The sequence below is a fragment of the Benincasa hispida genome, chromosome 8 (assembly GCF_027475165.1).
Source record: "Benincasa hispida cultivar pf3 chromosome 8, pf3_genome.v1.1, whole genome shotgun sequence".
In the NCBI taxonomy this organism is placed as follows: Eukaryota; Viridiplantae; Streptophyta; class Magnoliopsida; order Cucurbitales; family Cucurbitaceae; genus Benincasa; species Benincasa hispida.
In genome coordinates, this window is record NC_143485.1 from 15,245,835 (window position 1) to 15,317,923 (window position 72,089).

Here is a 72,089-nt window from a genome sequence, read left to right on the forward strand (position 1 = left end):
TTCCTCTATTCACTTAGATCTTGATTCATGCAAACACTTTCCAAATGGAGGTCACTTTCAGGGTGACACGAAGCGAAGCATGAATCTCGATGTGAACTTTTAGGGACGCAAGAACTAAAAAACAACATATCATAAATGTTATTAATCTCCCACTAAAGTGTTATAACAACATATCATATACGTTATTAAATTCCCACTAAAACGTTCTAACAACATATCATATATGTTATTAAACTCTCACTGAAGTGTTCTACTTGTTTTTGGGTAAATCTTTATTTAGGAATGTTTCGACTAATTAAACAACCTAAGTCTAAGTGATTTTTCCTAATATAACTCTTATATCGGGATTAACCTATGATGTCTAGGTGATAAACCAAAATTATTACCTTACACCACTCACACATGCTCATACTAAGGTTATTGACTTAAGACGCTAGTTTGATCTCCAGGTAGGAGGTGTTTTGTAAACCATCAACTTAAATACCCCCAATCTTAGACAAGATCTCTCCGGGTAAGTAAACAACTTTTGTTTTACAAGTAATTGACTTATTCTAACTCTTAAACATGCGATTGAATTGCACCGGTTAACCTTAAGTGAGCATGCATCTTGTCTTTGTTATAGATTTTAAAATTCTAGGTTATTTTATAACAATTATAAAAAAAATTATAACATTTATAACCCTAGAACATTCATCTATAACATGCTTCCTTAAACAGACATGCTTTAATATAACACTTATATTAAAACTAAGCATGCATACTATATACATTATAACACTTATGATATATATCAAATGTATGCCACATGCTTATCCTATGGTGGAGTTTTATAAAAAACTATATGGCATACTTTATGCACACATAATAAAATAATATCATACATCAAATGCATAATACTTAAACAACACTAAAGTGGACCGATTTTGGCATTAAATGTAAACAAACACCTAATTTATAACATAAAACAACAAGCAACTCCCTCGAACTGGCTTTAAACTCTTTGAACCAACTCGAACCGGCCAAAAACCACTCGAACTAGCTTAAAAACTTAAAAAACCAGATTAAACCGGTCAAACCGGCTCAACCAAGTCAACTCGACCGGTCCAGACCATCTAGACCGACCGGTCAATGCGCAAGGCGAAGTCAATGGACTGGAGCGTGCAGGTTGACAGGTCGCGAAGCGGGGGCACATGGAGCTTCACCAAACCGAGTCGAGTCGGGTGTGCAGATGAATTAGATTGTGGAGATAGCTGGCGCACGGAGAAGCTCATCAAATTGAGTTGGGTTGTCGGGTTCTCGGGTCTGGAAGGCTGCTTTCAGGTTTGGAGCTATCAAACGGGTCTGTATTGATTCCTTCTCCAAAAATGATGCTGTCCTCTTTCCCGGAACCGAGCAATTACAACCTAAGAACAACTCTAATGACTCTAGCAAATTTACAGACCCTTTGCCACACATTAATGCTCATAAGCATGTGAGCAATTATAAATTTCAACAAGAAATTAAAAGAAAATAAATGCCAAAACCGTAATATATCCACTTTAGCCCACAATGCAATCAATAAATGAAAAAACACCCACCAATATGCAATAGAACATTATAAGCATGTTTTGATACAAATTGTTGGAACATAAAGAACAACATGCACAATAGAAGCAAGGATCGATAGTGTTCTAATTGCATAAAAAACAAGAATAAGCATGCATAAAGGGTTAGACATTACAACCTTTGTAGAATCCACCGCAATCTTCCTCTCCTGAGCTCGATTGACACCACCAACGGTAAATCCTCGCTATTCTCTGATTGAATAACACGGTGGTGGGATCGTTTTGTTAGTGAACTAAAGGGAATTTCACTCTAGAAAAGTGAAGAGTAAAGAGATTTTGTTGGAAGAGTCAAGTGAAAAGTAAAAAAAACATTAATTTTTAAACATTTGAAAAACGAAACTATTTAAAGACAAATTACATGCAAAATCCTATTTTGCATGTCTTCCATCTCAAAATCCACTAGCATGTAATCTTTAGGTGTCAAATTTTGAAAGTGCCACTTCAAAGTCCACTTAGTTAGTAGAAAAATCTAACAATTTGTAAATATTTTGGTTCATTTTTTTATATTTGAAAACAATATTTGTTTAAATAGTACAAAGTATTTATGTATTAGTTTAAATATATATATATATATATATTTTTTTTTTTTTTGATTTTTTTAAAAAAATATCCATTAACATTCTGTCAATAAAAATAAAAATTGAAACGTCATATTTTTGTAGACGAAATTTTCACCTCGATTATACAAATAATTCTAAAAGGAAAACCCTAATTTTCTCTCTTTCTCCTGCCACTAAATATTTCAGCAGCCGCACATTTACTCCTCCTCTTTTTTCCTCTTTTCATTCTTCGTCACATTTCCCTCACTACCACAACCCACGCCCGCACGCATCCATCGGCAACGCTTTTTCTTTTATCTCTCCCCATCTTCCTCTCTGCTGAACCGCGCCGGCACCCGTCCCTTGTTTTGCTTCAGCCGCACCGCATTCTTTTACAACACTAATAATCGAGGTTCTGTTTACACTCGAATTCCATGACCCCGATCTCTCAGTCGATCATAGTTTGCACGGTTCATTCTTTTTCTTGTTATGTTCATCGTGTTTCCTTCGGTTCAAAAAATGTCAAAATAGGGTAAAATTGGAATGAGGTGAAACATTATTTTAAATCCTGCGAAATCCGACCCGTTTTGAATTGAAATGACCAAATCGTTTTCACTTCAAATATTTCCAAATCCTTGGGTTCAAACAAGGGTTAGTTTCAGTATCTCGTTCCTATGACTGATTATTGGAAAATTTTGGTATTGATAAATTGTGACCATCTGTAGTTCCTTTAGTTTATGTTTGTGTTTGATTCAGGTGGATAGTCTGTTTCTGGATTTAACTTTTTCTATTTAGATTATTTGAGAGGCGTTGGGTGCAAACTCTTGCCTAATCACATATTTTTATCAGGTTGTCTCTCTGTCTCTCTCGTTACAAAAGTATCTGTGGCATTGAAGAAGAAACGGGGAGGGGATGGAGTGGTTCTCTGGTTAAGTTTATTTTCCCGTGTTTCAAGTTTGGAATTGAGTAATTGTTTCTACGATTTTGATGGTTAAGGTTCGGGTTGGCCAGGGGGGGGGGGGGGGGGGGGGAGAGAGAGAGAGAGAGGGGAGTGGACGTTACTTTTGTTGCCAGTTTACCATAAATAATATACAATCTTAATATATAGAAAAAAAAAATCTTAATATATAGACATGTAATTGATAACGAGCATGTACATGACCCAGATTATCAATAGGCTCTTCAAGGAGCTGATCTGCCGGATCAGTTACCTTTCTCCATACCTGGAACGTTGTTGCTAGGATTATTGTTTTTACTTTTTCTAAGCTTCTAGGCTTTGAATGTCACATGTAAACTTGGGGAAATTGAGTTGCTTCTCAAACCTCAGGGCTGAAGGTGCATTTTTTCCCCTTCTAGTTCTTTATGTATTTGAAATGGTGGGAGATTCTTTCAGCAAGAGTTAGTTTTGTTAGGTTCACACAATTAGCTAGCAGTTAAAAGGCAGCCACCTTCTCTGGTAGCTCCTATATTTTCTCACTTGTTCTGAATGCCTATTTAAAAGGTATTTGTTTGTTATTGTTATCATTCGCGCTTTAGCATTGCAGTATGAATAATCCATTTTGGATCTTGGCTTCCACCGTTCCTTCTGTATTTGTTGTTTTGCAACAAATGTTTGAGATCACTGCAATTTGTTTCCATCCAGCTAGATAGAGTCCTTGTTCTTGGATGTGACATATTTGATAGGTTCAATGGGAAAGAACCTACGGTCGTAGAAAAGCCATGGGACGAGATCCTTGAACATGATGCATGTGTTCTTTGAAGACATGTCGAGGCTTAAAATTAACAGGATCAAATGCCAAATGTTGGGCATTAACTGTGAGCATGACAAGCTTTGATAGGTGGGCTAGAAAGGTTGGTTGCGAGGTTGGGACTTTTTCTTGTTATTTGGGTCTCCCTCTAGGGGTAACCTGAGAGCTTTGTCTTTTTGGGATCCCATTTCTAAGAAGATCCGGAAAAGGCTTGACTCTTGGAAGAAAGGTTACTTCTCCAAGGTGGGTAGTCTTGCGCTGATCATATCTGTGTTGAGTGGCATACCTATTTATTATCTTTCCCTGTTTAGGGCTCCCAACTCGGTTTGTAAAAAGTATTTGAGAAATACATGAGAGACTTTCTGTGGGAAGGTGTAGATGAAGGTAAAGGATCTCACCCGATTAGTTGGGAGGTTTTGTGCCTTCTTGTGCACTAAGGTGGGTTGGAGATTGGAAATTTACGACTTCGAAACAAAGCTCTATTGGCTAAGCGGCTTTGGCATTTTGCCCTCGAGCCCGAATCCTCGTGGCATAGAATCATTGGTAATAAATACAATACTCATCCCTTTGTCTAGATGGCGAAGGGTTTAAGGGCACACACCAGAACCCTTGGAAAGATATTGTGTTAGAAACCCCTTCGTTCTCCATTTTGGTTTGTTGCATTGTGGGGGATGGTTAGGATACTTGCTTTTGGGAAGATCATGGGGTTGGGGACAGTCCTCTATTATGCATTCCCTCATTTTTATCACTTCTTGACCTTTAAAAATTGTCTGGTCTGAGACTTTTTGGTGTGGTGGGGAAGCTCTATGTCCTTTTCTTTCAGTTTACGTCGTCATTTAACTGATAGGGAGACGACAGAGGTTGCCTCTTTTCTTTCATTGTTGGGGGAGTGTAATTTCAGGGAGGAGAGAGGATATTCGAGTTGGGAAGCCTAATCCCCTTGAGGGATTTTCCTGTAAGTCTTTCTTTAAGTGGTTGTTGGATCCCTCTCCTGCTTGTGAGTCAGTCTTCGACGTGGTCTGGAGGATTAAGATACCAAAGAAAATTAAGTTTTCAGTTGGTAGGTTTTGCTTGGCCGTGTCAACACCTTGGATAGGCTTGCTAAGAAGGGGTCCTTGTTAATGGGTCCTTTCTGTTGTATTCTCTATCGGAAGGTGGAGGAAAACCTGGATCACCTTCTCTGGGGTTGTCAGTTCACAAGATTTGTGTGGATTTGCTTTTTGCAGGAGTTTGATGTTTAGATAACTGGCCAAGTGGGATATTTGTGTGATGATCGAGGAGTTCCTCCTCCCTCTGCCATTCAAAGAGAAGGGCCGTTTGTTGTGGTTTGGGGGTGTGTGTGCTATGTTATGAGATGTTTGGGAAGAGAGGAACAATAGGGTGTCTAGAGGTCTGGAAAAGAACCGTAGTGAGATTTCATGTGTTGCTTTGGGCTTCGGTTTTGAAGCTTTTTTGTAATTATTCTATAGGAAACTTCTTGCTTAGTTGGAAACCCTTTCTTTAAAGGGTTGTTTTATGACCTTACTTGAACAAGATATGTTCTATAGGTTGTACATCGTGTCCTTGAGTTCTATAAAGGGTTTCTTTGGGGGCTTTTTTTTTTGTATGCCCTCGTATTCTTTCATTTTTTCTCAATGAAAGGTGATTTTCCTATAAAAAAAGTGAGTATGATCAAAATTATATTTTGGTACAATTGTGGTGAGTTTCTCTGGGAAACACACTCAAACTTCGTAAGTTTGAGTATTCTCATTTAGATGAGTGGTGGAAGAACTATAAAGGCAAAGTACAAATATGGTTGCATTCATCGGCGAGCAGATTCTTCACGTGGGTTGATTTTTATTGCCAATCATGTGTCGAAACCCCAATTTTAATTTGTCCACTTATATGATTTATTATTTGCTTGCTGGTGTTTATGTTTTAACTTAGTTAAATTAACCCTCCTATACATTTTTGCAGGAACCATGGCGGACGAAGTTCAGAATGATGTGAATGATCAGGTGGCAGATGTGAGTTTTTTTGTTTCTTATCTATTATCTCCAAGCACATATATTTTTATTCAAAATTTTCACATATTGTGGGTCTTTCCATTTTTGTTTTTTCCCTTACAATTATTCACCTAAGGAAACCTAAATCTTTGAGTTGTAAATTGGCGGACCACAAACTTGTGTGTTTCAACACCCAGGGGGAAATTCATTTCTATCATGTACAGCTGAGGGTGTATATTATAACCCAATGCTGTACTTATGGTTGTGTGGTCTTGACTCTTGATTAACAAGCATTCCGGAAATCCAAGGAATAAATTGTAACCCATGAGGTGGCAGTCATTGATGATTAGACCAGTTAACTTAAATGCTACAATATTAGTTATCTGGTCTTGTTTAAGATTACACAATCCAATCCAATTCTTAATGTATTTTCTATTGGATTGGTTACTGGTGCTAATCATCAAAGCTGCATTTTTTCTGTGGAGTTGCTTAGGCTGGTATCTTACTGTCTTTTTATCCAAACCTTTAAGTAATTGTGATCTAGTGCAGTTTCTGAACCGTTTGTCCAAGTGCAAACATTGATGCAACACCATGATGCATATGTATGGTTTATTTTTTGCAGATTGCCCCCTTTGATCCAACTAAGAAGAAGAAGAAGAAGAAGGTTGTACTTCAGGATCCGACTGATGAGATTGTTGACAAGTTAGCAGAGAAAACTGAAAGTTTGTCAGGTATGAAAAGTTGACATTCCATTTTATGTTTGTTTCATCATGTTTTCATTTTGTTGGTGATATGAGGATTGTTGATTGATTTTTTTCCTTTTATCTTGCAGTTTCTGATGGTTTGGAGACTACCACATTTTCTGGACTTAAAAAGAAGAAGAAAAAACCAGTATGTTCTTACTTTTTGTTGTTCAAGCTCTGTTTCGTGACTGATTTCATTTGTTTTAATTCTAGGTAGAGGCTAGCTCCTTGAATGACGATGGTGCAGATGGTACGGAGGATTTGGAAGGTTAGCAACGTATATTTAAACTTTGTTATGCCTTATCCCTTTCTTTTTCATTTTCATACTATTACATTTACTTTTAGTATCTCTCGACCTACTTTCTTTGTCTTGTTAATAATTGAGACAAATGAAGGTGTATAGTTTCTATAAGTAATATTTTTTTTAAAGTGTTAGGGACAGTAGGTTATATCATCATTATATTTATTTCGGCCTTAAACGTGGACTGCAAAGAAAATGTAAATACACTTTTTTGTACTTATGAAAATAGTTTTATGAATCATAAGATAATTAAAAATTTAAGAAATTGAAGCTTTTGTAAGCACGCAGGGTCTGCCTCTTGTGGGGAAAATAATGGATTTTATACATATTTACATGGATAGTTATATAATGGTTTATTATAATTTTGTAATTGATATTACTTAATCTAAATATTATATATCAATGTGTTTAAAATTATATTTATATGGATGCTAAAACAGAGTTTTAGTCCCTAAATTTTCAAACTTTTGTTTAATAAGTCTTTTAAGCTTTCAATTTTGTGTTTAATGGGTCAATATTACTTTGATTTGGGAACTTTCAATTTGTATCAAATTGTTCTTCCACATTTAAAATTTTTAAAAATTTAAGTATACGTAAATTTTAATTTTATGTCTAATTGGACATTAAACTCCCAATTTTGTAACTTGTAGATACAATAATTAAGGGTCTAAAAGGGGACCTACTAGACACAAAATCAGATTAGATTTTATGTCTAACACAACATTTAATTTATAAACATTTTAAACATGTAACAGACCTATCAATACTTTAGGCAAGTATTATGTCCTCAAATTGAGAATCTAGTGATCTATTAGTGCTTAACTATAAAAATTCTAATTTGAAAGTTTATTGACTAAACTTATTTAACATTATATGAATTTGTATCTCCTGTGACATAAAGTTCTTGATTCACGATGGTGGAGCAAAATGAGCACTTTTAACAGGTTCATTTTTACGACCAATGACCATATAAACACAAAGCTAAACGTTTATTTGCTAAACTTGTTTAACTTTATATGAATTTGTATGATGTATCTCCTCTAATGCAAAGTTCTCGATTCGCCACAATGGAGAAACATGGATATTTTGAACGTGTCGACACAAATTTAAAAGTTTATTGGCTAAACTTATTTACCCTTGTATGTTTTGTATCCCTTCTGACACTAATTTAAAAGTTTATTGGCTAAACTTGTTTACATATTGTATAACCTCTGACATGAAGTTCTCTATTTGCCATGGTGGATAAAGATGAACACTTTTAGAATATGTTGATTCTTATTAAGAACTTAAAAAAAATAAAAAAGAAAACAAAGGTTTCACATGGCTCGACATGCACCTCAAGCTTGTTTCATTAAGAGGGTGACTTGCTTTAGAAGCATGGCACTTAGGGTGTGTTTTTTTGAAAAGGCGTACTATTTAAAGAACCATGTAAGTGGCCTTGTATTGAATGGAGTTTCTTATTGAAAAAGAGTTGTTTATATAATTTATACTTTTTTGTTCACCATCTCCTTTTCAACTGTAGCCCTTTTTTCGACTAAAAAGTGATTATCATGCCTATCAGATCAAGTGGGGGAAAATGAAGACCGTGAGGGAATTGTTCTGCAGTATCGTTACCCTTGGGAGGGAAGTGACCGCGATTATGAATATGAGGAGGTATTGCTATATTTGAAATCTTGAGATTTTACATTTACTGTAGCACTCAATTAGTATATGATTATGTTTTATAGGAAATGGATCTTTTTTGGGTTCTATCCAGTCATTCTTTTAGTTGGTGTGACTATCTTTTTCCTATTATTATGTAGTTCATCAGTCGTGCCCTCAGACGCGTACTTTTTATGATGAGAAATAGTTAAATGAACATGGTCTTAAATTGACGGAGTTAAAATAAATACTTTTAAAAGAATCCAGGGGAGTTGGAAAGGACAACACCCTCAAGATGATGGGTGTAAGGATAATCCAAAAAGACTTAAAAAATCGACCGGAACTGCCATTGGTACAGGTTCGAATTGGTTCGGTTCACGGTTTCTTCTTTTATAATAAAAAGTTGTCACTTCAGTCAGCCTCGGGATTGGCAAGGTTGGGGCAATTATAACTTGAGTCAACTTAAAATAATATGCATAATAAAAATTGAAGATTACCATTTTGTCTTTGGAAAGAAGAATATTTCATTTTAGAAGAGTTGAGCAGCCATCAGAAGATTTCCCTCTCAGTTTCAATGTTCAAATGGTTAGATGGAGAAGTGATGAACTTGCTGGTGGAATTCCTACTTTCTAAAAAAGAGGAAATGGGATCAAGGTATCTTATGCTTGGCTAGATTCAAACGGATGAGGGTTAGTTTATTGAATGTGTGTTTTGGTTTGCATCAAGAGGAAGAAAGAATCTTCATATTCCTGTTAAGCCTTCTCAAAAAGAGTTGGTTGTCGTTCAACTCATTTCTCGATAGCGCAAACTATTTTTGGGTTTCATGTGAGGCGGGGGAAGGAAAGAAGACCTTTGAAGGATTTACATCAGAATCAAAGGGGAAATGATCCTTTTAAGAAGTGCTCAGACACTCAATAAAGTTCAGAGCTCCAAGAACAAAGCATACAACTGATAGCATTGCATCCTTCTGCACTAAGAATGAATCGAAAGTGCTAAACTTAAATCTAAATTGCTTGCTTGTGGTATCAAGATTATTTGCTCATTACTCTTGGAAGGAAGTGGAGAAAACTTTGGAAGATTCTTCCCAAACACAAATATCACTCCACCGTTTATGGAGCATAAAACACTTTTGAAAGTTGGAAATGTGATCTTTGTGAGAATATTAGTGGATGGAAGTAGTTGGAAATGAATCAAATCTTTGTGAGAATGTTGGTAGATGGAAGTTGTTTGGAAAGTTGCATATGAAATTGGATGCTTGGTTAAATAAAGCCTGCTCCAGGCCAGAATATGTAAGAACCGTTGGGGGATGGATTAGAATTAAAAATTTACTTTTTTCCCATTGGAAAAGTTCGGTCTTCGATGCAATTGGGCAACAATTAGGTGGATTGGTAAACGTTTCTTTTTAGACACTTAATTGTTTAGATTGCTCTTTAGCTATTATCAAGATTGAAAAGAATGTTTGTGGATTCATCCCAACATCAATGAATATAAAAGTTTTTAATCTTGGTGATTTTACAATCAATTTTGGAGCAATTGATCCTTGGAATTCTCAGGATTTTGAAACATTTTGATTTTGTTAATCTGCTTGGTCATGACTTTTCAAATTCCATGCATCAAGATCGGATGATGCATGTTTTGAAAGATTAAATGAATAAGGAAAAGATAGTCTTGTTGAGGATGCCATGAATATTGCCAAGGAATATGGACAACAATTGGGGAAGCCAAAAAGAAAGATGTTGAAGATGCTGCCACTTTTCTCTCACAAGGTTTAAATTCGAATGATGTATCCAATGCATCATTCAATGAGAAAGAGAATGGCGTTATGGGTTCCATGAATATTGCTGAGAAATATGAAGAGAACAGTTGAGGACGCCGAAAAGAAAGTTTAAGATGCGGCTGCTTTTCTCTCACAAGGTTTAAATGCGAATGATGTGTACCCAATGCATCATTCTATGAGAAAGAGAATGTTGTTGAAGAAAAGTTGATTTAAATGATGGGAACATAGTTATTGGAAGGCAGAAAAGTCAATCTTCCCCAGTTCATGTGATTTCAATTAATGCCCCCTTTCTTCTTTGAAAAATGGTAATGAGAAGATGAATCATTTGTTAGCCCATTCGGAAGCGTGGGGATTCTCTTTCTTTAGCCAAAAATTGTGCTTAAGAAAGGGAAGAGGAAATGACAGAATTGGAAAGTGAAAAGATGACGTTTAGTTTCAATTGGAAAGAGTAAACTATAGAAAAGGTTTCTGGTTGTTTAACTCCAACATTCTCTTATCATTTTTCAAGGGAAATATCTTGCCCAAATTTCACCAAGATATGTAAGACAAATTATGATGCAGTAGAAATTAGATGTGTAAATGCTCAAGTTCTTGGTATTTCTTCTAAAAATTTGGGCCCCTCAAAATTGGTGAAGCCTTCTCTGGAAATTACTCATTCAATATTACAGATTGCAAACTCTTTTGTCCAATTCAGAAGATGCACCCCTTGCAATTCTCTTCCAAAAACTCCTCCAATTGATTTTGACGTTGATATCACTGCACATGTTAGTAGTAAAGAAGAGGAATCTGAGTCTCAGACAGATTGCTCGGTGTTAGATACTCAATTCTTAGAAGATGAATTCTCAAAAGCATCTTTTTTATAAGAAACAAACAAGTATAGCTAGACATGAGAGAACAACTTAAGGGCAAGGGGTTGAGAAAACCCCTCAAAGCATTAGTGAAGGAGAGCCTTCCAATTGTTAAAAATTATCAAAAAGCTGTAATTACAAAAGAATTTGGTGTAATTTGTGCACCACCAAGAGACTGTACGTTGAACAAAAGTCCAAAAAGAATAAAAAGAAGCAAACTCATCTTAAAAAATTCAACTATTTCTTTCTTCCCAAAGGCACCACGAGAGAGACCGTGTAGCACATCTCCAAAGGATCTTTCCTTTACTGCTGAAGGCAGGACTGTCAAGCGTGTCAAGCATCCAATCATCAGTCTTGTTGGGGTGACAACTCTCCAAGCCAAATTAGTGGCTTGTTGAGTTGAGGAAGCATTGAATGGTCCTTTTCAAGGTTCTGCAGAGAAGACTGTTAAATTTGTAGTATTCAACTAGGTCAAGCCTCTTGTTAGCTTCCTCCTTTGCTGAGTAAGAGTTCCAGTTATGGTAGTTTATAATGAAGATTATTTCATGGAATACGAGAGGGCTCAGGGACATTTCTAAGAGGGTTGGCTTTAAAGATTTCATCAAACGTCAGAATCCTGAATCAGTTCTTCCACAGGAGCTAAAAAGAGAAGATTTTGACTTGAATTTTTAATCAATGTGGAGCTATAGAGATATTGGTTGGACCTTTGTGGAAGCTTATGGCAAATCTGGTCGTTTGATAGTTCTTTGGGATGAAAGGAAGCTTGAGGTTAAAGATTTGTTGAAAGGAGCGTATACTTTATCAGTTAATGTTACAGTGCAGGAAATCCTTATGGATAAAAAATGTCTGTGTGGACCTAATGATTACAAAGGAAAGGGTATTTGTTTGGCCTGAATTGTCATCTTTATATCGGTATATTTCTGCTCCTTGGTGTTTGGAGGAGATTTCAGTATCACAAGATGGGCACACAAGTGTTTTCCTGTTGGAAGATTTACCAAAGGTATGAGAAAATCTAACAACTTCAGCTACTGCCGGTCTCATGTACCCTTTCAAATGGTAATTTTCCTTGGTCTAGAGGAGGAATTGGTTCTTTAGGCTCTCTCATTGACAGAATTTTCATTACTAAAGATTGGGATGAATTAAGTGCTAATTCTAGAGTCTGAAGGCAGTCTAGAACTATTTCAGACCATTTCCCACTGTTATTAGAAGTAGGTGCAATTTTATGGTGGCCTTCCCCTTTTTGGTTTTCTAATAAATCTGGCTACTACTAAAGGAGTGTCTTTTGCTCGAGTGACGTCTTCGATTGAAGACTCTAACTTGCAAGGATGGGCGGGTTTTTTTTTTTTTTTTTTAATTTATTTATTTTAAATTTTTAAATATATATATTCTAAGCCCAGAATAATAAAAGATGCCTTGAAGGCTTGGTTTGCTGATCTTGAGGAAGATAGAAAGAAGAGAGAAAAAAGTCTATTAGCTAGCTTGATTTTTTTGATGCAAAAGCAGAAGTCAATGAAATTCTAATCTTGAAGTAGAGATATAAGGGTTGCGTTTAAAGGAAAGTTGGTATTATATTTTGTAGAAGAAAGAAACTCAATACAGAAAAGCAAGCTTAATTGGCTTCGGTTGGGAGATGAAAATGATGCCTTCTTTCATTGGTTCTTGGCTGCAAAAAAATGAAAAAAACATGATTACAGAATTGATGTCAAGCTCAGGCACTTCTTGGAGAGAGAGAGAGCAAGAAATTCTGGGTTTCTTTGACTCCTTGCGGTCTATTCCCTTGAATTTGCAGTGGACTCAAGTTTCTGTTGGACACAATCAAGTTCTCACAGCTTCATTTTCGTGGAAGATATTAGAAGGGCAGTGGGTTCTATTGGCAAGAATAAAGTTCCCGGTCCCGATAGCTTCAACATTTAAGTTTTTCTTGAAGCATTAGAATTTATTTTATGCTGATTTTCGGAGGCTTTTTTCAGGAATTTTATGAGGTTGGGAGGCTAAATGCATGTATCAAGGAAAACTTCATTTGTTTGATATAGAAGAAAGAATACATGAATTTTGTAAACGGCTATTGGCAAATAAGTCTCATTAGTTTGATTTATAAAATTGTTGCAAAGGTTCTTGCAGAAAGGCTAAACACTGATAATGTCAAGTATAATATCTCCCACTCAATGCACCTTTGTTGGTGGAAGGCAAATACTAGATCCAATCCTTATAGCAAACAATGTTCTGGAGGAATATAGAGTTAAAAAGAAAAAAGGTTGGATATTGAAGCATGATTTAGAAAAGGCCTTCAATAGGGTTGATTGGGTTTTCTAGACAATGTGTTAATATTAAAAGGGATGCAAAATGGATCCAATGGATCAATGGTTGCGTAAGAAACCCGAATCCAATGGATCAATGATTGTGTAAGAAATCAGAGATTTTCAGTTTTCATTAAAGGATGACCAAGGGGCAGGCACGCTCATTCAAGCCACTCTTTCTAGCTTCTCGACTTATTATTTGTCTTTGTTTCAGGCTCCTTCCTTTGTTATTAGTCGCCTTGACGAATTGGTTCGAGATTTCTTTTGGGAAGGTTCTCATGGTGGTGGTGACATGCACAACGTGAATCGGGCAATTGCTCAACATCCTCAATTATTGGGTGGCCTTGGCATAGGAAATTTTAAACATCGTAATTTTTCGCTTCTTGCAAAATGGACTTGGTGATTCTTATATGAGTATGATGCCTTATGGTGGAATCTTATTGTTGCTAAGTTTTATTCCTCTGATTGTGTTTGGCCCTCTCCTATCTCTGGTGGTTTTTCCAAAGCTCCATGGAGGTTCATTTGTCAATTTATCGACTTGGTTGCCAATCAGATTAGTCATCGTATTGGTGATGGTGCTTCTACGTCTTTTTGGCATGACTTTTGGCTTAATTGTGGTGTTCTTGTCGGGCTCATCTGATATTTTTTTTCGTATTGTACAAAAACCTGAGGTTACTGTTGCTAATGCCTGGATCCCTTATATATTTGCATGGAATTTAGACTTACAAAGTAATCTTACTGAGTTGGAGATTGCTAAATGGGCTTCTTTATCCCTTTATCTGGCCTCTATCAAATTGTGTTCCTCTCCTGATACTTGGTTGTGGCTGCTTGATCCTTCCATGGTTTTTAATATTAAATCTCTTATGGTTGATTTAGTGGGCGATATGAATCCTATTTTGACTGATCTTTATTTGGTGATTTGGAAAGATAAATATCCCAAAAAAATTAAGATCTTCCTTTGGGAACTCAGCTGGGGTGCCATTAATACTGTTGACCATTTGTAGCATCGTATGCCTTATATCCCTTTCTCCCTCTCGGTGTCATGTGTGTCACAAGCATGCTGAGACGTCGATCCACTATTTTTGCATTGTTCTTTTGCTACTAGCTTATGGGATCTTATTTTGCCTGCATTTGGTTGGTCTTTTACTTGTCCTAATAACATCTCTAATACTTTGGCTTCATTGTTCGTGGGTCATCCTTTTGGTGGTTCCAAGAAGACGATTTGGTTGGCCTTTATTCGTGCGTTCTTTTGGTGCTTATGGGGTGAAAGGAACATAAAGACTATTTAATGATACTTTTTCTCCTAGTACTCGGTTTTTGGAGCTTGTTTTGTGTACTGCTTTTTCTTGGTGTAAAACAAGGCACTTGTTCACTCATTTCAGTTATCATTTTTAGTCCGTAATTGGTGATGTCTATTGTAATTCCTTTTGCTTGGGGTTTCTCCCTTATACATATCAATGAATTGTTTCTTTTACCAAAAAAAAAGAAGAATCATTGCTTCTAGGGGAATTAGGCAAGGAGATCCTCTTCTCCTTTCCTTTTTCTTCTTGTTAGCGAATTATTAAGTTCTCTAATTGGCCTTATCCGTGAACTTTTGAAGGCTTCATTGTTGGAAAGGATAAGGTGCATGTATGCATTCTCTAATATGCTGATATTACGTTGCTGTTTTGTAAAGTTGATGATAGTATGTTGCATTCACTTAGAAGAATCATTGAGCTTTTTGAGTGATGTTCAGGCCAAAAGGTCAATTGGGAAAGATTTGCATTATGTGGAGTGAATGTTGAAGAAGATAGGATGCTTGCCACAACTTCTCGATTGAATTGCAAGTGGAATGTTTACTGTTTTTGTATCTTGGACTCCCTCTTGGAGGATATCCAAGAATGATGTCTTTTTGGCAGCCAGTTTATGATAAAATTCAAAAGAAATTGCCATCTTTCATCCTCAACCATGTATGTAATAAGTCGAGACTTAAATTAGAGTCGAAATGGTCGGTTTTTATTGTGATCAGGGTCATAAAGTTTCTTGAGATTATTAGTAGTAAAAATAGCTTTTGTCTTCCCCAACAATTCTCCCCATTTTTTTACATTGTAATGTGACCTCTGAAGTTATAGGTTGAATAATGAGGCTGAAATTCCAAAGAAATTGGACAGATGGAAGATATTTAATTTGTCTTGAGGAGGAAGACTAACCTTGAACGAGGGGGTGCTATCTAATCTCCCAATATATCATGTGTCCTCTTTTGCTATGACTATGAAGGTAATTTTGGAAATTGAGAAGATTATGAGGAATTTCTTTTGAGTAGGAGTTAATGGCAGCAAAATCAGTCACTTGGTTAAGTGGGAATTGGTTCAAAGCAATTACAAGACGCGGGGTTTAGCTTTGGTGACTTAAAACCCAGAAATTTAGACGCGGGGTTTAGCTTTGGTGACTTAAAACCTAGAAATTTATCATTGTTAGCAAAGTGGGGATGGAGATATATGCACGAAACAGATGCTCTTTGGTGTAAGGTGTTGAAGAGCATTCATGGAAGTGGTTCTCATAATTGGCACACATCGGGTAAAGTTGGTAGAATCCTTAGAAGTCCTTGGATTATATCTCTCGAGCATGGTTTCGAGTTGAAAATCTTGCTTCCTTCAAACTTGGTAGTGGCACAAGAATCTCTTTTTGGCATGATTATGGCTGGATTCATCTTCATTGAGCTATTTGTTTCCAAATTTAGCCTGTATTGCCTCAATCCCCAATGGATCAGTTTCTGACTATTGGGACGTGAATCCTCTCTCCTGGTCCATTACTTTTAAAAGGTTTCTGAAGGATGAAGAGTTGCTGGGTTTCCTGAATTTATTGGCCGTCTTAGAGGTTCTAAAAGTGGTTGAAAGACCCGATACAAGAAATTGGAAGTTGGAAGTTTCAGGTCAGTTTTCTGTTAAATCTTTGTTCAAGCATCTGGCTGCTGCTTCTCCCATGGTTGCAAAGCTGTGCAAAGCGTTGTGGAAATCAAGCCATTCATTAATGCCCTCAATTTGCCCTTTGTGTATGGAAAATGTGGAAGACTGCCAGCACAAATTCTTGTATTGTAGCTTCTCCAATTTTGTTTTATTATTTATTTATTTGTTTTTTTCCGTGGAAATTGTTTTCTATTTTTACTCTATAATGGTTGTGGAGCTTTGTTTTCAAGGAGAATGTAATTCAGTTTTAAGTGGGGGACTTCATTAAAAGCTATCTCTCACCTTTTATGGGTGAATGGAGTCAAAGCGATTCTCTTAAAAATTTTGTTTGAAAGGAACCAACTTCTTTTTTGCGAGACAAGTTCCTTCGAGTCAAAGCTTCTTCATGGTGCTCTCTTTCCAAATTATTTGATGAATAGTCTATTCATGATATTACTTTAAATTTGAGTGCATTTATTTCTTCTTAGCAATGTTTGTTTTACCATATCACTGGTCTATTTATGTCATTGTATTTTCATTTGTTGCTAAGATTTCTCTTGTTTCATATCATGTACTTTAAGCATTTGACTCATTTTATTAATTTAATGACTTGTTTTCGTTTAAAAAATTATTTCCATCGAATGTCACTTCAGTAAAAAAAATTAAAAATATATTTGTAACTCATGAACAAGGTAAATGTAAAATTTTAATCTTCATTTCTAAATGTTTTTTTTAAACTGTTATTTAATTAAATGTTTTTTTTTCCATTGGGTGCTATCATACGCACCTTTTTGTTGTCTTGCTGTGCAGCTTCTTGGACGGGTATTCAACATCCTTAGAGAGAATAATCCAGAGCTTGCAGGCGATAGGCGTAGAACAGTTATGAGGCCTCCTCAAGTTCTTCGTGAAGGCACAAAGAAAACTGTTTTTGTCAATTTCATGGATCTATGTAAAACGTATGTGTTCATTAGCCTTATATAACTATGTTTTGTTTTTACTAGATTTATCATATTATGGCGATAGATTTTTTTCTGTTTGCACTTAAGCATTTCTTTTTTGTCAATCTGTTTTGTGTTATTCAATTCAACAAATAAGTATATATGATTATTACATAACACGCAATATGTTAATTAAACTCTTGTTTGGTGCATGCACGCTATCTGTTGTTTGATGTAATCTTTAGTATCTTTCTGTCTTTACTTTTGAATGCTGAACTTTTGTGGGATATTTACCTTGTATTTTTTCATTTTCTTGATGAAGGTGGTCCTTTTTTTCAAAAAAAGAAAACGAGTACTGACATGTCATACTCATAGGTAGATGTGCTCTAGCATTTACCTTGTAGTATATGACATGTATCCCTATCACATGGTTAGTTCTGGGTCTCATTGATTTATAAAAACTTGTGATCTACATGATTCTTGAAAGAATGAGTTTGGGTGGTTGTTGCATTAAGCACATTCTTTACTAGTACAGATTGGAAGGCACATTTGGATAGGAAAGTTTCTTGTTTATCGTTATGACAGGTGAATATAGTTATCACTGCAATCATCATGTTTGTGTCCAGTGCTGAGTATCGCTCCTTGCACACCAATTGTTGATCTGTATTTTCTAGTTTCAGATCCGTCTAAGATCATCTATTGCACAGATAGTCTGGGGGTATTTGTGTTTCCTTCCCTATATAAGTGCAGCATGGTGTATTTCATTTAGCCTCTCCCACCAATTGCTATTTCTATATCTATGATAGATGCTTGATGGTTTAAATTGTATGCTGATCTTCGGAACTTGTCTCTCTCTACAAATGGAATAAAATAGGATGCATCGGCAGCCAGACCATGTTATGGCTTTCTTACTAGCTGAACTGGGAACCAGCGGCTCTCTTGATGGACAGCAGAGATTAGTTGTTAAAGGAAGGTTTGCACCAAAGAACTTTGAGGGAATTCTGCGTCGATATGTCAGTAAGTGGCCTCTCATTGATTTACTTCATGCTATTTGTCTATCAAATTTCACCTTAATTCAGAATGGTTGTTTTCTCTTTTGCCAATTTGTTTAACTGGCTGGTTAAGGAGATTGGAAATTTATGGTATATTAACAAATCTATTGATTGTCCCATTCCTCCATAGCGTTTTCATGTTTTTAACCTTTTCCCAACATTCATCTTAGAGCAAAACTTCTGAGACATTATACGACAGGGAATTGGTGGACTTGTTTCTAGACGAGATAGGGAAAAAACTGTGAATGACTGCTAAAGCTTAATGGTTGAAGAGTGGAAAAATAGAATTCTCAGAGGGTTTGGAGATCTCAAAGTGAAGTTTGTCTTTTTAGATTCTGTGTTTGTGAGCGCTATGTGACAAAGCCTTTTTGTAATTATTAGTTAGGACTCGTTTAGCTTGAATGGAAGCTGTTTTTTGTAGTTTGCTACCTCTCTTTATCGTGGGCTCTCTTTTTGTATGTCGTTGTATTCTTCAATTTTTTTCAATGAAAACTCTGTTATTCATTTAAAAAAAATATCTTAATTACTGTTGGCGAGTCTCCACTGGAATGCATCGTGTTACCAACTATGGGTGATTTTATTCGCTTCTATTTCGACCTTCATTATAGTTTCTTTCCTTCCCTCATTTATTTATTTCTTTCAGATGAATATGTGATTTGCATTGGGTGCAAGAGTCCAGACACTATTCTTTCAAAGGAGAACCGGCTTTTCTTTCTCAGATGTGAGAAGGTAAGGTTTTTCTCTATTCTTTTGCTGTTTTTCTTTTTTTTTTTTTCTTTTTTTTTTTTTTGTTGTGTGTGTGTGTGTGCAGTCTGACGAAGTTGATGCATGCTTATTGCATAGTTGTGATTTTTGTGTAAAGTTTGTCATTTGCGAATCAATGCAACAGCCTCCAGGATTAAGAAAGTAGGGACTTAATGGTCTACCTTTTAATAAATTTGCGGTGGTTCTTTTGATTGCATTGTTGGGGGAAATGATGAATCGGGATAGTTGCGTTTGCTGTTAATTTTATTTTATATCCCCGATTGTTTATTTGAGATATGATTTTTGAATAGATTATTTTTTATTTATCTTGTGCTTCTTCATACTAGAATGACAGCCGAAGATCTGACCTTTTCATGTGCGTGAAAATCTATTTTTTAATTATTAGTTCTCAATATTCAGGAATATGATTAACTGGTGGCTATCGGTATTATTTTCAATTTCACAAGCTTCACATTCTTTTGCTTGTTTTTATCTTAAGTCTTACGGTGTATTGTGTTTGATCAACAGTGTGGTTCTGGACGATCAGTTGCTCCAATTAAAGCTGGCTTCGTTGCTCGTGTTGGCCGGAGGAACACTGGGACATGATTTGTATTTGTTCCTTTATATTGAAGCCCGATGTTTGAGTAATAACCTTTTGTTAAAACTTGGTTTACTATCGAAGGACCATAAGTGAATTTTGAAGTGAATGCTATATTGTAGTTGGGGTTCCAGAATTTAAGATAATGACGAGCTATGAGATGGTGTTTATTCTCTCTCTCTCTCCCCATGTGGCTTGCTAGGTGGTCATAGCCTTCCAAATAATCCATTTTTTCCCCGTAATCATTGTTGGTTTGTGTCGTCTACTTCTCGTTTTCCATTAACCAACGGAGATCTCATACCACGAATTAATTGTTGAAGGGTGAAAATAAACTTCTCATCGTAATTGCTGTGGATTGCTTATTTTGGGCATCGGTGGAATGTGTATTTCCCTGGGATTAGGATTGGGATGGAGATGGGGAAGAAGCGAATGCAGAAGGGATCATTATTTTTAATTCACAATTTGCATTTTTTTCATTAACATGGCCTCACGGAATGTTTACGACCTCGTCAATTCCAATCCCTCTCATGTATTTGAAAATTTGGTTAGTGAAACATGGAGCTAGACAACGAGTGCCTAAATAAACGTCTAATGTTTTAGATTTTTATTTGGGTTGCGTCTTTAATAAGGATATGCCATTTCTGTAACCATAATAGAGTTATGCGCAAACTGTCAACTCGCATTTAATTGCACGATTTGTTAAATGGACTCCCCAACAATTATATTTCTACGATTTGTTAAATTGACTCCCCAACAATTATATTCCTACGTTTTTCTGCTAGACATTATCGAATCAACTAGTTATTATGAGGGGGAAAAACCAACGTATTCTATAAGGTTGGAAGAAAGGAAATTGAAAAAAAAACCCACAATCACTATCTGCATGTTTTATTTAAAATATCTTGGTTCTGATCCGACTGGTGGCGTGGAATCCTGGTTTCGTGGGAAGCATGTAAAGTCAACAGGGAAGGGCAATAGGGTCATTTGGGAACATAATTGGAACTTGGAAGCATGGTTGGGAAAATGGGGGAAAACGAGTAGGCACTGTCTGTTGATTGTTCACAATCAGACCTCCACCACTTCCACTCGGAGTGGTTTTGTGCCTCTTCAATCTCTCCAATACCAGCATATGCGATACAGCCATTGAATTACAGTAAGCTTGTTCACTCCTGATCTCTCCTTTCTTATTTTGTATTTTCATTTCACTTCACGGCTCGCCTTTGATTTTCGACCCACAGAGCTCTAGCGATCCGATTCCCCTTCAAATCCAACATCTGGTCTGCCCACCCTCTTCTACTCTTACTTTCCTAGATATTTTGCCGAATTTATGACTTATTTGGCATCGTGGTAAATGGAAATGACAACATTAGGTTAATTGGTTTATCTTTGGGGAGTAACTTAAATTTTTTTGGTCATCGGATGAGATTAAATTAGTATGCAATTGTCTGCGTGTGTGTATACTTTCCTTGCAAAGGAGTATGTATATTTTTTAATGGTGAGAAAATTATTAGCGTGTGATTCTTTATATGTATTAAATAAAGAGGGAGGTGAGGTGGTAGTGTATTAAATTAAAAGCGAACGCGTGGACTACATGGTCTGAACTGGAGGTGTGTTGCTTACAGTTGTAATAGTCAAACCCTCGGCCCGCCCCTCGCCCGCCTACGGTTCTGCTAAATGCTAATGAGATTTATTAATTTGAAACCTACATATTCCGCGCCTCTTTGTGCTTAATAATGCGCGTGCCCCTCACTCACACAAACCATGTTTAGTCTTTAATGGGCCTTGAAAAAGCCCATTCCCATTTCAAATGTATTTATCGTTCTACTCCTACCTACCTACCGACCTCCAGTTCAGCCATAGCTGATTTGATTTGATTTGAATTTGTTGAGACAGTAAAGTGGGTTTCTGTTTTCTTTTTCTCTGGATCGTATGTTTTCACTTTCAGTTTCACGTTGCGGAAGCTGTCAGAGGGATTAGGAACGAGGGAGGCTTCGTTGGCCGTCCGCAGCGGCCCTCTCTCTGAGTCAACGTCCAACCTCCACGCTTTCTACGGCTTAATGGCGAACTCATCGGTATGCTCTTATCGTCATCACTTCAAAACCATTCTGTTCTTTTTTCGTTTATTGACATTGTCAAGTAATTGGGCTATAAAATTACCATCCCATTTAGAAGCTCAAGTTTCTGAAGACCTATTCCCTCTCTGTTAGCTCAGTAAACAGAAACCAGTTAGAAAAACAGTTTCAACAAATTGAAACTAAAATCTGTTCGTCTGTATTAACTAGTTAACAATAAAGTAAAATGATTCACGGTGTGTGAGAGATCAAGGTATAAAAACAGAGACAATAGAAGAGAGTCTGTGTGGTTGTAATCTTGAGAAATTGAGAATAATAAAGAAAGACCCATACCTTGAAGAGTGGATGTAAGCTTTATTAGCTGAACCACTATATTCTGAGCTGTTCTTCTTCCCTTACTACTTCTTTTCTGTTCTTGAATGATTTACGATCAGTGATTCCTTCAAATTGAGATGCTTCAGACGTCCATGTTTTCGCCTCAGGTTCTTTCTCTTTCGATTTGCATGTCTTTTGTTTTGTTGTACTGAATACTGAATAGAATGAAGATGAAAGAATAAAGTTAGAAATAATTGAAGAATACGTCAAATTAACGAATATAATGTTCGGTTATCTCAATGTGTTTTTTTTCCTCTTGATCTCAGGCTCGGAGCGATAGGAAATTGAAGAGGTTGGAATCTCGCAAGTCTCATTCTTGGTGGTGGGACAGTCATGTCAGCCCCAAAAACTCTAGATGGCTCACGGAGAATCTCGAGGGTTAGTTACTACTTTTCTTCTATAAATTAATCCTTTTGGGTTTGGGTCGTAGGAGTTAGTTATCGCTGGTGGCATCAATACCTTCCTTCCAACTCATACCATCCATGCTACCTTAAGGAATCGCCTAATAAGTTTACAACACTTATATTTGTTTTTCCATGTACTATCTTAGTAATATTTTTTTAAAAATTATTATTCTTATTATTATTTAAAGAAAAAACATTAGAGAACTAGATTTTTGAATAACTTTTTAGTCTTGTGATTGAAGAAGTTATTTAGAGAATATGAAAATACATAGTCGAACTAAGTGCTTCTTTAGTAATTCATACTCAGAAAGCGCATTTCAACCAATATTGAAAAATTTTGAACTCATTTCAGCCATAACTTTTATTGTAAATTTGAAGTCTTTCCTATTATTGCTTTTTATTCTTATTTTTTTTTTTTTTCAAACTATGCATTATTATTTTAATGAAATTAGATGGTTTTTAGTTTTTGATTTTCAGTTTTTAAGAAATGAAAACCATATATATACTTTTTAGTACAACAACAATAGGGATGGGTCGGTTACTGTTGAGATAGGATCAGTTTGCCAAAGAAAGACTCTGTTTTAATAAATTAATTAAGAAGTTTTTTGTTCTTGCAAAGTAATAAAAAAAATGAAATCTTGATTATGTATCAACTTTTTCTTTATCATATGAATCGAAATAATAAATCTTTTTTTGTAACTCTCTGTTTTGATTTTTTTTTTTGTTTGTTTCAAATACATTTTGTGCTTTCAAATCAAATAAATAATTTTATCAACATTAGAACAAAAAGGGTCTTGCTAGGTCAGGCAATGGAACAAAGAAAAGAACTTTTCGGATGAAATAAAATAAAATAGGTACTTTTATTTTGATTTATTTATAAATGTTTTAGTAATCTTTCATGGATTGATATCTATATTTTGAGTTAGAAAAGTGGTCCTCAGATTCTGTTTCATTATTTTTAGGACTGATAATTATGAAAAAAAAAAAAAAAAACCTTTGAACAACGTATAACTTTTCTACATGATCATTATGATAGATGCTAGATAATAGCTTCGAATGCCCAAATTTCTTTGGGCTGGTATTGTACAGATTACAACTCCCTCTTTTATGTTTGTTTAAGGATATCACTTCCCTCCTTTTTGTTCGTTTTTGCTGGGAGTGCTAAAAAAAATGAAGGTATTATTAGGTATATTGGGAGTGTTCCAATATATAAAGAATTTTGTAATGGCTTACCTTTCTTTTACTATATTTGTCTTTGTGCTGTTTCTTTCTAACCTTTACCGACTCAAATATCCCCTCCGCGTCTTGCCAAATAACAACTAAGGAAAAATTTCTCCTCTAATTCTCTGTTGATATGACATCTGTTTCCATCATGCTAGAATTTTTCCTTTTATTTATCAGTTCTCCCCATTTTCAATTCATATTCTAAAAAGGGTTGGGTTAAATTTGGGAATATGGGTAGCAGTTGCATAATTTTAGCTTCTTCCTCCTTTCTGCATGAATCTTATGGTGCATGTGTTTCAACTACCCAAACATTGGCATGGAATTAGTTTTGTAAGCTCCATGTTTTATTTCTGCAATTCAACAATAGATGAAAGTCAATGTTAATTCTTCATCAAAATGCTACACAAAAAATTGACAAAACGATCCTTGATGTCAGAAATGGATCGCAGCATCAAACGCATGTTAAAGCTAATAGAAGAGGATGCAGATTCATTTGCTAAGAAGGCTGAAATGTATTATCAGAAGAGGCCAGTGTTGATCTCTCATGTTGAGGAATTCTACCGCATGTATCGTTCCCTTGCTGAGCGTTATGATCATGTGACAGGAGAGCTTCGAAAAAATATTCCTTCAGATCTACAATCTCAGGGCTCTGGTATTTCTGACCTGGGCTCTGAGCCGTCCTCTACATGGCCCTCTCCTGATCAAAGGCTTGGACGTAGGAAATCTGGACCACGAGCTGCTGGCTTTGAATTCTTCCTTGGATCTGGTGGAAGCAACTCTGATACTTGCCAAAAGGAAGGAGATGAGTCATCTTCCTTGACAGAATCTGAACCTGAATCTGACGATTCTTCGGTAAACAATTATTCAGTTGGTGATCAAGGTTTGAACAGGAAGATGATTGAGTTGGAGATTGAGCTCCGTGAGGCTAAAGAAAAGCTCCGCTTGAAAGAGGATAGTGCAGAAGGTTCATTTCCATTCAAGGGGACAACAGATGAAAATTCTGATTATGCTTTTGCTAGAATTGCTGGGTACGAGGAAGAATTAAGGAATGCAAATGAGAAGCTGCGAATTTCAGACAAACAGATCATGAGGTTGAAAAGTGAGCTCCAGAAGTACAGGCAATCAGAATTGACCAAAGGTTTGCAGGCTGAGTCTGCGTCTGCTACAACGGAAGATACCCAGAGGCATGGGGATGAGGTTCCTTTGGTCATTCATCAGGAATCAGAGGTTGACGAACATCATAGATGTTCGGGAGCTGACCAAGTCATTACCATTGAGAGACTGGTGGAAGAGCAAAAAATCACAAAGGAAAGACTTGAGAACTCACAGAAAGAACTTACTAAATTAAAGCTTGAACTTGAGAACGATAGATCACCTGAGAAAATCTGCCATTTGCAGAATGAGCTTGAAGCTGCCCGAAAAGATACTACTACATGGAAGGCCAAGCTGAGTGCAGAGAGAAGAGAGGTCTCCAAGCTCCAAGAAAGAATTTCAAGGTTGAAAGCTAGTTTATCGGATCGTGATCATGAGATGAGGGATTTAAAGCTAGCAGTATCTGATGCCGAGCAGAAAATCTTTCCCGAGAAAGCACAGGTTAAGGCTGAAATGTCTAAGCTACTTGAGGAACGAGCTCTGTTGATGGAACAAGTCAGAGAATGGGAGCATCGATCTCGTCTTTTGGAGGATGAAATCAGAAAAGAAAAGGGGGAAAAGGTGGATTTGGAGGATAGACTTAGTGGTGAGATTGAGCGGTTGGGAACGAAAATTGTTGAGAAAGTAGAATGCATCGAGTATCTTAAAAGTGGCCTGAATGATTTGCAATCTGAGAGAGATCAGCTCCAGGCAGAAGTTGTTAGTTTAAAAGAGAATTTGAGCTCTAAAGACAAGCAGGTCGATGAAATACGCAAGCATGTGCAAAAATTGGAAAAGGAACGTGTGGAGCTAGTATCAGGTATTGATAAAGCAGAGAAGCTGGCGAAGGAGTTAAGATTAAGAGAGAAGGAGCTAGAAGGGGAGGTGGAGAAGCAAAGAGTAATGATAATGGAAGGAGCAGAGGAAAAGAGAGAGGCTATAAGGCAGCTATGTTTTTCGATTGAGCACTACAGGAGTGGATATCATATGCTTAGAGAAGTTTTTATTGGTCAAAAGCGGGTTCCAGTGTTGGCTTCTTAAGTATATGTTTGGAATACATAGAAACTCAAAGAGTTGTAGGGTTGTTTCTGGGATGAAACAAACAAACAGTTAATCGAGAGTTTGGATCATGATACGGTTTTCTGTTTGTTAAATTAAGTGATGTAAATGTAGTTGTTTAGAGTAACAATGAGCAGCAGGGGCTTGTCCAATGCTAGCTGCCGATGGTAATGGCCTAGAGGGTCGAGAGACGGAGGAGCTCCCTACTTCAGCATCCTGTCTCCAAACTTTGGTCTTTTAACGTCGGTCGAAGTATGAACACTTTTAGGACCGTTCGGCCTTGGGTAAAACTTGAAATCTAGAAGACCAATGTGAACCAAGCAAATGAGCTCCCTATTCTACGGCTTGTATTTTGTTGTGTATGAGACGCCAGGATTGAATCGTTTTAACAAACATCCACTCGTTGGTTATTAACCTTTCTTCAATGCCTTCCTGCTCTTTAATCTTTATTTTATAAGAGAAACGATGTATGGGAAACTAATGGGATTATTAGGACAATTTTACACTTAATCAGAAGCATGACTTTTTTCGCACGTTTTTGGGAAAAAATTAAGAATAAATATGCCATTTCAACTATGTTTAATGATACTCTGTTGAAATCCACTAGTATTACACGCTTTTGTTTATTCTCGAGGAAACCGCACGTTGTTATCTCCTTTATTCACTAGAGGTTTTTAATTTTTTTTTTTTTTCAAAAGATAATATATATGTCTTTGAATTTTTTTTCTTATTTCCTCCTCCTCCACGACCAATTTCGGCGAAACCATGCACAAATTCCAGCTAGAAGAGAGGAGCTCAGTAGTTCCAACCAACTTTGATGGAACCAGAGTGCGAGAGAACGAGATTACAAGCAAGTGAGCGAGAGCAAGAGAGGAGAGTAATCTGTGAGTGAGAGAACGAGAGCGAGATGGACTTTTCTACATGTACGAGTTCATTTTGGTAATTTTTTTCGAATTTGACATTAGCAAAGAGTCCAAGAATCTCGTTTTCAAAAAGCAAGACAAATTTCATTTTTTTCAAAATTTAGGTCATCTATACAAAAATCTCAGTTTGTTTGTTTTTTTTTTTTTTTTTAATAAATAACATTACTATTTTTTCATTTATTATATGAGGAATTGTCTTAAATGGCAACAAAAAGAAATTATAATATTTATAAAAATGGCAAATTCGTTAAATATATTTCAAATAGTGTAAATTCATTTTGATTTTTTTCTAAAATTTCCATTCCACCCTCGTATATGTAAAAGAATATGTGCGTCTTCTTCCGGTTGTTGAATCATGAACGACGAACAAGATCTTGTTATTACGAAATCAGCTATTTGCAACAACAATCGCTAATTGAGGATTGAATGCTTCTTTTTGCAGCATCACAAGCTTCAGAAACAATAATTCATTTGTATTCATCTTTTTTATGATTTTAGATAGTGATAGAATTTTATCACTGTCTATCATATAAAATTCTATCTCACCTATCATGGGTATAATTCTAACTCTATCTAGTTATCAACGATAAAAGTCTGTCTATCAGATATAGAAGTGTGTGATTCTTATTTGTTCCTTTTTATTGTGAATTATGGAATGAAGATACTTATATGAATTGAGATTGATGGACAGTGATAGAACTCTATCACTATCTATTACTAATACTGTGTATTTGTTTGTTTGCTTTTTTAATTATTATAAATTTTTTGTTGTAATATGAGGACTAAAGTGTGTATTTTGTTTTTTTTTTCTTGTTTTGTTGTGAATCTACGACTAAAGATGCATATATGAATTGAGACTGATAGACATTGATAGATATTGATAGACTTCTATCGCTAGTGATAGATAGTGATAGAAATGTATCATTGTCTATCATAGTTGTTTATACATTTTCTTTCCCTTTTGTAGTAATTTAATACCATGGTTAATGTTTGCTGTAGTTGAATGATGTAATCAAGACATTGATAAGCACACAATTTCTGTAGTGGGAGCATAACAAACTAAACATACAATTTATTAATGATATAGACACTGATAATCAGTGATAGTTTTCTGTCATTGTTTATCATTGTGTATATCAATGTGATAGACCCTGATATATCAATGTCTATTAGGGATTTGTTGTGTTCTTTTTCTTTATTTTGAATTTGTGTGCAGTTTTTATGTTTCTATCTGTATACCTACATGATATAAATTGGAATTGATAGACAATGATAGATTTCTATCATGGTCTATAAGTATCTATCTCTAATAGAAATGACAATTTATTTTGTTTGACAATGACAGATTTATTTTGTTCTTTTTCTCTATTTCCAGTATGTTTCTATTCTTCTCTATTTCATTAGTGTCTATATGAGTGATTTGATGTCTGAAGATGTATAGGTACATGATATAAATTGAGATTAATAGATAGTGATACTATTACTAATGTATATCAGTGCTATATATTTTCACTATCTGTTTATACAATCCTTTCTCCCATTTGCAGTAATTTGATACTATGGTTTTGTTGGGTTTTATGCCCTAAAACTTGTAGATAGTAAATGTAAATAACTCATTGTCATCAATAAAGACTTATCGATGTTATTTTAATAAGTGTTATTGATTGTATTGTATGCGTTTTGTCTTAATAACATTAAATCCAATACACTAACATCCTATTATGAGTTTTGAAATGTATGTGGAAACTTATAGGGACCAATGTTCAAGATACAACCTAAAGGGTCTATAGTATAGGGATAAGGCTAGGTACCTTATCCTTGTGACACTGTGACAACGACCCACTTTGTATTTGATACAAACGAAATGATCCAATGTGTTCGTGTAGGCGACATACGAGTGGGGGTATCCTATTATTGGGATTGGTGTCCAAATTCTCTCAGAGTTTTGTTGTTTGTAATAATACATATTGTTTGATGAATAAAATAACTATTATTTCATTCTGGCATTTACTCATATCCAATAAACAAAGCTCCATGGTTATCTTATGTAAACTTAAGCATGTATATGTGATATACAAGTGGAATATGTCTTAAATGATAACCTAAATAGGTCTGTAGTATAAGGATTAAGATGAGTCTGTAGTATAAGGATTAAGGTGGGATACCTGATCCTTGTGACACTACGGATACGACCCGCTTTGTAGAGGTTTGCTAGTGTTATAAACTACTACAGATGATAGATCTTGACCATTCATGTGGAGACGTGCGAACGGGGTGTCCTATACAAAGAGTTTGTATAAGATCGAACCACGAGATGACTAGACTCTGTATATAACGCCGTTGATACTAGAGACTTACATCTCACCTAAACGACCATAGGTGACATGACCTCAATCCTGAGTGTTTTGGGAATTCTTGCCTTTGAGGGCGGTCATTTGATTAGTATGGATGAGAATGGCCAGATTGCCAACTCAACATGCCTACTTTTTTAGGGACTTGTCTGATTTGAGAGCTGGGAACTCACTTACACAAGATGTAATTAACTCTTTTCCCGAAGTAGGTTATTGGTCGAGCTGTACTTACAAGCGATCTGTGAAGGGTTGTCGTACTACTGATTGGTTAAGATGGACACATAATATATCTATAGTAAGGAGAGTTCAGTTGTCGGTCATTAGTGGAGTGCCTGACAGTTAACGGATAGTGGATCCTGTGACGAAAGAGTTTAGTCAGTTATTCATGTACTGTTGGAGCTTCGAGCTACAGGTTCATAAGGTCCCTTGGTAACTCAATGGATTCAGTTGAGGATCAGTTCTTGGTATTGATTTGAAATGTTCAAATTGACAAGAGGTAATTCGATTATATATGATATGATATGATATGTATGATGTATGAGATACATCTAGTGGAGGATTAATATAAATGAGATTTACATTAAGTGTCATGGAATAGAAAAAGAACTATGGTTTGTATGTTTCATGAGATGAAATATTAAAACTATAGGTTATAAATATATTATGGTAAGTTAGTTATCATTTATATTTATAATAATATTAATTATTGGATAATTAACTTTTTTTCTCTAATAATCAATTGAGTGGGAGGTTATTGGTGGTTTCATGGTAACCGTGAAATAAAAGGAAAAAGGTTTTCCTAATTTTAGTAAGTTTTTACAAGCTTGAGATTTTGTGAATTTTGAGAATTCCTCTCTCGAAAAAAATTCTCATGGAAGTTGTCAAGTAAGTTAGTAAATAGGATTTACTAAGCGACAACTTGGATAAGGTAAATGATCGTAAAGTGTTTGTAGGCGACAGACACTTAGCTAAGCGATGAGCTAAACGACCGCATAGCTTTTGCTAGACGATCACTTAGCTTTTCCTAAATGATTGGGCATCGACCTATACGATAGGTTCTGCCATCTCCCACTTGCTCAATCATTTACATGATTATTGTTTCTCCATCTTCTACCTCAAACCAAGTCCACATAGAGCCACCCTCTGGATTCTCACATCAAGAATACCAAGGTAGCATTCTTGGTGGTGTCATACTCAACTCGACACTGCCGAGATTCCGTGGAGGTCGTTCGTGTTGTTGGGGTGATCGTGACCGAGGCAGAGTGCGTGGTGTTCGTGCAATATAGCGGTCGTATTGGACGAACGTTCGTGGTTGTTGTGTTCGAGCGTTCGTGATCAAGGAGCTTGGCGATGGGTCTACAAAAATATGTAGCTTTTGTCCTTGATCTTTTGTATAATCAAGTTGTAATTTCTGTAATTAATGCATAACCGTATGTTTCTGTTTATGACCGTATTTATAAAGTTCATATATGATTGTAATTTGGAATGAACTTTCCACTGCTCATGGAAATTCTCGTGTTCGATTTCCTTCACCTATGCAATGAGTTTACATAAGACCAGACCGCGAAATAGTAATCATTAGATGTAACTCTATTGACTAGTTAGATTTCTTTTTTAATAGAATGATCTGGGCAACTTAGTCTTAATCCTGCGTCCATTATGAACTACAGTTCACGAGTGATTGTCCCTTGATTTGTATGGATAAGAGTGGCCAGTTCGCCGACTCAATATGCTTACCTTTTTGAGGACAAGACCGAGTGGGGAGCTGGAAACATAATAATACAAGACGAATTTCATTCTTTCTTGACTTTAGGGTAAATAAATGAGTGTTCCCTTAAGTGGTGTTTCCCATACTTGAAAAAAGGGTCCTATTCTCCCACTGGCCTGAGAGGGATTTCTGTTTAGTGATTAGACCATAAACAAGTTGTTCATTAGAGGAGCACTAGTATTTAAAGATAAAAAAGTAGCCAAGGGGTAAAATGATAATTTTGACTCAATTGGTATTACGAATACTCGTGAAAGACTAACTTGTAGTTATTGGTCTATATTCGTAGACATAGAAATATATCTGTAGTGAGAAGAGTGTAGTTGTAAGTCTTTAGTGGAGTGTACTCGCATTAGTGAATATTGATCAATGTGGTTAATGAGTTTAGCCAATTAATCTTATATTGTTGGAGCTTCTGATCTGTAAGCCTATGAGGTCCTCTTCAAGGGAATTGAGGTAATTATATCTTGAATTGAATTCGAAATGTTCAAATTCACATAGGAAAATAGAATATATAGTGATACATTATAATATAAAATTTATATTTTAATTAAACTTTATAATATAAATTTAATTTTGGATATGATTCAAAACTAGTGTATGAGAGACTTAAATATTTGAAGGAGTTAAAATATTGCTTTAATATGAATTGGATTCATATTAAAACTATAGGTTAAAATTAATGAGTATTAGATGCACATTAAAACTATAGGTTATGAGAGAAATACAATTGAATATGATTCAAATGTAGGCTAAACTAAATATTTGATATTTAATTTAGTAATTAATTAAATTAAAACTATAAGTTATGTGAGAGATGTCTCATTTAAATATGATTTAAATGAAATCATTAATTAAATAAGATTTAATTAATTATTAATGATTTTAAATTAAATCATATTTTAACTCCCACGTAGGGAGTTATTTGAAATGTGGGATAACTCCCACGTTTCCTCTCTCACTCTCTCCATTGGTTGAAAAGCCTACAAAAATTGGAGATTAGGAAGTGATTTTTTATTCTCTTTACAAAAATGTTCTGTAGAAAAAAAAGATCTCTCCAAAATTCTTCTATTTTTTCCCATCATTCATTTGGTTTCCACAAGCCAATACTAAAAGTTATCAGAGAATAGAGAGGTTGCCCATTGGTGGTGTTCGAGAAATTCAAAGGAGAATTGGCGATAATCATTTGAGTCCTCTATGAAAGTAAGTAGATTTCTTTTCTCTATAGGATTTATTTTAAAAGCATGCTTAACCTAGAATTCTACAGTAGGTTTATCTTTTGATAAGTCTCTGTGATATTCTGTATTTCTTAGTGTATTGGTATATCGTTTTCTCAATTAATTTTGATAAAGGTTATGATATTTTCCACTACACTAGGGCTTTTATCTCTATAGATTCATCTTATTGTAGTTATTTTTTTATGATGGACAATGGAATCATCATAATTAATATGAGAGTTATAAGGTTATCAGAATTTTGGTGGATGAAAGGATATAATTTGAAAGATTTAGTTGCTTTGATATTGGAATAAGTTCAATTGGATGCCTCTATACAACTGTCAGTATTGTTGGATTTTGGTAAGAATGATATTCAAACTGTGTTCTAAATTAATCAAGACAAGGATGTTAGTTGGTTTTTGACTTTAGCTAAAGATACAAGTTTAGACATCCTTTAGTTGTTCATGTTACTCATTGTTCCTTGAAATGATCTTATAGTGCCATTAGTAGTGGAGGTGGTAGAATGTTATCTTTGTTGGGGTTGATGCCCTAAAGTCTCGTGTCCTGTAGTTTGTAAATAGTATATACAAACACTAGTGATTGTTAATATATGATATTTACTTCACATCTTGTTGTTTTGCTCGGTTATTTGTTTTATTTGCTTTACCACAAACCAAAAAACATAAAATCCCTGGTTATCTATATGTGACTCAAGCATGTATGCGGTGACATATAAGTGGATCATGTCTTGAATGATAACCAAAATGGTATGTAGTAAATGGATAAAGGAGGAAAACCTTATCTTGGTAACACTACGGACGCGGTCCACTTTGTGGAATGGTCACAAGTGTTGTGACTTGCCACAAATCGTCTGATCCTGATCCTTCCTATTGGGGACATATGAGCGGGTGCGTCCTATACAAAGAGTTTGTATAAGACCTGACCACGGAGTGTAATTTCTCGTTATATAACACTGTTCATGACAGAGACTTCACTTCACTAGGATGACCATAGGTAACATGACCTCAATCCTGAGTGAGTTGGGAACTCCTACAATTGAGGGTGGTCCTTTGATTTGTATGGGTACGAGTGGCCAAGTCGCCGATTCAAACCTACCATTTTGGGAATTTGTCTAATTTGGGAGCTGGGAACTCAGCTACACAAGATAGAATTCACTCCTTCCCTGAGGTAGGGGTAAGTAGATAGATGGCTCCCTTAAGGACTAATTTTGGGGCTTGAACGATGTGGCGCCACACACCTTCTCTTGGCTCGAGAGGTGTTCACACATAGTTGGACTATGTTGTATTGTTCATTAGAGGAATTAGTGGTACTTAAGGAATGAGATATAACGACAGGGGAAAAACAGTAAATTGGCCCAGCTGTACTTACGAGCATCTGTGAAGGATCATCATACTCATGATTGGTTATATCTGATGGACACAGAAATATATCTATGGTAAGAAGAGTTCAGCTGTTGGTCTTTAGTGGAATCACTGACAGTTAACAGATGGTGAATCTCGTGGCTAAAGAGTTTAGTCAGTTATTCATGTACCGTTGGAGCTTTGAGCCACAGGTCCATTAGGTCACTTGGGTAGCTTGTATAAAGTCGAGAACCAGTGTTTGGGTTAATTTGAAATGTTCAAATTGACAAGAGGAAGTTCAATTATATATGATATAATTGAACTGGTTAATTATATATGATATAATTGGCTAAATGTATGAGATACATTATTTTAGAGGAAATTAGATATAAATATGGTTTATATCAAGTAGGGGAGAAAATACTATAGTAGATATATGATATCAAACTATATGATATAAATATAATATGATTATATTTATTAATTAAATTAATTGATTAATTATTTGATAATTAACTGATTGATCCACGTTTGGACGTGGGAAGTGGGGCTGCAAAGGTTATGGTAACCGGCGGGTTAAAGCAATAAAAATCGTTTTCATTTTATTATTCAATCGTGCACTCGTATTCGCCCACGCCCAAAAAGAATATGTGAAAGCGATCGCGAGAGCCTATACGATAGAATCTCGTTCGTCTAAACTATCGTCTACCTCACGCATTCTCTAAACGATTGTATACATCTTTCCTAAACGATCGTTCAGTTTTTCCTACACAATCGTGTAGCTCTACTATACGATAAGTATTTCCACTATATGATAGTAGAGTTCATCTCCCACTTGCTTATCGTCTACACGATGTCTTCTCCTCCGTCCTCTACCAAACTCACCAGAGCCCACTCTTTGGGTTTTTAACACTGAGGATACTCGGGTTTCTCTTGTGGTGGTGTCATCCTCGCTGCATTGTTCGTGTACGTTCGGATCGTACTACAGATCAGTGGGAGGTTTTCCGCTGCTGAGATTTCAGACATACGAAGATAGTCTTCGTTTGATATGAACCTTTTTCCTTGTGTTTTATTATATTCTGAGCATGCCGATAATGAGTTTTATATGCATAACTGTATGTTTGGAATGTTATGTTGTTTGTGTTTCGGTCACTATGAAATCGGAGCGATCTAAGTCTGCTCATGGAACTCTCGGTATGAGATCCTTCAATCTTTAGCTTCTTCTTCTTCTTCTTCAAATGATATTGGTTTTGAAGTGATAACAAACATTGATTTTGATGGTGATTTGAAGAAAAAAAATGTGTTTGGAAGTAAAGAATGTAATCCCTCAATATTCTTTCCTTCATTTAAGCTTAAGATGCATTAAATAATCACTTGAACCAAGAAGTAAGGTGGACGCATACTTGGACCTTGAAGGGCAAGAATTTCTCTAAGTATTGGGAGGAAAGGTAGGAATGCAAAAGTTGGAAACGTAGTATGTTGGAGTCAAAATTTTGGTTAGTGTTCAAACTATGCTATTGAACTTAGGAAAAGCTTATAGGAGAAGGGCATGTGTTGGACTAGAAGAGAAGAAGGATGGAAATTTGGTTAAGGGTTGGAAGAAGAAGGTTGAATGCATGTCTATTGGAGAAGTAGAAACATGATTAAGTGTTAGTAGGAAAGGAGTAGGACTTAACATTGGCAGCATAGTTGAACAAGTCCAATTCATTATCCTAAGATTGGAAGTGTACTTGAAGTGTGTTGGGCTCAAAGATTTGTTTAGGGAGCTTGTACATAGGTAACACCTTACTCCAAGTTACATCTTGAAGCATTGGAAGCATACTTTGGTCAAGGAAAAACCAATCTGGATGCATGCTAGGGTAAAGAAGACCACCTTGAAGGTATCTAGTGTTAAGCATACATAGATGGACATAGGAAATCTTGAGAAAGTGAAAGTTGGTTACTTGTAGGACGCAAGACAAGGTAACCTAAATGCATAGGACACTATCTTCGACGCATTCCTTAAAGATAAGAAAGTTTAGATTGCATACCGTAGAAGTATAACACCAAGTAACCTTAGGAAGAATCCTTGGTGGCATGGAAGGACACATTGGGCGCGTACTAGAGATGGAGGGTGACATTGGATGCAAGACCTCAAGGAGTTAGACTTGGTACCTCTTGGAAGCATGAAAAACATCTTGGACACCTAGGAAGGTTATGCTTGGACGCATGCTTGAAGAATAAAAGGATGTACATCGGGTGAAAGGTATCTACTTTGATGTTCACTGAATGTAAGGATCATTAGGAAGAGGTGAGGTATCTTGGGTGCATGAAGGAGAGCATAGCTAATATTTCAAAGTTTTCATTATTTTGAAGCCTTTATTTTACCTTAAACTTAGGCTGACCAACTTTCGAGAAGACATCTTTGCATTGGTGAAATGAATCTCTGTGGATTTTTGTGAAACTGTTCCTCAAGAAAGGCAGCATCTTGGGACGGACCCAAAAAAATTTATGGCGGCAAAAAATGAAGGGCTAAATAGCTTGAAGGACATATGCGTTCAATATGAGGTTTCTTGGGGAGCAAGACCAAGTTGACATACTCTCTGCTAAACTGGAGGAAGTCTTGACTAAGTCCAAGTAGGAGGCGGTCGCCTATTAAGCAAGGAAAAACCATGCAAAAGTCTTGGCATGATCTGTTTATACATTTTATTCTGGTTGAATATCCTGGATTTAGATAAATATATTTTATCTATGGTTTGTACCAAAGCATATTTCTACCATATTGTATACACTATTTCAACATGTTTTCTGTGGAAAAAGAAAATGTTAAAACCTCGGGTTTGATTTGAGAAAATCTTATTTTACTATGGTATGAGGAACAACATTTCAAACCATTGAAGGCTGCTTGTTGTACTCTGATGGACCACACATGATGGTCGGAAGATCTGTGGATCGAGGTTCCAAGTTTGTGGTAGAGTCTTCCATTGGATAGTCATAAGATCTCTGGAACTTGTATTTGAGCCGGTGGAGGAATTTTTGGATAGGATGGTCAAAGGGACTGCAGACCTAGTTCTGAGCCTATGACAAAATTCTATGTTGACATGTGCATATGGTCGAGTTATATTGAGTTCAGGGACTGATTTCCAGAACTTAGTTATGGTTTACATGGATTTATTCCTTGATATGTTTGAGGAAATCTATGTTCATGCAATATTACTATTTATTATGTTTTATTGGTTAATACTCGTGTTTGGAGTTTAATTGAGTATTTCAATGTTTTCGTATTGATTTACATCTAAATGATTTGTAAAAGGTTTGCAAAAGAAAAACCTATGTTCATATTAAAATCACCATTCAATAGGCTTCCTAGCTCATGTTTTTCAAATGTTTTATTTTTCTTCTCCACCCAAGTAGCAAAAAAAAAAAAAAAAAAAAGGTGCCGGAGTGCCGCTTGAGGTCAAGGTCTGTCATACTACAAGATTAATTCTTTGTCTTAGTGTTGAGAATGTCCTAAAACTCGCAGTTTGTAATATATGAAACATATTCTATTTTTCAATAAAAGTATTATTGAGACTTCATTCAATAAAAGTATTGTTGGGAATGGTGTCCTAAATCTCCTTGTGATCTCGTAGTTTGTAAACTTTGTATAAACATATTATTGTTAATAAAACAAGTGTTATTTTATAAGCATATACTCAATCCAATAAACTAAGATCCAAAATTATTTCATGTAATTGAAACAAGTATGTAGAGACATACAAGTGGATCTTGTTTAAATGATAACCTAAATGGTATGTAGTAGATGGATAAGGCTGGGTACCTTATCTTGGTGACACTATAGATACGACCCGCTTTGTAGGTGTTACAAGTGTTGTAAAGTGCTACAAATGATCTGATCCTAATCATTCATGTGGAGACATGCGAGCGGAGATATCCTATACAAAGAGTTTGTATAAGACTGGATCACGAAATGATTAGTTTCTTTATATAACGCCATTAATAATAGAGACTTACATTTCACTAGGATGACCATAAGTGACATGACTTGAATCCTATATGAGTTGTGAACTTCTACTCATGAAGGCAGTCCTTTGATTTGTATGGGTGAGAGTGGTCAGATTGTCAACTCAACAAGCCTACCATTTTGGGGATTCGTCTGACTGGGGAGTTGGGAACACAACTACACAAGACGGAATTCACTCCTTCCCCTATGCAGAGTAAGTAGATAAATTGCTCCTTTAAAGGCTGATTCCGGGATTGAACATAGTGGCCACAACCTCTCCTGGCTCGAGAAGGACTTGGTCATAGTGAGACTATGACTTATTGTTCATTAGAGGAATAAGTGGTACTTAAGGAGTTAAATGTAATTACATGGGCAAAATGATATTTTGGCCCAACTATAGTTACGAGTAATTTGTGAAGGGTCATCACACATTGATTGGTTATATCCAATGGACACATAAATTTATCTGTAGTGCTAAGAGTGCAACTTTTGGTCTTTAGTGGAGTGATTGGCAATTAACGGATGTTGGATAATTTAATTAAAGAGTTTAATTAATTATCCGAGTACCTTTGGAGCTTCAATCTACAGGCCCATAAGGTTCTCTCTGTAGCTCAACAGGGATTTAATCTTTGGATTAGTTTGAAGCGTTCAAATTAATTGAGAAAACTAATTATATATGATATAATTAATAATAATGTATTTGATACATTATATATGAGAGGAATTTGAATATGATTCAAATACTAATTATACGAATGAGATTCATATAAGTGGATTTAATATAAATGTGATTTATATTAAATACCATGTATAGTTGAGAGAGAATAAAATCTATAGTTTATGTTATATTTGATGCAATATAAAACTATAGGCTATATGTTATATTTGATATAACATATAATGTATATATATAATAAAGAAGTTATAACTCCCTTCCCTCATTCTCTCAAGGAAATATACGTGGGATTCAAGAAGTCGGATGAATCATCTTCTTCCTTAACACTTTTTGAGAAGAAGTGTTCTCTTAAGAAAAAACACACAAAGAAGAAAAGTTCTTCTCTTTCCCCCTTTCCTCCCCATATCTTTCCCTCTTCCAAGGATTCAAGGAAAGCACATAACTCCTACTTGAATCCTTTATCCCAAAGAAAATATAGAGGGTTCTCAAGTAGTGGTGTCTGTTATTGAAGAAGGAGATCCAAGTGGAGAAGGAGTCCCGTTCGTGGCTTGTACGAGAGAGTTCTTGAAGAAAGGGTTATTCAAAGGTAAGGGATTCTGGAACCCTTTATATTTGTTTTAAAGCATGATGTAATTTTAAGTATATGCATATCTTGTTGTTGTTTTACTGTAAAACTTTATATTCAATAAAAATGGAATTTGAAACAATCCTTGCTTTCGCTCAAAGGATCTTTTTTGAAAATTTCCTTCAATCCTGGGGACACTGTGGATGCGATCCACTTTGTATTCTGATACAAACGATGTGATCCCGAAATCGTTCGTATGGAGACATGCGAGTGAAGGCATCCTATGCAAAAGATGTTTGCATAAGACTGGACCTCAAAATAGTCATTTTTCTTTATAACGAACATTTATTGTTAAAAACTGACTATTTCAATTCGATGACCTAGGTGAAGAAAAATGTTGAAAAATATCCTTTGAACGGAAGCAAAGATCGACCCAAATTCCATTTTTCATTGAATATAAGTTTTATAGTAAATAAGAGCAAGATATGCATTTTCTTAAATTACAACATGCTTTAAATAAAATACTTAGGATTTCAGAAACCCTTACCTTTGAAGAACTCTTTCTTTAAGAACTCCCTCAAATGGATCATGAATTAATCTACTTCTCCACACGGATCTCCTTCTTTAAGAACGGACACCACTACTTGAGAACCTTATGTATCTCTTAGGATAAATGATTCAAGCAAGAGTTGTGGGCTTTGCTTAAATCCTTGGAAGAGGGAAAGAGATGGAGAGGAGGAGAGAGAAGAGAAGTGTTTTTCTTCTCTATAAACTTTTTCTTAAAGAGAAATCTTCTCTTAGAGCCAATTGAGGAAGAAGATGAAAAATCTCCGACCACTTTAATTACAACCCACGAAAAACATTGAGAGAATAAGGGAGGAAGTTGTAACTCCTTTTCTTTAATTAATTTCAATTAAATTAATATTAATAATATATATATATATATATTCTCCACCAAGCATGTCTTCAGACAAATAAATCAGATTTATTTTCTACTGAGTTCTTCCTTTTTTGGAGAGTAGTGGGATCAGCTTCACAACCCATATCATAAACTCCTAGTTTCATCTTAAAGGGCAATCCTCGTTGATTAACTTCACTAGAGTTAGCAACTATTACTTTCTCTATTTGTCCTTTGACATTCAATATGGACTGGAATTTGTTTGAATTGTGAGAACTTTCGCTCAAACAATTCTTACATTGATTGCATGATCTCATGCACAGTGACCATGCTAATATTTTGGCTAATGCATCAGGTATGCTTGCCAAAAATTGAACTCGTGCCTTGGAATTAAACTTTGTCCACTTCTCGTATGCATCACGAACATTTCATATTGCATCAGGGGTTGGGACTTGAGGACAGTCCTGAGTCATGATAATGTTTAGGTCGTTAACCACGAAATAGGTTTTAAGTGATTCTTTCCATGCCGTATAATTAAAGTCGGTTAAACTAGAAAAGACAACTAACGGAAAATTACTGATTGACATTTTTGCTGAAAACAAACAAATTGATCTACATTAGATTATAACATAACTCTAAAACATCCAGTCAAGTTTAGCAAAATCTAAATGAATCCTATATAACATCTAATTTTGTAATGATGCTTTAGTGATTTAGGACAAAAGCCACCGAAGGGTAGTCTGTTTCCGCTTCATTGAATTGAGACACTTTCAACCAATTATTACACCAGAATAACTCTTATTCCTATAATACTCAATTATCATTTATTTGGTCAAGAAATTATTAACTAGCTCAACAATTTCTCGTAAGTGCGACCCTTCATTTTAGACCCTAGAGTTCCGCTCCAATGAGTCAATCGAAGGGAAAAAACTGATTGAGGCAAAAACTAAAGCAATCCTATCCATTTCTGGAGTTCGCCTTGATATTGACACACTGCACAAACCTCTGAAGGGAGATGTCCCTAAGGCGCCTCAAGGCCGTTCAAGAAGATTTCATGGTGCAAACCAATGAAGGAGATTGTAGGACATGTTGATACACATCACTCTCTCACTTACTATAAATACTCTCTCCATTCACCTTGTTATTGACCCATGCAAACACCATTTGAAGGGTGACACTCCTAGGACACCTCAAGGGCAAGCATGAGTCTCACGGTATGAACATTAAGGGAGAAACATGAGTGGAAAAAAAATTGACGTATCATATACATCTTTTTTCTCCCACTAAGTATTTTAATAACCTAGGGTTTTAAATTTACTTATGAAAAATACAACTAATTATTTTTACTAAGTTATTATTTAAGTTTGCCCAAAAGTAACACTTACTTTGGATAGCTAAAATTTTTTTATTATTGTTTGTTAAACAATTTAACACACCTTAATCAACAATTGCATGTTTGTAGCAAACCTATCTAATTCACCTTTCCAGGCCAGTTCCCAAGTACGGGTGTTCCGTTTCCATCAACTTAAATACCCCAACCTAGACAGAACTAGCCTCAGACAAAATGTCCCTTATAGATATGTTTGTTCCAAATTTAATCTTTTATTAAAACCAATTTAGTCCTATTAAATTGATTAAAAAAATTAATCTAATTTCTAATCTTATTAAAAATTTGTGACCTTAGGTCTATGTGAATCAAAATTTAAAACTATTTTAAAAAAAGATTTTACCTAAGTTTGCATGCAATTCTGAATTGTTGATTTTAATTTCTAATTTTATTTTGTTATAACGATTATAACAAAATTTAAAACTTATTAAAATCATATAACTGCATTGAATGACATACTTTATAAAATTATAACGTTTGTAAAATTATCTAAAGTAATGTCATACATCATGCAATTTCTATTTGATTACTATATATATATATAACATTTATATATTAAAATAATGAAATAAATAACATACATTGCATCTATACATCCAAACTATATATTATAACTATTATAATATAAATGATGCATGACTATATTATTTATGCATGCAAGCATATAGTATAACACTTATATTATATGATTCATGAGCATGCTATAGAACTAAAACATGCAAACATATATTATAACATTTATAATATAAATGATGCATGACCATGCATAACCTATGGTGGGATTTTATTATGTGACATACTTTATGACATATATAAAATAATTAAACCATACATCACATGCATAATTTAAACAACAATTATGGACTGGGATTGGACTCCTAAAAGCATTAATTAAATTAATATGACATTTATATTAATTTAATTAACCAAAAACTACCTATTACATTAATAAATAGTTCAACCGATTCGAAACAAATGAACCGAGTCTTGAAACAACTTGAATCAGACCAACCAGCAACCGAATCGCTCTCGTACCGATCGAATCAAGCGAACTAGACTACCAGCTCCAAATCGAACCGAATCGCGCGTGAACCGATTGTTCTTCTCCATCTCGGAGTGTCGTGATGCCATGCCCTAGCATCGCAACGCTATGGAGAAAAATTTCGTTTGCTGCTTGTAGCGTCGCGACACTACTGTACAGTCGCCTATTGTACAAATTCGATACTCTTTGAATCGACGTTCGATATGAGCCTCGTTTCCCCATAAATTCATTGGGAACAACACGAACGACTCAAGTCACCAAATTTACAGACTCTATAACAATTTATGCCAAAAAAAACAAAAGGCCTTTACACAATAAATTTGTTAAAGAAAAGCTGTAAATCTAAAAGCCCTAATCCTGAAACATCCAAATTGCAAACATTCATATCACATTCATCAATATGAAATATACAGAATGCACCCATCATGTGAAACCCGGATTTCCATTTTCCCTACTTAAGTAGATGGTTAAGGAAATTAACTAAGTGGAAGTTAAATTCTATGTTGAAGTGTAGGAAAATTCTAAGTGTTGAATAGATTTTCCTTGAGTAGTTTTGAGTTAAGCTTTAATTGATGAAATATTGGCTAAGTGTAAGGTAAAAAAGGACCTATGCATGAAGGGACATTAACGCATAAGTTGAAGGCAACCATGCATTTGTAAGGTTGGACGCATGATTGGCCGAAGTATTGACAAGAGGCATTGCCTAACCATGCGTTGGAAGCCAAGGAGAAAAATGACTAAGTGTTGGACTATGCGTTGATATGGTGCCATGCGTTGGCCATGAAGTATTGAGAGATTACTTGGGCATAGAGAGAGGCTGAAGTATGGCCAAGAACAACGCATGCGACGGCCAAATGTTTTGAGAGGTTAGAACAACTCATGCGGCAGCCTCAAGTTGCGCATCGAAGGGTGCTGGACGTTGGATGCGATGGAGGCAAGTGCGATGTATGCGTTGGATGCGAGAGTATGTGGCCGATGGTTTGTGGCCGAAGGGATGCGCTGGTAGCATACGATGATGGATAGCATGCGGTGATCGGGGTATGCGTTGACGGTATGCGGCAACAACTATGCGTTGGCATCATGCAGCGGTGCTATGTGTTGTGCAGTCGAAGGTATGTGTCGATGGTATATGGAAAGCACTATGCGTTGGTGTCACATGGTGTTGCGATTCATCGATGCTATGCAGCTGAAGGAATGTGTTGGTAGATTGCGGTGATGCGAGGGCATGCGATGATACGAGGGTATGCGCTGATGCGGTGCAAGGCATGCGACGATGGACACGGCAGTGCTATGCGATGGTATGCCGTGATGGATGCGACAGTGCTATATGATGCATTGGTGATGTGCTATGCGTTAGTGATGTACTATGTGTTGGACATCTGAGGGTATGTGGGCACATAGCACAAGGCTAGTAGTATGCGTTGAGAGGGTGTTGGTCATTATCCTAGTTGAACGCATATGAAGTTGGATGCGCACATATGAAGGATGAATGCATATGAAGGATGGACGCATTCAAGGACATCATCCGGACATGTGGCTTGTTGGGAAGAAATCTTAAGCCTTAAGCAAATGAGGTGGAAGAAGACATGCAAAGTTGAGGGCTATGCGTTGGTAAAAGGGGAGCAAGACACCTTGGGTTGCACTGATGTAAGATTGCGTTAATGGTGTAAGGCAAAGACACTTGGACATGCGACCAAGTAGAAGGTGTCGGCCTTAGAGCAATCTTTGACGCATATAAATAGGGCCAAGGACTTCAGATGAAAGCTCAAATTCTCTTCAAAGGATATAAAGAAGAGTGTATTGGGAGGAGACTATACGGTTGTAGCAAGACCATGCGTTGGTCAAGAGGTTCCAAGAGGGGAGATGCTGTCGGACAGAAAGGACAGGAAGTAGCATCAAATTGGGACGAGGAGTTCTCCCAGAATACTCGTGCGTTTGGAGTGATTCCAAAGCCACCTGAAAGCTCCGAAAGTCTAGTTTTTAGGGTAGGGCTGCCGAAGAACAAACTCCAAAGAATCGAGCTAGAGAATGAGGACAAGTCAGAGGGGACGAGCTGTCGGGTAAGCTGGGTCAGTCTTGATGTTTTGATGTGTCTGGCGAAACCACGAGAATTTATGAGCTAAGATTTTGAGGTAACTTCTCGAGACATTTTAGAGCATATTTGTAGAAGGAAGTAACTCGAGATAAAGCCTAGAATTATGAGTAGTCTGAGCTTTAAGTTGAATCTGGATCGTAGGGTTTAAAAGGGAGCCCGAGGTGACCAAGGAAATTCTAGAGAGAAAGGTTCCTAAACGATCAAGGTGAGTGACTAAAATTTTTTACTAAAATATTTACAATGTTTTAAGAAACCATGTGCTAAAGAAAGATATTTCAGATAAAGATATGTTTTCTAAGTTTTATTAAAGAAAGTCATTGTATGACTAGTTTTATTTGAAACTCGATACCGAAGGACGACTGAGAAGGTATATGAGTAGCTCGATACTGAAGGACACAATTGAGAAGGTATATGAGCAAAAGTATCTAAGTATGGGGTAGTTCTTTTGATAATAATAAGTTTTCTGGTCACTCACTGGGCTAGTAAGCTCATCCTGTTTTCAAAGGTTTTTCTTCCCAGGTAACGAAAGGTGAGAAGTTCCAGGGTGCTACTAAGGTCAAGATCTGCCACGTGCCATAGTTACACTTCTGGAGGGTTTTATAGTTGTTGTTGTAAACTTTGTAACTAAGCCTTGGAGTTATATAAATGTTATATTATTATAATAAAATGGGCCTACCTAATCTGTTGTTGTTATCTCCTTAACCTAATCAGTTGATTGTTGAATTTGTTCATTGGTATCAGAGTTATTTCCGCAAGAGTTATTAGGCAGTAAGTGTCAACAAAAGGGTTGATAACTGCTGCAGTCATGTCCTTTCCTAGGCTCAGAGGGTAGTCTGGGAGGGGTGTGACATACCATGCTGTAATTACATTTTGGAATTTAAAAAATTGGGATTGATACTACGCTCTGATACCAATTGAAGAGAAACCAACGAAGGTTTTGATGCGGAAGCGGGGATCGATCCAAATTTTTATTTTTATAGAACTTCAAATTACAGAATGAAAAGTGAGAAAGATTATGCACTAATAAAAAAACAAATTTTACAGCAAGCTTTTGTAAATAATCAGGAAAGAAGAATATTACCTTGAAGAACACTTTCTTCAAGAATTCCCTCGAACGAATCTCAAACTCGAAATCCCAATTTAGGATACTACCATAAAACAAACCTTCTGTATTCTCCTTGGGATTGAGAAAATGTAGGAGTGGTGGGCTATAGTTTAGATTTGGAAGAGTGAAGAAGAGGAAGAGAGGAAGAGAGGAAGACTTTCTTCTCTGTCAATTTTTTGCAATGGGAGTTACTAGAATAGATACTTTCAGATCCTACAAAATTAGAAGAACACCATTCACTGCACGTAACGTTTTGGAGAGAATAATGGGAGAGAGAGTTGTAACTCCTTCCCCTTCATAAAATTAAAAATTAAATTAAATTAAATTAAATTAAATTAATTTATATACATATATACTATATGTTATATCAAATACAACATTTAACCTATAGTTTTATATTGTCTCAAATACAATATAACCTATAGTTTTATTCTCTCAAGATTACATGATATTTAATATAAACCATATTTATACTAAATTCAATTATATGAATCTCATCTATATAATTAATATTTGAATCATATTCAAATATTTAATTCCTCTCAATGATTTATGGTATTTAATATAAATCAAATTTAATTATATGAATCTCATTCACATAATTAGTATTTGAATCATATTCAAATTTCTCTCAAAATACTTTATATTATAATGTATCAAATACATTATATTAATTATATAACATATAGTTAATTTCTTCAATTAATTTGAACAATTCAAATTAATATAAAATTAATTATTAATTAAATCCTTATTGAACTATAAAGAGGACCTTATGAACCTGTATATTGATGTTCCATTGGTACTTGGATAATTAATTAAACTTTTTAATTAAATTACTCAACTTCCATTAACTGCCGATCATTCCATTAAAGACCGACAATTGCACTCTTCGCACTACAGATATATTTCTATGTCCAATTGATATAACCAATCAACAATGGGATGACCCTTCACAAATTGCTCATAAGTACTGTTGTGCCAAAATTACCGTTTTTTCCCTGTAGTTACATCTAACTCCTTAAGTACCACTGATTTCTCTAATGAACAATAAGTCATAGTCAAACTATGACCAAGTCCCTCTAAGGCCAGGAAAGGATGTGCCTGTTGGGCTTGATGCCCTAAAGTCTTGTGTCTTGTAGTTTGTAAACAGTTTCTACGAATCGCCAAAATATTCCGAAGGTTTACAAGAAGATCTTATGTTGTATAATATATGACATTTTACTTCACATCTTATATTTTGCTCAGTTGCATGTTTTATTTGCTTTACCATAAACCAATAAACTTAAAATCCCTGGTTATCTGTATGTAACTTAAGCATGTATATGGTGGCATATAAATGGATTATGTCTTGAGTGATAACCAAAATGGTCTGTAGTATATAGATATAGGAGGGAAACCTTCCTGGTAACGCTAGGAATGTGGCCCGCTTTGTGGAATGGTCACAAGTGTTCTGACCATTCACAGATGGTATGATCCTGATCATTCGTGTTGGAGACATGTGAGTGGGGGCGTCCTATACAAAGAGTTTGTATAAGACCTGAACACGAAGTGTTAACATCTCGTTATATAACACCGTTCATGACAGAGACTTCACGACACTAGGATGACCATAGGTAATATGATCTCAATCTTGAGTGAGTTGGGAACTCTTGCCATTGAAGACGATCCTTTGATTTATATGGGTGGGAGTGGCCAGATCATCGATTCAAACCTACCATTTTAAGGATTCGTCTGATTTGGGAGCTGGGAACTCAGCTACACAAGATGGAATTCACTTCTTCCTCGAGGCAGGGGAAAGTAGATAGATAACTCCCTTAAGGGCTGATTCCAGGGCTTGAATGATGTGGCGCCACACATCTTCTCTTGGCCCGAGAGGTGTTCACACATAGTTGGACTATGTTGTATTGTTCATTAGAGGAATCAGTGGTACTTAAGGAGTGAGATGTAACTACATAGGCAAAACGGTAATTTGGCCCAGCTTACTTACGAGCATCTGTGAAGGGTCATCGTACTCATGATTGGTTATATCTGATGGACACATAAATATATCAGTGGTAAGAAGAGTTCAGCTGTTGGTCTTTAGTGGAATGTCTGACAGTTAACAGATGGTGAATCTCGTGGCTAAAGAGTTTAGTCAGCTATTCAGGAACCATTGAAGTTTCGAGCCACAGATCCATTAGGTCCCCTGAGTAGCTTGGATAAAGACGAGAATCAGTGTTTGGGTTAATTTGAAATGTTCAAATTGACAAGAGGAAGTTCGATTATATATGATATAATTGGCTAAATGTATGAGATACATTATTTTGGAGGAAATTAGATATAAATATGATTTATATCAAGTAGAGGAGAAATTACTATAGTAGATATGTGATATCAAACTACAGGGTAAAAATATAATATGATTATATTTATTAATAATTTAATTGGTTAATTATATGATAATTAACCTAAAAACTCTCTCGGACGTGCGTTAGTGGGAAAATTGCGTCGGTTATTGTAACCGAAGAATAAAAATGAATTTTTGTTTCATTTTGTGAAGTTAAAAAAAAGATAAAAAAGGATTTGTGATGGTGTGAAAACGTAAACGATCGCATAAGTTGAGAGCCTATACGATAGTCACTCAGTGCCTAAATGATCGCATACCTTGCGCCTAAACGATTGCACACTAGTTCTTAATTGATCGGATAGCTTTCCTAAATCATCGTATAGTGTGTCATGTTTGCTAAACGATTGTATACCTTTTCCTAAACGATTGTTCAGTAAAACCTATCATGTAGTTTCTTCTGAACGATAAGCATCAAGTTATGTGATAGCTTCCTATTCTCTCCCACTTGCTTATCGTCTACATGATCAATTCTTCCTCCAACCTCTACCAAACTCACCAACGACCACACTTTGGGTTTTCACATTGAGAATACCAAGGGCTCTTTTCTGGTGGTGTCAACCCCGCTACGTTCATTTGTTTGCTATTGTTCGTGTTGCTACAGCCGACGCATCTGCTGGGCATTTGCTGATCGGATAGAGGTCTTCTGCTGTGTTGAGTTCCAAAGCTTGAAGAACATCTTCAACTGGTATGAGAAGTCTTTCCCTTACATTTAAGTGTTTAAAGCATGTCGTTAATTACTGTATATTTGCATAACTGTATGTTCGAATGTATATGGTGTATTTCGGTCACGGTGAAATTGGAGAGATTCGACGACGCTCATGGAACTCTTCGTTAAGAGATCCATCAATTGGTATCAAAGCTAGGTTTTGATACTCCAATTTCATTGTTGCAACGAATTACATGTACATTCAAGGTGGGTGCATGTCTGCTCTGTTTAAATTCGTTAAATTGCTGTGGATGTGCGGATTAATGGATGTTTTCGTGGATGTTGGCCTTGGTTTGATTTAATTCTTTTACATTTGCAGTTGTTTGTAAAGGCCCCTGCATTTTTGGGCATTAATAATCATTATCGAGTCTGTATTCAAAGTCTGTTTAAGTTTTGAGTCGTTCGCGAAGAAGATCGGAGTAAATGTTACAGTTCTTCGAGGAAGGAGACAATCAAGGGTTGATCACATCGTGCAGATGATGGGGTACGCGATCGCTGTTGATTGCATCAGTTAGACGATGGGATATGTGATCAAGGGTTGATCACGTCGTATGGACGATCGGGTACGCGATCACTGAGTATTGAGTCGTGTAGACGATGGGATGCTCGCATATCGTTTAACATGCGCGCGCACTAGACGATCGTTTAGGTCAATAAGCTTCATCATTTAGTAACTGACTAAATGATCTCTTAGTAACGCAAGGTAATTCGTTTACCTGTCGCCGTGTTAAGCAATCGTATAGACGATCAGGCTTCACAGCCTCGTTGTCGTCTACACGATCGTTTAGTTTTGCTTTTATCGTCTAGGGCGCATTGGACGATCGTCTACCTATGGCGTTTACTACATGATGGAGTTCTTCTGGCAGTTTAAGACTCAGTTCACCTGTGAACCGGTTTGCTCGATGGAAAATATAATAGATAGGGTATGAATATATAGTAAATTCCCACCTTAGGTTTTCATTTCGGTTTTTAGTAAAGGCTCATCCCAGTCCATTAATCCTTTATTTATTACATTCGATGTATGTCTTTTATGTGTCATATGGTATGAACATATAGTAAATTCTCACCTTAGGTTATGCAATGATCATGCATCATCTCTTTATTGTAATTGTTATAATTTAGAGAAGCATGATTTAATTGTGTAAGTGCATACTCATGCATCATATAATATAAGAGTTATATTTATGCATGCATAAAAAGCATTGACATGCATCATCTTTATATTATAATTGTTATAGTATAAGAGTGAATGATAGCATGTTTTCTTGGTTGTTACGCATTATATAAAAGTTATGTATAGTAATGACCAGACGTTGCATGAAGCATGACACATAGGTTACTTTATAAGTGTTATAAACATCTCGTTGTGCACAATGGTTTTTTAGTTGTTTCTTTTTAAAAGTTAAAGAGAAATTAGAACTAAAAGAAATAAGAAAGACATACGCGCTCACTTAGGTTTAATTCATGGTTTTAAAGTGTTTAAAACTTGGATCACATAGACCTAAGATCACGGTTCTAATATGATTAGCAACCCTAAGGCTTTAATCTTTTAATTAGTTTAATATGTTTAAATTGGCTAATAAAAGGTTAAAGTATAACAAATCTATCTATAAGGGACCTTTTGTTTAAGGCGGGTTCTGTCTAGGCTGGGGTATTTAAGTTGATGGAAATGTAATACCTCTACTTGGGAACTTACCTGAAAAGGTGAAGTAGATAGATTTGATGAACGCATGCAATTTAAGGACAGTCCATTAAAGTGTTTAAATGTGACTACTTGAACTTGTTCATATTTCATAGACAAACGTTGTTTATGAGCAGATTTTAAAAAGACGACTAGACTAAAATCAGTAGCCAGATTGTCTAGGTTAATGAACCCTAGGTAGAACATCAGTGGGAGGTACTTGGGGCATAAGATGCTTCACTTAAACGTTTCACGTTTCTCCTAAATAGTCCACACCGTGAGATCTACCCTCGGCCTCGCGTCACCTTTGGCGTGTCTCCCTAATGGATGGTGTTTGGGTAGGTCAATATCAAGGTGGACGGAGAGAGTGTTCATAGTAAGTGGGAGTGGGAAGTGAAACAACAAATCCCTCGATCTTCCACGTTAGGTTGAATAAAGTTATTGCGCATCACCTCAAGGCACCCTGGAAGTGTCCCCCCCTAAAGGATGACAGTTTTGTGTGTTTCTTTATTTGATCTCCTGTAAGATGATAAGGTAACTTAGTCTCTTGTCCTAATCTGCTTCTTCCCTATGGTGGGCTCATTAGGGCGGGACTCTGGCACCGAAAGTGAAGAGTCACACTTACACGGAATTGTTAAAGGTTAACAGTTCTGGATTGAAAAATGGTGGTTGTTAGGTTTAGTCCCAAGAGTTGGTTCCGCCTAATGGTTGAGAATGTCTCATCCCAGCGAAGAGGTAGCTGATCACCCAACCGATGATGTTTGTCCTACCTCATTGGGGCATCATTGCAAAATAGAAGTCTATATCTTAGGGCACTTGAAACTATTTTGCAAAACTGATTGGTTTAAAAGTGGTTTAGCAAAATCTAATAAAGGTTTGTTCATATTTTCAGCAGCTTCTTTTTCGAAATGGCAACAACTACATTGGCATTGTTAAGTGCCAAAAAACTAATTGGCGATAATCTAGCAACATAGAAACACATGATCACAACGATCCTTATCATTGAGGATCTCATGTTCACTCTCACGGAGGCTTATCCTTCTATTCCAGCTCTTAATACTGCTCGAAATGTTCGGGAGGCACATGAGCGATGGAAAAGGGCGAATGAGAAGGCCCAGGCCTACATCTTGGTAAGCCTTTCTGAAGTCTTGGCCATGAAACATGGGCCTATGGTCTCATTGCATGAGATCATGGAGTCCCTGCGGGGGATGTTTGGACAACCGTCTGAATAACTTATGCATGAGGCTTTTAAATACATATTCAGACTCCAAAATGGAAGAAGGTACCTCTGTTCGTGAACATGTGCTTAACATGATGGTCCACTTTAATGTGGTGGAGTTGAATGGGTCTACCATCGATGAAGGCAGCTAAGTTAGCATAATCCTGCATTCATTGCCGGAGAGATTTCTGCACTTTATTAGCAATGTGATTCTTAACAAAGTGAAATGTAACCTTACAACTCTCCTCAATGAGTTGCATACTTACCAATCTTTACTGAAAAGAAAGGAGAGGAAGAAGGGTAAGGCAAATATTACTTCATCCTCCAGGACGTTCCATAGAGGTTCGCCCTCAGGAACGAAGTCTGCACCTTCTACTTCTAACTCTGGAAAGGGGAAGAAGAAGAAGGGTGGTAAGGGAAAAGGAAAGGCGCCTGCTAACCCACCGTTTGTCGCCCCAAGGAGGCGTCCACTGGTTGAAAAGGGAAAGTGTTTCCACTGCAACCAGGATGGACACTAGAAGAGGAACTGTCCTTGGTATCTGAAAGATAAGAAAGCAGCTAAGGCTAAGGCGAGGGTCGATAAAGGTAAATGTGATTTACTTGTTCTTGAAACTTGTTTAGTGGAGAATGATGATTCAATCTGGATAATTGATTCGGGCTCCACTAACCACGTTTGTTCTTCTTTTCAGGGGATTAGAACTTGGTGATAGCTAGAGGCTGGTGAGATGATGATGCGAGTAGGCATGGGGCACGTCGTCTCAGCTGTGGTAGTGGGAGGACTCTAGTTAGCTTTACAGAATAGGTTTCTTGTTTTGAATGATGTATATATTGTTCTTGAACTAAAGAGGAACCTCATTTATATAAAGTGTTTATTGCAATGTAAATATACTGTTTCTTTTAACGTGGATAAAGCTTTTATTCATAAAGATGGTGTTTTTATTTGTACTACAAATCTGAAATCGAATTTATATGTGCTAAGGCCGTTAGCCATTATTTCCCTCCATCATACTGAATTGTTTAGAATTGCCGTAATTCAATCAAAACGTTGACGAATTTCTCCAAAAGAAAATGCCCAACTTTGGCATCTTCATTTAGGGCACATCAATCTCAATAGGATTGAGAGATTGGTGAAGAATTGACTTCTAAGGGAGTTGGAAGAAAATTCTTTACCAGTGTGTGAGTCTTGCCTTGAGGGTAAGATGACTAAACGAACTTTTACTAGAAAAGATTATAGAGCCAAATAGCCTCTTGAGTTAGTACATTCTGACCTTTGTGGTCTTATGATTGTGCGAGCCCGAGGTGGCTATGAGTATTTTATCAGTTTCACTGTCATATTACTTCAGGTACGGGTATGTTTATCTTATGTAATGGATGTCTGAATCCTTTAAAAAGTTCAAATATTTCAAGGCTAAAGTTGAAAACGCATTGGTTAAACAGATTAAAACACTTCGATCGGATCGAGGTGGAGAGTTTTTAGACTCAACATTCCAAGACTATTTGATTGAACATGGAATCGTTTCCCAAATCTCAGTGCTGGGTACACCTCAGCAAAATGGTGTAGCGGAGAGGAGAAATAGGACCTTGTTGGACATGGTTTGCTCGATGATGAGTTACGCTTACTTACTAGACTCGTTTGGGTTTTGCAGTGGAGACTACGGTATACATACTCAACTGTGTTCCCTCCATGAGTGTTGCGAGAACACCTCTGGAGTTGTGGAATGGGCGTAAAGCTAGTTTACGTCATTTCCATATTTGGGGTTTCCCTATACATGTGCTTGAGGCTAATCCCAAGAAGTTGGAACCACAGTCGAGGTTATGCCTCTTTGTAGGCTACCCCAAAGGTACACGAGGGGGTTATTCTTATGATCCGATGGAAAATAAGGTGTTTGTTTCAACGAACACTACTTTCCTAGAGGAGGATCATATAAGGGAGCACAGTCCACGAAGCAACATTGTGTTGCGTGAGCTTTCTAATGAAACTACTAAAACTTCAACAAGAGTTGTTGAAGAACCTACTACATCAGCAAGAGTTGTTGATGGGAGTTCATACTGTAGGTAGGTTCCACCTCAAGAGTTGAGGGAGCCTCGACGTAGTGGAGGGTTGTGAACCCGCTCGTTCACTATCTGGGTTTCATGGAAATCCTTGCTATGGTAATAGATGGCGACGTTGAGGATCCTTGTATTATCAGAAGGCAATGGAGAATGTTGATTGGGATGAATGAGTCAAGGCCATGGATCTCGAGATGGAGTCAATGTACTTCAACTTAGTATGGGATCTTGTAGATCAGCCTGATGGGGTAAAACCTATAGGATGTAAATGGATCTACAAGCACAAACGGGATGCTGACGGGAAGGTACAGACCTTCAAGGCTCGACTTGGGGCAAAGGGTTATACCCAAGTAGAGGGAGTCGACTATGTGGAGATTTTCTCACCTGTTGTCATGTTAAAGTCGATCCGCATCCTCATGTCCATTGCAGCTTATTATAATTATGAGATCTGGAAAATAGATGTCAAGATTGCCTTTCTGAATGACATTCTTAAGGAGACCATTTACATGGTGCAATGTCACACCCCACCCCAGATCACCCTCTTAGCCTAGAGAAGGGCGTGACTGCAGCAGTTATCAACCCTTAGGCTGACACTTACTGCCTAAAAACTCTTGCGGAATAACTCTGATGCCAAATACAAATTATATGCAACGGGACGACCGTAGGCCCACAATTTATTAACTTAGAAACTTAATATATTTAGAGTATTTACAACATTAGATTTACAAGTCCTAAAACCCACAAACCCTAGTCCCTATATGAACAATAGTAACATGTGTACAATATTAACAGTAACCACCTAACAAACTGTTACAAGTCTTTTCGTTCTTTAGTGGCAGAGCAGATACTGAGCTGTCTTCAGAGGATTTGACCACTATCTGTGGGGGGGAAAAATAAAAACATTTGAAAACGGGGTGAGCTTACGCCTAGTGAGTGACCGAGAAAACATAGTAAATTATCATGCATAATTTCAGAAGATAGTTTTATCTGAAATATAATTTAATGCAGCATAAAAAATTTCCAAGCGTAATGTATATAAAACTGTTTTAAACATAAAACAGTAAAATCATTTCTCAAATCAAAGTACTGTATAATTGGTAAAATAATCCCAACACCAATTACTAGTCCAGAGAGAACCCTTTTGCTCAATCTTTGACTTTATTCACCTGTGGCCACATTAGGTGCTACTGCTCAGATACCTTCTCCTTGTACTTCAGTATCGAGCTACTAGGATACCTTCTCCAACGTACTTCAGTATTCTGTTGGCTTGGTACCTTCTCAAACGTACTTCAGTACCAGTCCAGAGAGAACCCTTTTGCTCAATCTCTGACTTTATTCACCTGTGGCCACATTAGATACTACTGCTCAGATACCTTCTTCTTGTACTTCAGTATCAAGCTACTAGGATACCTTCTCCAATGTACTTCAGTATGCCATTGGCTTGGTACATTCTCAAACGTACTTCAGTACCAATAGATACCTTCTCCTTGTACTTAAGTATCTAGTTGGGTGGATGCCTTCTCCTTGTACTTCGGCATCACATTTTACCAAAACTATTTATAAACAACTTTTCTCTTTAAAGCATGTACAGTATAACACATATACAACATGACTTTAAAGATGGTAACGCATGCTGGATAAAATCAATACATATACATATGTAAATAGTTTTTCAACAATATGCATGCGTTCAAATGACAATTCAAACTTGCTTGGAAACCACTTTATAAAAATAGTAGGCATGAGAATTATTTTCGCAAACATGTTTTTTGTAAAACGTTTGTAATCAAAACAGTTTAAAAATGTTTTAGTTCGAAAACATTTTAGCCACTCACCTCGAACTCTTAGGAACTTTTCACTCTAGTAGCTCCTCGGGTCCCCTTTTCACTTCTAGAATCTAGACTAAATTTACAACTTAGATTATTTATAGTTACGAACCTTATTTGGAAATACTTCCTTCTACAAACTTATTCTAAAATATCTTAGGAATCTTACCCTAAACTTTAAGCTCATAATTCCTCGTGGTTTGGTTGGAATCTCAAAATCTTCAAGACTGGCCCAGACTGATCCGACAGTTTGACCCTTCTGCCTTCTTCTCAACTTCTAGCCCAGTTCCTTTGAGCTTTTTCCTCTAGCAGCCCTACTCTGAAAACTAGACTTCCAGAGCTTTCAGATGGCTTTGAAATCACTCCAAACGAACGAGTAGATTGGAAGATCTCCTCGTCTAAATTTGACACATTTCTCTAAACCCTCACTGCCCTCTACTTTCTCTACGAAATTTATGATTTTTGTGTGATTTGAGATGAAATCCCAACTCCCTATTTATAGGCGTTCAAATTCCTCGTGGGATTGACAACACCTACTTAGCTGCATGACTAAATGTTTAATCGTTCCTTTATCAACGTAAGTTGACTTCACCTTGGTTCAATGTGTTCTTCCCAAACGCATCCAACATAGTTTCTTAGGGTTTAAGAATTTCTCTTAATCGGACACCTAGATTTTAATTGACATTTTCCCTTACGTCTTCAAGCTTTGTTTGTATTCAAATTAGGGTTTTTAAATGCATAATCTACCCTAACGTGTCCAAATACATCGCCCAGAAGCTTGCTCGACCGTTCAATGCATAGGTGAGGCATGTGCGTGATGTTCGAGTGCAGCACCGGACAAGGTGTGGCTGACGCACAGGCTGCTCTCGCTCTCTCCACTCTCACTCTCTCCCACTTTCTTGCTCAAAATCTCGCTCTCTTCACTCTCGCTCTCTCTCACTTTCTCGCTGGTCTCGCTCTCTCTCATTTTCTATCCAATCTCGCTCTCTCCCATTTCCTCTCTAATCTCGCTGGTCTCGATCTCAATGATCTCGCTGATCTCACTCTCAACGATCTCGCTCTTAGCTAAAGCGAATTGTTTGTCTCCGTGCAATTTCTACACGATTTTTCCACTATTCACTTGCCTTCCAGTGCTTCGTGCACAAAACGCATTTCACATAAATTTTCTATACTTAGCCGAAATTTCCCAAATTTCCCCAAACTCAATGTTCATATTTTTCTTTTCAAATTCCCATTCCTTTTTCACCATTTCACACTAACTTTCTCATCAACCTACTCAACTTATTTATACAAATTTAAATAGGGACACAATTAAGTGGAAAATTAAGACAATTTAAATAAGAAAACACACTTAAGTGTAAAATTGGGATTCGGTGTTCACATGAAACCCGAGTGATTCATAGACCAAGGTCAAGAGCAAAAGGTTTTCAATCTGAATCGGTCCATTTATGGACTGAAACAGGTGTCTCGATCTTGGAACATACGGTTTGATATTGTGATCAACTCGTATGGCTTTGACCAAAACGTTGATGAACCTTATGTCTACAAGAAGATCATTAACGCTTCAGTAGTCTTCTTAGTGGTATGTAGACGATATCCTACTCATTGGGATTGATGTAGGTCTACTGACTGTAGTTAAGAACTAGCTAGCAACCCAATTCCAAATGAAAGATTTGGCAGAGACTCAGTTTGTTCTAGGTATATAGATCTCTCGGGATCGTAAGCACAAAGTGCTAGCACTGTCTTAGGTATCGTACATTAATAAGATGTTGCTCAAGTACTCGATGTAGGACTCCAAGAGGGGCCTATTTCTGTTCAGGCATGAAGTCGTTTTGTCTAAGGACATGTGTCCTAAGACGCCTCAAGAGGTTGAGAAGATGAACGGGTCCCAAATGTGTCTGCCATTGACAATTTGATGTATGCGATGCTCTATACTCATCCAGACATTTGCTACACTGTGGGCATAGTTAGTAGGTATCAGTCTAACCCAAGCCAGGGTCACTAGACTGCAGTGAAGAACATCCTCAATTATCTTTGGAGAACGAGGGACTATATGCTCGTGTATGATTCTAGGGATTTGATCCTTACAGGATACACAGATTCTGACTCTCAGACTGATAAGGACTCTTGCAAGTCCACATCAGGGTCAATCTTTACTCTTAACAGAGGAGCTGTAGTATGGCAAAGCATTAAGCATGGGTGCATCGCCGACTCCACTATGGAGGCGGAGTACGTAGTGGCTTGCAAAGCTGCTAAAGAGGCCGTCTGGCTCAGGAAGTTCTTGACAGAACTGGAAATTTTTCCAGATATGTCTAGGCCCATTACCCTATATTGTGATAATAGTGGGGCAGTGGAAAACTCCAAGGAGCTAAGGAGTCATAGGCACAATAAACACATAGAGCGGAAGTATCATCTGATCCGTGAGATAGTGCATCGAGGGGACGTGATCATCACGAAGATCGCTTCGGAGCACAATGTTGCTAACCCGTTTACGAAGGCTCTCATGGCTACAGTGTTTGAGGGTCACCTACGGAGCATGGGTCTACATGATGCCCTAGTTTATTGTTTTGTACTAGTTTATTGTACACCCCACTTCGCTTTAGGACAAGTGGGAGATTGTTGGGATTGATGCCCTAAAGTCTCGTGTCCTGTAGTTTGTAAATAGTTTGTACGAATGTTTGCGTATAATATATGATACTTTACTTCACATCTTGTATTTTTCTCAGTTGCATGTTTTATTTGCTTTACCACAAACCAATAAACTTAAAATCCCTGGTTGTCTATATGTAACTTAAGTATGTATATGGTGACATATAAATGGATCATGTATTGAGTGATAAGAAAAATGGTCTGTAGTATATGGATATAAGAGGAAAACCTTATCCTGGTAACACTACGGATGCGGTCCACTTTGTGGAATGGTCACAAGTGTTATGACTTGTCACAATTGGTCTGATCCTGATCATTCGTGTTGGGGACATGCGAGCGGGGGCATCCTATACAAAGAGTTTGTATAAGACCTGATGACGAAGTGTTAATGTCTCGTTATATAACACCGTTCATGACAGAGACTTCACTTCACTAGGATGACCATAGGTAATATGACCACAATCCTGAGTGAGTTGGGAACTCCTTCTATTGAAGGCGGTCCTTTGATTTATATGGGTGCGAGTGGCCAGGTCGCCGATTCAAACCTACCATTTTTTAGATTCTTCTGATTTTGGAGCTGGGAACTCAGCTACACAAGATGGAATTCACTCATTCCCCGAGGCAGGGAAAAGTAGATATATAGCTCCCTTAAGGGTTGATTCCAGGGCTTGAACGATGTGGCGCCACACACCTTCTCTTGGCTTGAGAGGTGTTCACACATAGTTGGACTATGTTGTATTGTTCATTAGAGGAATCAGTGGTACTTAAGGAGTGACTTGTAACTACAGGGGCAAAACGTTAATTTGGCCCAGCTGTACTTGCGAGCATCTGTGAAGGGTCATCATACTCATGATTGGTTATATCCGATGGACAGAAATATATCTGTGGTAAGAAGAGTTCAGCTATTGGTGTTTAGTGGAATGTCTGACAGTTAACGGGTGATGGATCTCGTGGCTAAAGAGTTTAGTGAGCTATTCAAGGATCGTTGGAGCTTCGAGCCATAGGTCCATTAGGTCCCCTGGGTAGCTTGGATAAAGTCGAGAATCAGTGTTTGGGCTAATTTAAAATGTTCAAATTGACAAGAGAAAGTTCGATTATATATGATATAATTAGACTGGTTAATTATATATGATATAATTGGCTAAATGTATGAGATACATTATTTTGGAGGAAATTAGATATAAATATGAACAAGTAGAGAAGAAATTACTATAGTAGATGTGTTATATCAAACTATAGGGTAAAAATATAATATGATTATATTTATTAATAATTTAATTGGTTAATTATATGATAATTAACCTAAAAACACTCTTAGACGTACGTTAGTGGGAAAACCGCGTCAGTTATTGTAACCGAAGAATAAAAATGAAATTTTGTTTCATTTTGCGAAATTCAAAAAAAGATCGAGAAGGTTTTGTGTTGGTGTGGAAACGTAAACGATCGCATAAGTCAAGAGCCTATACGATGGTCGCTCAGCGCTTAAACAATTGCATACCTCGCGCCTAAACGATCGCACACTATTTCCTAAATGATCGGATAGCTTTCCTAAATGATCGTATAGTGTGTCGTGTTTGCTAAATGATCGTATACCTTTTTGAAAATGATCGTTCAGTAAAACCTACACTATCATGTAGTTTCTTCTAAACAATAAGCATCTAGTTATGCGATAACTTCCTATTCTCTCCCACTTGTTTATCGTCTACACGATCAGTTCTTCCTCCTACCTCTACCAAACTCACAAAAAACCAAACTTTGGGTTCTCACGCCGAGAATACCAAGGGCTTCTTTCTGGTGGTGTCGTCCCCGCTGTGTTCATTTGTTTGATGTTGTTCGTGCTGCTGCAGCCGACGCATCTACTGGGCATTTGTTGATCGAGTAGAGGTCTTCTACTGCGTTGAGTTTCAAAGCTTGAAGAACGTCTTTAACTGGTATGAGAACTCTTTCCCTTACACTTAAGTGTTTAAAGCATGTCATTAATTACTGTATATTTGCATAACTGTATGTTCGCATGTATATGGTGTATTTCGGTCACGGTGAAATTGGAGAGATCTAACGGCACTCATGGAACTCTTCGTTAAGAGATCCATCAGTGCTCACATTGTTCAAGCCCTAGAACAAACCCTTAAGGGAGCAATTTATCTACTTACCCTGATATCAAGGAATGAGTGAATTCTGTCTTGTGTAGCTATGTTCCCAGCTCCCCAATCATACGAATCCCAAAAATGGTAGGTTTATTGATTTGACAATCTTGCCACCCTCACGCATACAAATCAAAGGACTGCCTTCATGAGAAGGAGTGCACAACTCACTTAGGATTTAGGTCATGCTTCTATGGTCATCCTGGTGAAATGTAAGTCTCTACTATTAACGATATTATATAATGTGACTAACTATTTCATGGTCCGGTCTTATACAAACACTATCCTACCGCTTACATGTCTGCACATGAATGATTAGGATCAGATCATTTGTAGCACTTTACAATACTTGTAACATCTACAAAGCTGGTCATATCTGTAGTATCACCAGGATAAGGTATCAAACCTTATCCATCTACTACAAACTGTTTAGGTTATTATTTAAACAAGATCCACTTGGATGTCTCTACACACTTGTTTAAATTACATAAAATAACCTAGAATCTTAGTTTATTGGATTGAATGTATGCTCACAAAATAACAATTAATAACAATTTATTTATACAATGTTTACAAACTACGAGAATAAAAGAGATTTAAGACACCAATCCCAACAATGTACACGTCCTGACATATGCTTTGCAATCAGAATAGTCAGCAAGTTTTAGTCCAACCCTGGACATAGCCATTGGACTGCAGTTAAGAACATCCTCAAATATCTTCAAAGAACGAAGGACTATATGCTCGTGTATGGTCCCAAGGATTTGATCATTATGGGATACACTGATTTTGATTTTCAGACTGATGTAGATTCTAGGAAATCTACTTCAGGATCAATATTCACTCTAAACGGAGGAGCTATGGTGTGGAGAAGCATCAAACAGAGTTGTATTGCTGACTCCACTATGGAAGCTAAATATGTAACTGCATGTGAAGAAGCTAAAGAAGCTGTATGACTCAGAAAGTTTCTAATTGATTTGGAAGTGGTTCCAAACATGCATATGTTGATCACCTTGTTTTGCGATAACAATGGAGTAGTTGCTAATTCAAAGAAACCTAGGAACCACAAACGCGGAAAACATATCGAGCGAAAGTACCATCTTATCAAGGAGATAGTACACAGAGGAGATGTAATAGTCATGAAAATAGCATTTGATGATAATCTTGCTGATCCATTTGTGAAGGCCCTCCTTGCTAAAGTGTTCGAAGGTCACCTGGTAGGACTGAGACTACGAGCTTCATAAATCTAGGGTAGGTGGGAGAATGTCAAGGGTATATACTGAAGGAAATCAGACATGAGGATTTTCATGAGCAGCGGAATGATCATTCCAAATTCCATTCGAAATTGAACATACATAATTACAGTACAAAAAATTGGAAGCTTATAGGTCATGCACAATATGAAATTACAGCATGCTTAACAAGATAATCAAGGGAAAGATTATGGATACAGTGAAGACTCATGCTTCAAACTCCCTCGATCACGAATGCTTGTCAGTCTCCAAAACAACAATACACGAACGCTTGAAGACAACGACTGCAACACAAGACGATCAACAACAACCACCACACGAACATCGCGAACACATAGAAACGACCTCCAAAACCTCGAACTCAGTCGAGTTGAGTAAAGACACCACCACAATGACTACCTTGGTATTCTCGGTGTGAGAATCCAGAAGTGTGGGCTCTGTGTGGACTTAATTAGAGGAAGAGACTGGAGGAATAACAATCGTGTAGATGATTAAGCAAGTGGGAGATGACAGAAAGTCTATCGTATAGACGAATGCCAATAGTTTAAAATATGGCAAGTTATCATATAGCAAAAGGCCTAAAATCATTTAGCTACAACTAGCTGAGTGAACTATTGTATAGTGTCACTCCACGATCGTTTAGTCTCTTTTTCAGCTATTGCTTATTGAAAACACTTCTCACTTGACAGTGATTCATGAGTAATTTCCGAGAATAGCAACTGTTGCGAATCTCTGAAATCTTCTAAATTTAGGAAAATATTTTTCCTTTTATCTCACAGCTACCATGTACCAATAATCTCCTACTCAATTAGTTATTAGAGAAAAAAGATATAATTATCCAATAATTAATATTATTATAAATATATATGATAACCAACTTACCATATTATATTTATAACCTATAGTTTTAATATTTCATCTCATGAAACATATAAACCATAGTTCGTTTTCTATTTTATGGTACTAAATGTAAATTTCATTTACATTAAACCTCCACTTGATGTATCTCTACATCACATCGATCATATCATATATAATCGAATTTTCTCTTGTCAATTTGAACATTTCAAATCTACACCAAGAATTGATCCTCAACTTGAATCCATTGAGCTACCAAGGGGACTTTATGGACATGTAGCTTGAAGCTCTAACGGTACGTGAATAATTGACTAAACACTTTAATCATGGGATCCACCATCCGTTAGCTGCCAGACACTCCACTAATGACTGACAACTGCACTCTTCTTACTATAGATATATTTTGTGTCCATATCAACCAATCAATAACGCGATAACCCTTCATAGATCGCTCATAAGTACAGCTAGGACAATAACTGTTATGCCCCTGTAGTTACATCTAACTCTTTAAGTACCACTGATTTCTCTAATGAACACAAGTCATAGTCCTACTATGAATGAGTCCTCTCTTCCAAAGAAAAGTTGTGGCCACTATGTTCAAGACCCGAAATCAGCCCTTATGGTAGTAATCTATCTACTTACCCCTGCTTTGGGGAAGGAGTGAATTTCATCTTGTGTAACTGAGTTCCCAACTCCCAAATCAGACAAATCCCCAAAAAGGAAGGCATGTTGAGTTGGCAATCTGGCCACTCTCACCCATACTAATCAAACGACCACCCTCAAACGCAGGAGTTCCCAAAACACTCAGGATTAAAGTCATGTCACCTATGGTCATTTAGGTTAGATGTAAGTCTCAAGTATAGGACACCCCCGTTCGCATGTCTTCACAAATCAATGGCGTTATATAAAGAGACTATTCATCTCGTGGTCCGGCCTTATACAAACTCGTTGTATAGGACACCCCCGTTCGCATGTCTTCACATGAATGGTCAGGATCTACCATCTGTAGTAGTTCACAACAATTGTGATAACGGGCATAAATGCACGTTTTCTAGTGCTAAGTTCCTAAACAATGTTGGCTTACGTTGATAAAATATGTTAGATTGCATCCAAAAAGCATTAAATTCATAATATTTCGGTCGCATATGTTCATCGTATAGAAATAGTGGGTTTTTGTATTTTTATGCAGAATATGCGTTGACGCAAAGCGGAAATAGCGATCACAGGAAATCATTGGTCGAGCGCAACATTACCGTAAGGCTTTGCGGTGATTGTGTTTGCAAACATTTGCTCAAGAAGGATTACTGTAACTTGGTCGGAGCAACATGGTGGGCGCATCTGGGTGAAAGGCATAATTAATCATGATGGGACAGAAAGCTGATGATAGTCAAATCCGAATTAAGTTGACAGCCGCTAATGATAACAAGTACATTCAACTTTTCGGTGACAAATATTCGACGCATCAGTCAGGGAATTAACGCCGTCCCATCTGTGCAATCATGAGAGAGAAGCCACTTTTCACCCTGGAAGTTCTATAAATACCAAAGGCATCCTTTAGAAAAGGGGTTAACCAGTTAACCAGTTAACCAGTTCACCAGTTCACCATCTCACGAGTTCACAAGTTCTGTTCATAGTTTAGCGTTGTTCTTAGATTTTCTTTTACTTTAAGGTGGACCCAAGAGAAGGAGGTTGTGCTGACAGATTGTTCCGGTAAGCTTGGGAGAGCGTCGACAGCTTCAAGATTAGAGAGAGGGCCAACTTCTATGGAAGCAGGAATATCTTTTGAATCGAATAGAGATTGTCAGTGTAAAGCCTCGGTCAACAAGGGATTGCTACCAGGCTCTCAACCTTTGTCTTCCATTGTTATTTTGTATCCAAACTCATTTATAGAAATGGAATTTACTTCTCTATATCTTTTCACTCTCTGTTATTTACGCATGAGTAGCTAAATCTGTTGAATGGGTTGAGAAGCACTTAGCTAGCTTAACTGGAGATCTTCATTCTATGCGATTATCTTGTATTATGTATGCTTCATTCGTCCATTAGAAATACTCGAGAGGGTAGTCTAAGGACAGGATCTAGGCTTGGGAAGGTCAAGCCAGAATCTAGGCTCGGGAGAATCAGTTTATAATCAAGAGATAGGAGCTTAGGAATAAGCACTATTTGCTATTAACGCATCGCATGCATCATAGAGATAGAATATGATTGTATGCAGTCACATTGTCTTTGTGCATCTTGCATCATCGCATAGGACAAGAGTAGAGACTTAGGAATAAGCTCTATGGACACTTTTGTTGGCTTTTTGGCCCTTAATCTCAAATTAATTAATTTTAATTAATTAATTAATCAATATTTTGATAATAACAAACTCAATTTTTAATTATTGAAAATCTTAGTGTTATAATATATCCATAGCGTAGATCTCGAAACAACGATTCCAACACCTCTTGAATCACTCAAATCAGAGCTAAAACGAAGACAATATGACCGAAACAAGTCTATAGAGAAAATACCGTGATGGATGACGTGACATAACAAGACCATTTGCATGTAGACATGTGGCAGCATATTAGTTGAATGGTGGATCATTAAGAGATTAACATATGATGGATTTTTGATTTTTGGATTGATTTAAAATTAAAAAAAAATTGAATTTAAAAAGAAAATGAATTAAAAGGAAAATAAGTTTAATATTATTTTATGTTTGTGTCTAACGGCTAGTTTTTTTACACATGGTATGTTTTTTATTTTTGGATTGACTTTAAAAAGAATGAATTTAAAAAGAAAATTAATTAAAAGGAAAATGAATTTAATATTATTTTATGTTTGTGTCTAACGGCTAGTTTTTGACACATGATATGTTTTTTAATTTTTTGGATTAATTTTAAAAAGAAAATGAATTTCAAAAGAAAAAGAATTTAATATTATATTTTGTTTGTATCTAACGATTAGTTTAGTTTAAAATCTCCACCCTTGATTTTTCTTTTCCAAAATCCAATGGTCCAAATTAATTGTGGTTTCTAAAATTTTTCCATCTCTATATAAACCATCTTCCTCTCCAAATTTTAAACCAACAAATTTTACATTTCATAATCCTCCAAAACTCAAAAGTTCCATTGTTGCTCTCTTTAAGTTCCCAATTTTTTTTCTTTTCATCTTATTCTTGAGAGAGTGTTATTGTATTGTGAGGATAAACTTGTTGAGTGCTTAAACTTGTAAATCCACTCTAGTGAGAGTTGTATTTTGTTCTTCAAAAATTCAAACTTTTATAACGGTTTGATCCTAAACCGTGGAAAGGATCAGGTTTGCTCTTGAACTCGTAAAAGGAGCAGTGGTGTAACGGTTAGGCTCTAATCCGTGGAAAGAGTCGGAAAGATTTTATTCAAATTCCCAAGAGGCGCTTGGGGAGTGGAGTAGGTCGAGTTTGACCGAACCACTATAAAAATTACGGTGTCTTCTTCTCTAACTCTTTCCTTTTTATTTTTGCAATTAATTTAAGCAATTTATTGTATGTTTTAGTTTGTTCTTATTTATTTGCTAAAATTTGATAGAATTAAATTATCACATTTTTTGTTAACTTATTTGTTGCATAATTTGAATCTTTCATATTATTTATAAAAAGTGTATTAATTAGTTTAATTGAGTTAATTTAGAAAAAAACGTTTAATTAAACCCTATTCACCCCCTAGGGTTGCCATATCGATCCAACAATTGGTATCAGAGCGGGTTGCTCTTCTTGAAATATTTATTTCTTGATAAACTTAATTGTTTTTGAGCTATGACAACTTTAGGTTTTATCCCTTTTACCGATAGTCAATCTATTACAAAGCCTCCTTTCTTTAATGGTACTAATTATAGTTATTGGAAAAATAGAATGAGATTTTTCTTGCTTTCTATTGATTATGATTTATGGGATATTGTTGAGGAAGGTTTTAAAATTCCAACAAAAGATGTTGATGGTGTTAGCACTATAAAACCTAAGGAAGAATGGTCAATAAATGAAAAGAAAGCATGCTCTTTAAATGCCAAAGCTATTAATTGCTTATTTTGTGCTTTGAATGAAGTTGAGTATAATAGAGTGTCTATTTACAAAACTGCTAAAGAGATATGGGATAAATTAGAAATTACTCATGAAGGAACTAGTCAAGTAAAAGAAACAAAGATTGACATGTTAGTTCATCAATATGAAATGTTTAAAATTGATGAAAATGAAGCTATTTCCGATATGTTTATTAGATTTACTAACATTGTCAATGCTTTAGAAGAACTTGGGAAAAAAAATAATCAAATCTTGAGGAGATAAAGAAGCTATTGTGGTCTTTGCCTAAACAATGGGAGCCTAAAGTCACCGCCATTCAAGAGGCAAAGGATCTCAAATCTCTCTCCATTGATGAACTCATGGGCTCGTTGTTGACGCATGAGATAAAGATCAAGAAAAATATGGAGGATGAGAAGAAAAAGAAAGAAAAGAGTATAGCTTTAAAGACCATCTCTTTAGAAGTTGACTCCCAAGATGAAGATGACCTTGATGAAGATGATGTTGCCTATCTTTCACGTAAGTATAAGAACTTCATCAAGAGAAAGAAGTAATTCAAGAAGCATCTCTCCAACCAAAAAGAGTCAAAAGGTGAAAAGAGCAAAAAGGATGAGGTAATATGCTATGAATGCAAGAAGTCGGGTCATATTAGAACCGATTTTCCTTTTCTCAATTCATCCAAGAAATCCAAGAAGAAAGCAATGAAAGCTACTTGGGATGATAGCGATGAAAGCGAAAGTGGGAGTAATAATAAAGAAGTGGCCAATTTTTGCTTCATGGCTCATAGTGACAAAGAGGATGAACAAAATGATGAGGTAACTCTAGAATCTCTTTCTTATAATGAATTGTTCGAAGCTTTTGAAAATATGCAAAATGATTTAAAAAAACTTAGTTCTAAGTATGTTGTGCTTAAAAAGAAATACAATGTTTTATCTAGTAAAAATAAGTCTTTACTTGAAGAAATTGCTTGCTTAAAAGAGAATGAGCATGATGCTATGCATATTGATGAAATGAATATCTCTTGTGACAAGCATGCTTTTGATTGTGATGAGAAAAATGCCTTGCTTGACAAAGTTAAATTTCTTGAGTATGATAGTTATGAAAAAGATAATTTGATTAAATTACTCAAAGAAAAGGAATTTAGTACTTTGCAAGAACTTGATAAGGCTAAAGAATCTATTAAAAAGTTGGCAATAGGTGCTCAAAGATTAGATAAGATAATTGAAGTAGGCAAGCCTTTTGGTGATAAAAGAGGTTTAGGCTATATTGATGAATGTTCTACTCCTACAAGTTCTAAAACTATCTTTGTTAAAGCATCTCACAATATGCCTAAGCTTAATATGCCTAAGGTTGTGTCTAAGCATGTTAAATCTAATTTTGTGCCTATATGTCATTATTGTGGTGTTGAAGGTCATATTAGACCTAAGTGTTTTAAATTGAAATATGCTCATACTACTTCTCCAAGAAGAAATTTTTCTCAAAGGGCAAAGTTTCACAATGCTCCAAGGAATAATTTCTCCAAGAAAAGTAGAGTACATAAATTTGTTGTAAGATATAAATCTTTGCATAATGTTGTTTGTTTCTCATGTGGCAAGTTTGGACATATAACTTATTCTTGTTACTTGTCTAAATCCAATGCCTTAAATGTCTAAGCAAAAATGAAATGGATTCCCAAGTTTGTCAATGCTAACCATCTAGGACCCAAACAAGTGTGGGTACCAAAGAATCAAACTTGAATATTTGTGTTTGTAGGTTTGTTTGAAAGCCTCTAAGAAAAACATACTTGGATAGTGGTTGCTCGAGGCACATGACGGGAGACCCATCCAAGTTTGTCTCTCTCTCTAAAAAGGATGGAGGTCTTGTAATCTTTAGTGACAACAAGAAAGGTAAAATAATTGGTAAAGGTAGTATAGGTAATGAATCTTCTATTTTAATTGAAAATGTACTTTTGGTTGATGGTTTGAAGCATGATTTACTTAATATTAGTCAATGATAAAGGCTTTAGAGTTGTGTTTGATAAAAAGAATTGCATCATTGAAAATGCTAGTGATAGAAAAGTTATATTTGTTGGAAATAGAGATGAAAATGTTTATACTATTGATTTGAATGATTGTCTTATTAATGATAAATGTTTATCGGCTTTGCATAATGATTCTTGGTTATGGATAGAAGACTAGAACATGCTAGCATGCACTTAATTTCAAATATTTCCAAGAATTCTTTGGTTAGAGGTCTTCCCAAATTTAAATGTGAAAAAGACAAAGTTTGTGATGCTTGTCAAATGGGTAAGCAAACTAAGTCCTCTTCCAAATCTAAAAATGTAATCTCTACAACTAGACCCCTTCAACTATTACACATGGACTTATTTGGCCCTTCTAGAATTGCTAGTTTTGGAGGAAATTATTATCCCTTTGTGATAGTTGATGATTTTTCAAGATTTACTTGGGTTTTGATGCTAAAACATAAGAGTGATGCTTTGAAAAGCTTTTCTAGTATTGCAAAAAGAGTTCAAAATGAAAAAGGTTTTTTGATTTCTAAAATTAGGAGTGATCATGGAGGAGAATTTGATAGCAATGCTTTTGAAACTTTTTTGTGAAGAAAATGGTTTTTCTCATAATTTCTTAGCTCCAAGAACTCCTTAACAAAACGGTGTAGTTGAAAGGAAAAATCGTACTTTTCAAGAATTTGCTAGATCAATGTTGCATGAGTATAGTTTACCTACATACTTTTGGGCGGAAGTCATTAACACCCCTTGTTATGTTTTAAATAGAGTTTTAATTAGACCTTCTTAGGATAAAACTCCTTATGATCTTTGACATAACAAAATTCCAAATATTAGGTATTTCAAAGTTTTTGGTTGCAAATGTTTTATTTTGAATAACAAAGAAAAACTTGGAAAATTTAATTCTAAGACGGATGTTAGTATTTTCCTTGGCTATTCCTCTACTAGTAAAGCTTATAGAGTTTTCAATAAAAGAACTTTAGTAATTGAGAAATCTATGCATGTAGTATTTGATGAATCTTGCAATGTTATTTCTAATGAGCCTATTTATAGTGATGTTTTAGAAGGAAATTTTGGAGATTTACTTGTTAGTGACAAAGGCAAGGAAATTGTTTCAAGTAAGCAAGAGGTGAGCTTAATTGAAAAAAACGAAGTTGGTTCTTCATCCATGCCTAAATAGTGGAGGTATGCTCCTTCCCATCCCAAAGAGTTAATTCTTGGTGATCCCAAACAAGGTGTGAAAACTCGTTCCTCTCTTAATATGTTTAATAATCTTGCTTTTGTTTCTCAAATTGAACCAAAAAGTTTTAAAGATGCCGAAAATGATGAATTTTGGATTTTAGCTATGCAAGAAGAATTAAATCAATTTGAAAGGAATAAAGTTTGGGAGTTAGTCCCTAGGCCCTCTCATGCTTCTATAATTGGAACTAAATGGGTCTTTAGAAATAAAATGGATGAAAATGGAAATATCATTAGAAATAAAGCTAGACTTATAGCTCAAGGTTATTGTCAAGAGGAAGGAATAGATTATGAAGAAATTTTTGCACCCGTTGCTAGATTAGAAGCTATTAGAATGTTGCTTGCTTTTGCTTCTTATAAGAATTTCATTTTGTATCAAATGGATGTGAAAAGTGCATTTTTAAATGGTTATATCATGGAGGAAGTTTATGTAGAACAACCTCCGGGGTTTGAAAGTTTTGATTTTCCTAATCATGTCTATAAGTTGAAAAAGGCTCTTTATGGCTTAAAACAAGCTCCAAGAGCTTGGTATGATAGACTTAGTAATTTCTTGCTTGAGAATGAATTTAAAATGGGTAAAATTGATACTACTCTTTTTATTAAGACTAAAGAAAATGATATGCTTTTAGTACAAATATATGTGGATGATATTATTTTTGGTTCTACTAATCCATTTTTGTGTGAAGAATTTTCTAAGTATATACATAGTGAATTTGAGATGAGTATGATGAGAGAACTTAGCTTCTTCCTTGGACTCCAAATCAAACAACTCAAGGATGGTATTTTCATAAGTCAAGAAAAATACACAAGGGATTTGCTCAAAAGATTCAAATTCAATGAAGGTAAAATTGCAAAAACTCCTATGAGCACATCCACTAAGCTTGACAAGGATGAAAAAGGTAAGTGTGTGGATATAAAAACTTATAGAGGTGTGATTGGATCTATACTTTATTTAACCGCTAGTAGACCCGATATTATGTTTAGTGTATGTCTTTGTGCTATATTTCAATCTTGTCCTAAGGAATCACATTTACATGCCGTTAAAAGAATTTTTAAATATTTGATTGGTACTATTGATTTAGGCTTATGGTATCCTAGAAATGTTGAATTTAATTTGGTAGGATATTTCGATGTGGATTTTGCGGGTAGTTTACTTGAACGTAAGAGTACTAGTGGGACTTGTCAATTTCTTGGTAGTTCCTTAGTTTCTTGGTTTAGTAAAAAGCAAAATTCGGCTGTCTTATCCACCACCGAAGCAGAATATATTGCAGTTGCTAGTTGTTGTGCTCAAATTCTTTGGATCAAACAAACTCTTTGTGATTTTGGATTAAAGTTTGATAATGTGCCTATATTTTGTGATAATACTAGTGCTATTAATTTGACTAAAAATCCTATACATCATTCTAGGACTAAGCATATTGATATTAGGCATCACTTTATTAGAGAGCATGTGCAAAATGATAATATTATTCTTGAATTTGTAGGCTCTAATAATCAATTAACGGATATTTTTTCCAAGCCTTTGAATGAAGAAAACTTTTGCAAAAATAGGCTTGAGCTCGGTATTATTCGTTGTGATGCCTCTTGATTTTATTATTTTACTTGTTAAATCTTTTAGAAGGCATTTTGATAGGGAGAGATATAGAAAGCATGTGTTAATATTCTTAGGGGGAGTTGTGCTAAATTTATGTTCATGTTTTTAAGGGAAACATTTATGTAGTTCTAAATTTTTCTTAATTATTCTTTTTGATAATTCCAAAGGGGGAGAAGTTTAAGAAAAATATGCTATAAATTTGTTATGATTTTGATTGTATTAATTAGGGTGAGAATTTATTTTTTTTGGAGTGAATTTCAAGAATGATCTTTATGGTGATATGTTGAATTTTATTATGTGCTACATATGGTTTACATGTATTTCAAGCTATTTTTCTTGAATGGTTTGTCATCATCAAAAAGGGAGAGATTGTTGGCTTTTTGGCCCTTAATCACAAATTAATTAATTTTAATTAATTAATTAATCAATGTTTCGATGATAACAAACTCAATTTTTAATTACTGAAAATCTTAGTATTTTAATATGTCCATAGCGTAGAGCTCGAAACAACGATTCCAACACCTCTTGAATCACTCAAATCGGAGCTAAAACGAAGACGATATGACCGAAACAAGTCTAGAGAAAATACCGTGATGGATGACGTGGCATAACCAGACCATTTGCATGTAGACATGTGGCAGCATATTGGTTGAATGATGGATCATTAAGAGATTAACATATGATGGACTTTTTATTTTTGGATTGATTTAAAATAAAAAAATTGAATTTAAAAAGAAAATGAATTAAAAGGAAAATAAGTTTAATATTATTTTATGTTTGTGTCTAACGGCTAGTTTCTTACACATGGTATTTTTTTAGTTTTGGATTGACTTTAAAAAGAATGAATTTAAAAAGAAAATGAATTAAAAGGAAAATGAATTTAATATTATTTTATGTTTGTGTCTAACGGCTAGTTTTTGACACATGGTATGTTTTTTTATTTTTTGGAGTAATTTTAAAAAGAAAATGAATTTCAATAGAAAAGAAATTTAATATTATATTTTGTTTGTATCTAACGACTAGTTTAGTTTAAAATCTCCACTATTGATTTTTCTTTTCCAAAATCCAATGGTCCA

The 72,089-nt window shown here is 36.0% G+C and overlaps 2 protein-coding genes across 5 annotated transcripts; both read left to right on the forward strand.

Moving 5' to 3' along the window:
- Positions 1-2,251: 2,251 nt before the first annotated feature.
- Positions 2,252-19,914, forward strand: LOC120082908 (eukaryotic translation initiation factor 2 beta subunit). Of its 2 annotated transcripts, none has more exons than XM_039038318.2 (10): positions 2,252-2,555; positions 5,848-5,897; positions 6,499-6,607; positions 6,709-6,767; positions 6,833-6,887; positions 8,482-8,573; positions 17,218-17,363; positions 18,220-18,362; positions 19,041-19,126; positions 19,670-19,914. In XM_039038318.2, exons 2-10 carry the CDS (start codon positions 5,853-5,855, stop codon positions 19,745-19,747), a joined length of 813 nt encoding a protein of 270 aa, XP_038894246.1. In that variant the 5' UTR covers positions 2,252-2,555; positions 5,848-5,852; the 3' UTR covers positions 19,748-19,914. The 2 variants fall into 2 exon arrangements, with proteins under 2 accessions (XP_038894246.1, XP_038894247.1); XM_039038319.2 differs by having other exon boundaries at positions 2,313-2,613.
- Positions 19,915-20,509: 595 nt separating this feature from the next.
- On the forward strand, positions 20,510-26,423 carry LOC120082907 (protein NETWORKED 4A). Of its 3 annotated transcripts, XM_090316245.1 has the most exons (5): positions 20,604-20,892; positions 21,685-21,811; positions 22,246-22,293; positions 22,453-22,564; positions 24,251-26,423. In XM_090316245.1, exons 3-5 carry the CDS (start codon positions 22,264-22,266, stop codon positions 25,984-25,986), a joined length of 1,878 nt encoding a protein of 625 aa, XP_090172371.1. In that variant the 5' UTR covers positions 20,604-20,892; positions 21,685-21,811; positions 22,246-22,263; the 3' UTR covers positions 25,987-26,423. The 3 variants fall into 3 exon arrangements, with proteins under 3 accessions (XP_038894245.2, XP_090172371.1, XP_090172372.1); XM_039038317.2 differs by lacking the exon at positions 22,246-22,293 and having other exon boundaries at positions 20,510-20,892; XM_090316246.1 differs by lacking the exons at positions 20,604-20,892; positions 22,246-22,293 and having other exon boundaries at positions 21,624-21,811.
- The last annotated feature ends 45,666 nt before the right edge of the window (positions 26,424-72,089 follow it).

Coding starts and splice junctions, on each gene's coding strand:
- LOC120082908 (XM_039038318.2), top strand. CDS start 5,853: ATGGCGGACGAAGTTCAGAATGATGTGAATGATCAGGTGGCAGAT. Junction 5,898..6,498: donor TGAATGATCAGGTGGCAGAT/GTGAGTTTTTTT, acceptor TATTTTTTGCAG/ATTGCCCCCTTTGATCCAAC. Junction 17,364..18,219: donor TTCATGGATCTATGTAAAAC/GTATGTGTTCAT, acceptor GGAATAAAATAG/GATGCATCGGCAGCCAGACC.
- LOC120082907 (XM_090316245.1), top strand. CDS start 22,264: ATGCTTCAGACGTCCATGTTTTCGCCTCAG. Junction 22,294..22,452: donor CGTCCATGTTTTCGCCTCAG/GTTCTTTCTCTT, acceptor TCTTGATCTCAG/GCTCGGAGCGATAGGAAATT. Junction 22,565..24,250: donor GCTCACGGAGAATCTCGAGG/GTTAGTTACTAC, acceptor CCTTGATGTCAG/AAATGGATCGCAGCATCAAA.